Source organism: Acanthopagrus latus, chromosome 7, assembly GCF_904848185.1.
Source record: "Acanthopagrus latus isolate v.2019 chromosome 7, fAcaLat1.1, whole genome shotgun sequence".
In the NCBI taxonomy this organism is placed as follows: Eukaryota; Metazoa; Chordata; class Actinopteri; order Spariformes; family Sparidae; genus Acanthopagrus; species Acanthopagrus latus.
In genome coordinates this window covers 25,057,822-25,129,910 of record NC_051045.1, presented here as the reverse complement: position 1 = coordinate 25,129,910, position 72,089 = coordinate 25,057,822, and the positions used below count along the sequence as shown (strand labels likewise).

At 42.7% G+C, this 72,089-nt stretch overlaps 1 long non-coding RNA gene across 1 annotated transcript; it reads right to left on the bottom strand.

Annotated features, from left to right (window-relative positions):
• Positions 1–31,619: 31,619 nt before the first annotated feature.
• LOC119023277 lies at positions 31,620–48,584 on the bottom strand. The gene is made up of 4 exons (XR_005076220.1): positions 48,485–48,584; positions 46,505–46,607; positions 40,611–40,754; positions 31,620–31,863 (listed from the first exon to the last, which is right to left on the bottom strand). It is a non-coding gene; the product is annotated as an uncharacterized LOC119023277 (long non-coding RNA).
• Positions 48,585–72,089: the final 23,505 nt, after the last annotated feature.

Sequence of the window (72,089 nt, the reverse complement as noted above, 5' to 3'; positions counted from 1 at the left end):
GTGTGTGTGTGTGTGTGTGTGTGTGAGTGTGTGGAAGCCAGTGTATAATTGCATTCTCTATCGCTTCTGTAGCTGTGTGCGTCCTTAACTCTGTCTGAGCACTTGTACTTGTAGAAAAAATGAGTGTGTTTCCCACGTGTGTGCGCGCGCTGTTCAACTAGAGCGGCGGCGGCTGCAGTCGTTTTTTTTCCTCCTCATAATTGTGTACAGTTGTTGAGACAGTCATTACGGTGACAGATGAGCCGGAGCTTGTCGTAGTTTTTCTCTTCTCTCAACAGGCAGATGTCTCCTCTTGATCTCCGTCTGTTGCCTTTTGTCTCGCCGCGCGAAGCGTTTGGCGGGGATATTTTCCGAGTCAATTAGCTAACGAGCAGCTAACGAGTAGATAAGCCCAATTAAGATAATAGTGATTGTGATGATGGTAATTATGACAATGAGATTGGTGAGCCACCAGGTCAGCTTCGGGGAGAGGCAAAGAAGCCACGGATAGGATGCAGGGGGGAAAAAAAAAAAAAGGAAGAGAAAACACACACCTACCACCTCCTCCTTTAGAAATAACTTGTTTAATTGCGGTGGCATGCAATTAAGGAGAGACGCCAAACATCTTCTGAGCACTTGAGGAGCTTGCGCTGTTTCGCGTTAGCTAACTAACACATCCACTTTGATGGGATAGACGCGGTGACAGATTTCAGGGCCGCAGGAACAAAAAAAACAAAAAAAAAACAAAACAAAGCTGAGCAATTAGCCCAAAAATGTGTGCAAACACAAAAAACATGCCTTGTTAAAACTAATCAGGCGTTTGATAATCAGTCGGCTCAGTGTTACGGGAGGGAGGAGCTCGACATTCTATGATCCGACTTCGCTGTGACTGACAGTACTGGTTTCATGGCGTCAGTGTGGTTTTAAGAGCTTGTAATGGTGGTGGAGGTGCTAAAGCGCCTAAGGAGAGGCTGGGAGGGGAGTGTGTATATGTGTGTGTGTATGGGTGTGTGTGAGCATGCCTGGGGGCATTAAATGTGTTCCCCCCCAGAGGGTAACAAATGTGAAATGATCTTTTTTTTTCCCACACACACACACACACACACACACACACACACACACACACACACACACATACACACACACATACACACAACCATATCTACCAGAGAATAAACAACCCCGCTGTGAGATGGCCACATTCAAATAGTAAAAGCTTATTTAAACAACATATTCAGTACAAAAGATGTTTTATTGTCTGGCTCTGGCTCTGCTGCTTTGAGCATCTGCTGACACATATACACACACACACACACACACACACACACACACACATCTGTTATGCCATAACCTCCTGTCTAACCCCTCCCAGCTTCACAAAGACATGGTAAGTGTCTCAGGTTAGAAATTGGATATGTCAGATGCTCACTCTGGCGTGAAATACATAATAGTGAGAAATTTTCCTCTTTCCTTTTCTTCTTGTTTGTTTTCTTACCTCTTGTTTCGCCACACCTTCCTCTGGTTCGGTACAGTAAACTCAGCCCCATGCCGCGGCCCTGGTAACCTGGGTCGCCTCACCACGCTGGGACCCCTTTCAAACATCAGACAAGAAAATGCTCACGAACATCTGGCTTTTGTCTTCAGTGTGAATGGGTACAATCAGCATCCACACCTGCGTCAAAAGACAGTAGTCACCAGTGTTTATCAGCTCACGCTCTGGTAGGACATGACACATCACCGCTTGTACAGAGTGACACTTTGACTTGTGTTAAAGTTAGAGGAGACATACTCAGTTTCAATTTGGGTTACTACTAAAATAGGTTTACATGCTTTAATACTCAAAAGACACCTTCATTTTCTCAGACTGTCCAGTGCTGCAGCACTGTATCCCTCCCTCTGTCTGAGATGCTCCTGTCTCTTTAAGCCCCGCCTCCTAAATACCCAATCCCCTCTGACTGGTCAGCTCACACACGCCTGAGCCAGCGCTTCTCACTGTGTCTCCCGTCGACTCTGTCGTGTTTTCAGCTTCCAGTTGGCTTCACTTTTACCATGAATATAGGCATACATGCAAATATGTAGCGTGATGTCACAAAAGTCACAGAATTAAAGGTGGAATTCCTGACGAGGCGTTTCAGGAGCAGTGTTTTAACTCCTGTCCGTTTGGAGTTTAGGCTTTTAAATGTTCAAGATCTTTCACATGCACAGAATTAAATGAAGAACGCTGATTTGTTAATACTTAAAACCTAACTCAAAACAACATTCAGTCAGAGCTGAGTTTGAAACAAAATCTAAAAAAAAAATATAACCACAGTGGCCTTGTTAGAACACAAGCCTTGCCAGCTGACCGGGCGGTACTGCACATGTGCAGCTCTCACAGGGGATCAGGGCACGTCCCTGATGACAAACGTGGCACATGGAAAAAACAAAACAAAACAAAACACAAAACAACAGGAAGGCCAAAGTTTAAACCTGCATAAATACAGTCATTTTGCGGTGTAACAGTAGTAGCTACCTGCCAGTTTTTTTCACAACCAGCCAAGAGGTGATGATGGTCCCTCATGGGCGTCCCACTCGCCGCCAATCACGCTAATTGGAATAAACAGAACTGTGGTGAAATCGCGTTCATCTTTGGCATTTAATGTTTGTCACTTACGGGTTTCAAGTGTATTTGAATCCCGAGAGGCGTCGTTACATTTAGCTTTGGCAATCAGTCTAAATGCCAGTGGTTGCATCGCCATGCAGGTTAAATTGGAGATAAGGAACAGTAAATTGCAGATTGCCAGGTGTTAATTTACCAGGTAATTAAAGCTGTGATTAGAAGTTGTTGATAAATCATGAGAAATCTTATTTTGATTATTAAACATCTCCTCAGCTGGTAGGTTTAATATGATAAACAGGGGCGGTGTGAAGGGAATCCACTCCCAGCTCTGCAGCAGTGTGGGATGCTGTTTCATAGTTTTGTCTCCATCAGTTATTCCATTTTTATCACATGATCCGATCCATCTGTTAAAATGAACTTAATTCTGTCTCCCTTAAGCCGCTGCCTCTCTAACACCTGGGCCAGGTGTTTCCGCACTCGTCGCCGATGGAGGCAGGGATGTATCCTGCAATATATCACGAGAGAACTAAAGTGGGACTGAACAATGGGAGTATTAAGATCACGGTTATTTTATTTTTCGTGAATTTACAACAGAGCTTTTGCGGATAAAAAAGTAGGTATTGTTGAAATATGATGTGATGGGGATTTGTTTTGGAATAAAGAGAGAGAAAAAAAAAAAAAAACCCTGGAAATAAAAAGATATTAAAACACAGATCATCTTGCAGCGGGGACCAAGATGTCTCCAAATGGACGCAATGGATGCAACTTTTTAAAAAATGTTTTTTAATTAGACCTGACCTGCATAGTACACTTGTTTTAATCTCCACGGGCTCACTTCTGATAAAATAGTTTTGGTCTTGAGCCTCGGGAGCCTAGGAACACGAACCAAAACTATCAAAAACATTTTGGTATCATTTATAATCACGTTGTGGTTGCCTTCCCTCTGCCGAGCCAATTCACACACACACGCACACACACGCACACACACACACACACACACACACACGTGCACACAGCGAGTGAACTCAGCCAACAGCACAGCACAGAGAGGCAGCAGTGAGGAGAAGGATGTGAACCAGGTGAAGATGACATGAACTTCACTTGCGTTGACAACAACATGAGCTCTGTGTTCACTCTCTCAACTTTACTCTGTTTTATCTGTCAGACACGTTATTCATTTTACTGACATTCTAGACTTATTTCCAGTGCGATATTATTGTTTTTACAGTGATCTTGCTGCTTTGAGCATTACTGCTGCTGCTCCAAAAACAATATAGCTATACAGATGGTTATATTTAACAATATTAAATTCTATTGATGTTCTAATTCTAATTCCTGCAATTTTTTTTTTTCTTTTAAATAATCTAGTAATTATTTCTCTCAAGCTCAAGCGGATGACGTCATCAGGGTCACGTTTAAAAGATCTTCCAGGACCACAGGAGACATTATACTAGTGCTGTTCAAGGCGCTGGGACAAGAAAACTGATCTTCACGTGTAAAAACAGTGTGCTGCTCGTTTCAGCCAGCTGATAGCTTGTGAGGGTTTGCATGAGGACACAGACTTTATAGGATCAGCGTGATATTGCATTGTAATATGCAAAAAAAAAAAAAATAGACCCATGCATTACTGCCTGAGAAATTAGCAGAAATGTCTAAAAATGCCTTGCAGACACCTGAAAGAAAATACAAAAATAATCTGTCCCTCTCTCCAGATCCTCACCAAAATGTAAACGGGGTCTGTTCTGAACTTGGACCCATCCACCGTCCTAGTTTCATGTAAATCCATTCAGTAGTTAGTTTGTGTAATCCTCCCAGCAAACCAACCAACCAACAGTTAAACAAACGTAACATTCTTGGCAGAGGGAATCTATTCATTTTATCTACAGTCAGATATTTGGCCAGTGTGGCCATGTGCCACGTATTTTTTTTAACTTTCGGTTTTGACACCTCAGTGCACTTCTTGCCAGAAGATGTAATTTGATACTGAAGTAAGGTACAGAGTACAGATAAAGAGTGTGTTTCAGATTTCATTTCAGATGCTTTACAATACTGTTTTCACTGCGTTAAAGAAACAAATATATTATGCTGAGTGATGCCAAATGTCCCAGGGAGCCAAGGGTCAGAGTCAGGCACTCTCTGTGGTTTCGACTCTTCCAGGGACACGTCTGAATCATTGTTAACATTTTGATTAGCGCGCCTTTGAGGAGGAGACCCAGCTGGAAATAACGTACATGTCTGATGAACACAACCCTGATTTTGAATTGCATTTGCTTGATGAAGCTTCAAACAATCAAGCCACTTGTTTCAGGGTTTGCTCTCTTCTTCCCTCTCCAGCGCCTTTTGTATTTTTTTGTGAGCAAAGAAATGTGCCTGCCCTCCTTCAGACTCCCCCTCCTGTGAACTCACAGCTTACTGTACGACCAGCGAGGCACGGGAGTGTCAGAACCAAGAGCTGGGCTGTTTTATTCCGGGTTTAAATATCCGTCGGCCATGCGAGACACCTATGACACGTCTTCCTTGCCGCGGTCTGTTAGCTTTACACGTTGTGTCTATTTCTGCCTGGCTCGGTAAGGTGTGGAACTTAGCTTAATGCCTTGTGAATGCACTGAGACACTTAAGTGACATGTGAGAGAAACAGCTGAAACACAGATAACACGTGTCAAGGAGGATTTGTTTAGCTGGAATTTAGTATAAAATCAATATAGAGAGGACTTTTAAAAAAAAAAAAATATATATATATATATATACCGCAGAAAAGCAGACAAAAAAAAAAGGCAGTCGGATGGTATCGATGGCAAATCACAAGCATCAGTGGCCTTATTTCACAAACAGGCTTGAGTGTCACGACAGCACGCCATCCTTCTTTACAACGTCTAGCATAGCTGTACAGAATTAGTCATCAGCAATTATCCTGTCTTGCCCGCATGCACACTTGAGATGTTTTTCTTTGCTGCCTTTTTTTTTTTTTTTTTTTTTCTTTATTCGTCGAAACAATACGGCAGCCAAATTAAATCCAGGGATGAATGTCAGGCAACAGAGAAGTACTCCGGGATCGCTGCTCGCCTGTGATGCCACATCTAGTTAACAACTGTGCAGCAGTACAGTTGCCAGTAATAAACTGGATGAATCGTTTGGTGCTTGATGACACAGAAAGAATACAATAGCAGCCCCCCCCCCCCCCCAAAAAACAAAAACAAAAAAACAAGCAAAACGTGCTGTCAAACACACGGGACTCAAGAGGCCTCGGAAAAGGTTCCCAGAGATAAGTGAGACGAGACAGGGCGGCTTTTAATTTCCTGACGCTCAGAGAAGACTGGAGAGATTTATAGGAATCCATATTATGTAAATGTATTCGTGTAAGATGGGGGGGGGAATGTAAGGATTCGCAGGCAAAAAAAAAAAAAAAAAAAAAAAAAGAGCAGCTTTTTTGCACGGCACAAAAGCAGCAGCTGGCGAACACCCAATAAATGTGAAAAAGGTAGAGTTCGACTCCTGCAGGTGCCGTGCCTCCGCTGCGATTATCATCCTCCACCACGCTCTGATGGCAGAGGCAGATAGACAGCCTCTGCCTTGTATGTTTACTGCCAATATTGCTTTTAAGAGACGCTGTCCTTCACAGGCTCCCGAGGACGGCCCTGACATTTCAAGGGAACGTTCCATGAAAGGTGGCGTCTTTATTGTGATGTCTATTGAAAATGACAACAACGGCTCGCGTTTACCAGCCTCCGCCTTATTTCCTGACTTTGGCGCTGACGGATGTGTTTGCGTTGGACCTGTTGTACTTCACGTCCACCGGGGATCTCCACCCCGTGATGAAAATTCTGTCGTTATTTACTCACGCGACCTGACCGATTGATTGCACAACCAAATTGCAGTGCGGCATTCTCCTGAAGAACCGAAGTAGACTGAGACTTGTTTTAATATATACATTAAACATTACATTTAATTCAGCAAAATCTAAGTGTCCTGAAGCCAGGTGATCCCTAATACATAGTATTTTAACGAAGCCATTATTTCAAGCTTGCACAGCCAATATAGGCGGGATACACAGCATGCTAACGATTTTAGCTTAACAGCTAGAGTATACACTTTGATTCGAAAAAGGGTCTAAACAATGTCTTTTTTTCATATATGTGGGATCCTCAGAGACTGAGAGTATGTAGGCTGAGCTTTGTAGAGCCAATTTATGTTACTCTGTTTCAGTCACTTGGGATATACAAAATGCTAACCCGGTTTTGCTGAGAAGCTGTAGAAACTCTTGGAACCTCGTGCAATTCCATGTGCATTGGGGTGAGGAGACAGTGGCTGAATTTTCATCTTTGGGTGAACGAAGCCTTTAAGCTTCAACCACATTTCCTTGCCTAGGGAGAGTAGAAATTTGGCGGGAAATAACTTGGTGGAGAGGGAATGTTATTGTTAAATAGCAAACCAAGCGATGAGACCTTCATATGTACTATATCAATTAACTGTAACAAAAAATCATGACATGGGCTATGGCCTTTTTACCCCCGGATGTGCCATTTGGCATCCCCAAATCCATCGCAGAGAACCCTCGCTTCAGGCGATCAAAAATGTCAAATAAATCAAAAGGAATTAGCCACACAGGGGAGCTAATACTCCAAGGAAGCGCAAATGACAGCAATTTACCGTCCACCTTCCTATCATACAACAAACTCCCCGCTCTCCTCACTGTTCCTCGGCTCATTCCGGAGCAAATAGACTCTAAAGACAAGCTCTTATCTCATCCTTTAAAACCTCGGTGTAATTGTCCTCCTTTGCTCTAAGATGGGAGTTCACACCTCTTCCTCCACATCTTGGTCCTTTTATGTGTCTGATGTAGTGGTGAATCACACTCAGCCATCCTTTATGCCCCCTTTAATAGACACTCACGGTAATTGCGCCGTTAACTTTGGGGACTTCTGGCACGGATGCTCGTGATAGAACGGGCCTGTGTTTTGGGGGATTGGATGAGATTGGATGGCGCGGCTATTTTTGGGCTTCAACTGCGGTAATAATCATATGCAGGGGAGGGGAGCTTGGTGTTGCATATATTGCACGATCGTTTCCAGTTTCGGTGCTGTCACATAACTGCATTCTCCGAGAAATGGATACAGACTTTAGAGGTTTTTGCATAAATTCAGATGAGGCAGCTAGACACTAGCTTTATCACGGACCGAAATGACATAAATCTGAAAGGAAATAAAAGGATGCCGACATTCCAGAAAAGGCAATGAAAGCAGTATCCTCTGGCACCCAGAGTGTGCAGAGCTCACAGACAGCGGGCCCCAGTCCTGCTACGTGACAGCAATGGGCGCCCTGGAATACCAAACAGGCTTTGATTTAAACAGCAAGTTTCTTTAACTCAACGTGAGGCGTCCAGTCTCCAACCCCTGCGCCCCTGCTTTTCTGCCCCATGTGGAGGGTTAAATGGCTTTAAGTCGCGGGGCAAAAGAGGCAGGATGGACGTGAGGTGAGTCGGAGGGTTCCGAGGGATTATTGGCAAGGAGCCCGGGGATGTGGAAGGGCGGGGGGAGGGGGCAGCTGTGGGAGTGGTGTAGAGGGTAAAGCGCCGGCACAGGCGCCGCTGCCTGGTTGTCTGGAGTGACCCACCGCCACGGACCGTCCACCGCAGGCTAATTTCATCCTCCGCTGAGCAGGGGAGCAAAGGGGAGCCGGCTGTCCTCCGAGGCTCCCGTCAAGCCCCCTCTTATAGGCTTGGGATTGACATGGTTCCCTGAGGGCCGTTGGGTGCTGGTGGTGGTGGTGGTGGAGGGGGTGGAGGTGGTGAAGCAAGGTGGAGGGCTGGGAGCTCCAAGGAGGCGCAGAGGAGCATGATAGCGCATGGAGGGTTGAAGGGAGAGGCTGACTCACTGAGACTGTGGAGAATCTGTGGAGGTGACAGCTGATAGATACCTGGGAATAAGAGTGTGTTTGAGTGGAGGAGGAGGAGGGAGGTAGTCAGAGGAGTGAGGAAACATGGATTAAAAGGGATGATGGATGCAGGGGGAGATCTTTTTCCACTCTGACTATGCTTGTCATTCAGCTGCTCCTCCATCAGTGCTTTGGGTGAAGGAAGAAGGATATGAGCCTGGGCTGTAAAACTCTGACAACAGCTTTCATGTTAGGAAAATTCAAAATTCAAAGTGTCTTGTCTTCAAGTTATTCTCTTATATATCATAAATCCTGAAACACTGTTTGAGCTGATATTGAAATAACTACCCAAAAGTTTTCAATGCACGTTTCCGGAAACCGTGGATATGTTGAAACTTTTGTTACGCACGGTGCAGCTGTATGTTTTTCATGTTTGATGTTCAGTTTATTGGCCTCATGGTCGGGTTAGGTTTAGGCACATCAACAACTTGGTTAGAGTTTGGAGAATGTTTTGTTTGAGCTTACCATTGTGAGGAACCAAATGCCAAAAACCAAGGGCAGGCGGGATAGAGGACAAAAAACAAGCTTTATTAACTGAGTCACCGAGAAACCAAAAAGCAACCAAGAAGAGAAAATCCCCACCAAAAACAAAATAAAAAAACACATAAGCTAAAATAAAGTCACCACCAAAAGGAGCCAAGTGCAACTCAGGAACAGCAAAGAAAAACAGAAACACACCACGGGGGAGTATAGGAAGACACTGGAAGACACGGGAACGGGCTCAGGTGGAGCACCAGTAGGTGACGCAGGTGAAACACAGAAATGGCGAGGACAAGAGGGAGCACACAGACTATACACACACACCCGCACACACATACACACAAGGCTGACTGCAAACAAGACACAGGTGGACACAGAAAAAGGGTGGGAAATTAAACAGTGGGAGGAACTGAAAAGCAAAACATGACGCAGAAGGGTGAAACAGCTCGACTTCCTGCCTGTAAAAGTACCCTGATGTTCCGCTCCCACGGGTCAAGAGACTAGACCTTCCAGTTTAGGGCCAGGCTAACTTGACAGACATGAAATGATTTGATCCAGTATCTGCCCAGACACTGAATAAGTCTCACTAAAGTCTTCCTCTTTGATCCAGCTCGCTTCCTCGGCGTGGATTGAAGCGTGGGCCGGCTACATCGTCCGGAGGGGACGTCCTCCTCCTGCAGGGATGAGATATAGTGCAGCATCCTCTCTGGATCCGGAACGTGTTTGGTAAACACAAGGGAGTCTTGGCTCGTCCAGTGAAGTAACAGACTGTGGCCGAGGCAAGAAAAATCCAAATGTTTGTTCGCTTCCTTTAAAGTAACAGCGCGGTGGGCAAAAAAACGATACATCCAGCGACACGTTACGATGGGACTGCTGTGAAACAGGTGTGCAGCTATTTTTAAGGTTTTAAGGTAGCTGGTCACTGCATGGATGCGACGATGCATTCAGCTGAGCTCTCAGGCTAAAGGAGAAGGGTGTTTTTCAAACCTGGGGGGTGACTGTGGCAACAAGGCACCACCTACTGGACACTAGGGTCAGTGCACTTGCCTTTGTTTACCAGCCTATGTAAGTGCAAGGAGGCCGCATTTAGGCTTTAATATACACGCAGGCCGCTGTATTGCTAGAACCATGTGGTTAGAGGTCCAAACACCTGAAAGAAACCAATGACTGCTGCATACTGTAGCTACAAGTTGAGCTCTGCTAGCTGATTCTATCACAGCAGCAGCTTGGAACCACCAGGAGGAGGTTTCCAGGTCTGGGGCTGGGATGGGCACTGGAAGCGAAGCTCAGGGTAACAAAACTGAGCTCAGCAGCCTCTATAGACATCATGTCAGGGGTGATGGGACCAAAGAGGACGTTGATTGGAGAAGCTAAGACGACAAAAAGACACAGACAGGAGCGTCAGATTGGCTTTTAGTCACTTGAGATAGTTGTGCTAGCTGGAATTGATGCTGTTTAAATGTAAACAATATTTGCCGAGTCATATGTGTTGTTGCTATATGTTTGGCTGTGTTAGAAAGTTGTCAACTCACTGTTTTTTTTTGTTTTTTTTGACAAAAATCAAGTTAGCCCACTACCTGGTAGCATCTTACAGCCAGGTGTTACTGTCCCTGGTTCACGTGACGTTAGCTTGATGTTGTGTTACTGTTCTGAGTTGTCTGCAACGCTCGAGCCAACGTTGACGGTCATGTTTGCTTCAAGACAGACGTTTTCTAGGCGTAATTTTGTAGTTAGCTCGCAACGTTACGTTACATCTAACCAAAGTGTTCCAGAAACCTTTGCATACGAGAGTTGTGTTGCGCTCAAATAATAGAAAACTCGACATAGTGCTGCCCTTAACACGACACAACATCAGCGAGGTGAGAACACAAGTGCATTTCTAAGCCACAACATATTTTCTTAAATACTTGTTTCTCTCATTGACTCCATTCATTAAACTTTTACAGCTTCGCTAGGGAGGGCTCAGATGAAATAACACAGCATCACTGAAACCACTGAGGTGTCAAGCCTGGCTGAATGAATTCGAGGTTCTTATCTGTTTTTACCTGAGAGCCAGATTCAAGCGTGAGCCGCCATTATCGGCGTTATTAACCACGAGTCAGAAAACCTCTTAGCCACATCGACCTGTCCGCATGGATCCCACGTTGCAAATTGGAATTATATCGTGTTCATCAGCCGTTAGCCCCGATCCGTTGTGGCAGCCGCATTTACAGCCATTTCATATTTATAAATAACACAATTAGGCGGATAACCTTGAGAGGAGCTCGTGCCATTGTTTTTTATGATAGCCATCCGTGGTAATTACACATTGATTGAGTCTCTTGACAAATAGATCAGTCGAGGGAGAGACAAAGGCCTATCTCTTTGTCTCTCCCACCCATTATGAGTGATAAGTGAAAGGCCCCGCTGCTGTGTTCTGGACTAAGACGACCCCAGCATAGTGAGGGAGTAGGAGGCGTTAAAAAAAAAGGGGTTTAGCCGGACAAAAAAAAAAGAAAGAAAGAAGACATATTTCATTATCACTTCACACACGTTGGTTGCAGATACACGGTGACAGGACAGTGGTAGCAGATAAATCAGATGCCGAGGTGACGACAGGAGCTAATAGGGGTTTGATGGTTAACTAACAGCCTGGATTTATTAAACTCCGAGATAACGACCTGCCCGCTCGCATCCTCAGTTCATAAACTTCAGTGAAAAATTAGAAGCGGAGGAAGAAACCCTCACGCAGGGGAGAGACCGAGAGGCAATTCTCGCCTGTGAAGTTTAAGTCGTGTAATCTGCAATAACAAGTTCATGAATGTGACTCCTACTTCTGTTTATTTCTCCTAATCTTTGTCTCTTTTATAAAATAATATATATGTTGTTTTTTTTTTTTCTTAAGACCAATGTGCACTCAAGACTCATGGTTAGAAAGTGCTTTATAAATAAGGTTTATTACTACTGGTAAAATGAGTAGCAGCCTGTAGAGCCTGTGCTCTGAAAGCACAAGAGACTTGACGTGATTCATAGCTGCATATCGATACAAATGCATTTGTAATTGTTGTTACTATTACTGACCCTAACCCTAGAGTGCTTTCGCTGTCTGTGATGGATCAATATAGAAGCTATTCGATCAATGCAGGGGTTTTATTGAAAGGGTTTACCAAATGGACTTATAATGACTCCTGTACCAGCACTAACGCAGAAGAGAACCTTTTGTTTTTCTGTATTTGATTGAAAAATAGCCAAGTGAACGGTTTATTATTCGCCACAAATAGTCCTTGCATGCGTACCGTCGGAAACGGGCAATCACAGAGAACCCTCGCCTCAGGCGATCAAGAAATCTAGTCCATATCTGTCACTCACAGTTGATTAGTATAGACAATATAGATCGTGTATGAAAAAAGTTTGACAAAAGCAACATCTGACCCAAAACTGTGCGACGTTTCAGACCAAAGGTCGAGGAGCATTTCCGCAAACCACCGTCCTCATCTCATCCTCGGCCAGTGACTGTGATGCGAAGCGTCAGCTCGGGGTTGAAGGCCGCGACACTGTTTGCAGAGATGTCACTTCTGATTCACGCGAGCACACTGGCACACACACACACACATATAAATGTAAACGCACAAGCACGTATGCCCACCACTTAATTGGACTTTGTGAACATAAAGCACATGTACAGATGCTTACACTGTTACACACACCTTTCCAGTATTTTGGAATATGTATTTCATTAAGGTGTTTTATCTACAGACGCCCATACGCTCACACACTTCCACACAAACATGCACTTTCTATTATCTGTAGGACATTTTTTGCTTGTGGTAAAATGACCCTGTTGTCATTCATCTTTACATCTCTTCCCTTGAGACTGGCTCGAGAGAGAGGAAGAAGGGGAGAGGGAGAGGGAGAGAGAGAGAGAGAGAGAGAGAGAGAGGAGAAAAAGAAAGTGCCTAAGACTGCAAATCCGTTACAAAGGCGAGTCATTGATTCTGGGATGGGGAATTAATGAAGCCTAGGCCGGATATGACAGTACAGTGTCAGACGGCGAAGAGTTATGCAGGCCGTTGGGCTCTGGCAGCCATTAGCTTACAGATAGTGTGTGTGTGTGTGTGTGTGTGCGTGTGCAAGGATGACAAAAGAAGGAGCAGAACAAGTTAAAAAGGCATTCATAAAAAAAAAAAAAAAAAAAAAAATACAATAAAAAAAAATAAATAAAAGCTATTTCACCAATTCTCCGGTGCGAGGTAGGCGCATCTTTAGGCGTAGCTGTCGCTCCTAATGGCAGTTTTCAGTCAGAGCTGCTCCCAGCCTGCTCTTATCTCAAACAAACCCTCCGTGTTGTCGCTTTCATTTCTGATGAGTCACGGTCGTCATAAATCAAGTATAATGTGCCTGATTTTTCCAGATAGGAGTGTGTGTTTCAGGCTATGTCTAATGTTCTCTTATCTCAATGATTAAAAACAGATTAAATATGACCATTTCTGCTGTACCAGTGTAATGCCGCTCACTGTGCGTGCATCCAGTTAAATCTGTGCGTGCACGCTGCTGTGTGGGGCGCAAGGGGAAGCTTTGATAATGCCTTCAAATAAATTAAACAAAGATGTAAAGTGAAATACAATACAGATAACTATACGTATTTTTAACTGTGCATTTACTGTATCATTAAACATGCGTCTTAAGTTAGAAAATCATATTAAATCACTGTTATTGCCACATTAAAGTCAAATCCCAGCAGAGAAACAAAGGGAACGGATAGATCATTAAAACTATTTACTGTGGGCGAGCCAGCTGCGGGGACAATAAAAGTGACTGTACATTTAGTTGTGTTTTTGAATGTCTGTCTGCAATATTAAAAAAAAATATTGCTCATGAACAGCCGTGTGTGTGGCATGGGAGGACGTCAAGGGAGGACGTCAGCAGCAGCAGGGACAACGAATAAATCAGAGAGCTAACGTGCGCCATCTAGTGGCATCTTCCAGTAACACAAGTCGCATACAAGCAAGTATGCGATTAACTACATTCACGACGCTGCGAAGCAAGTGCATCTCCAGCCTGAGTGAGTTTTCACCGAGTGATATACAGGAAGAGGTTAAGCTAATGCTAATAGAAGGGCTGACACTACAGATTGAACTGGAAAATCTCCTTGGCTGTTTACCTATGTGCTTATCTGCCAACACACACCGTGCCTGAGTTCTCTACAAGGCTGGGTTGGTATACCGCTAAAGCTAAACCAGCAACTCGCTACTGACAGCTTGTTAGCTGTGAGTAATAACTTTAGCCATATTTGTTACATTACATTGTTGATTTAAGTTTTTGTTGGACGAAATAGTTAAAGAGAGTATGTGGAGTGTAGCGCACTCACCATTCAGACGTCCTATCTAGTCTCTATATTTCTGAGTGGTGTTTCAAGCTTTCAGATTGTAGGAGGCCTGCTTAAAAAGCAATTTTTATTTTGCCTTAAAGGCGCAATTCACAAGAAAGTCGATTTTTGAGTATTATTCCCAACCCAGGTGGACCTTTAAAGGTCTAATGTGTAAGATTTAGGGTGATCTAACCCACTTTTGAAGGGGAGGGTGAAGTGTGAGGTATTCAGTTGGTTGCTATCTGAAATCTTACCAGTAGAGGCCACTAAATCCTACATATTGAGGTTTTGCAAGAAAAATGATGTTCTGTACATGAGAACAAAACACTGTAGAACAAGACTGACATGACAAGACAACGAAAAACACAAATATTAATCTGAGCATCAGTTACGTAAGAATCTAAGAAATCACAAGTCACTGGTAAAGTAAATGGAAGCTTAGCATCATTAATGACAGTTACACGCTAGAGTTTTCTGGCTGTGTGGCTTTGATTTTTTTTTTTTTTTTTTTTTTTTCAGGCATCTCAGACCTTCCATATGTGTATCAGTGTGAACATTTGTGCGATCCAGCCTGTTGTGAGTTCGCACGTCTGCATATGGGTGTGCCTTTATCTCTTGCTTGTCATACTCAGTTACTGGCCAGAGATAAATAATAGCACAAAGCCTCGAAGCAGCACCGGCGCGCATTAACCGATAGATCTGAAGTGACAAGTGTTGAGGGCAGATTCATCGCAAACACACCCGTGTGACAGCCAGCGGGCGCGTCGGAGATTCACCAGCGGACTCGAAAGTTAGCAGAAGACATCTCAAAAGAGAACAAAGGCGCGGCTTTAGATTTTCGCTCCGATATCAGTGCCAATATTTCATTCATGACCTCTTTTGGAAGTTACAACAGCTGAGCTGTGAAAAGGGTGCTGCCATTTCAGTTCAGAGCCCCATACGGCTGTGGGAAGGCTTCATGCAGGAGCCAACATTTGGACTAGTTGATCTGAAACCGCTCCACTTCGGAGTTTTAAAAGAAACACAATACTGAGAGGAAAAAAAAAAAAACGCTTTTGGAATCAAGGTTTCTTATTTGGCTCTTTTATTCTCAAGGGCTGTGCTCCTGGGCAAATGATGAGGTCTCTGTTTTCTCCTTCTCTAACCGCACGAAGGCGATCCAGCCAGTCAATCATCATCTCCAGGTAATATCTCAGCCACTTTATCACTGGAGGAGATCTGCTATGATTTAAACTCCGGAGCAATTCAAAGGGGAAGTTTGCTAACAGTCTAATCTTAGTCGAGATGAAAAATGTCAATATTCATCGCTGTCAAGGAAATATATGACACCTGAGATTCCCTGGGGAGGGTGTGAGGGACCGGACATGCCAAGCTTTTTTCAGCACACACACACACACACACACACACACACACACACACACACACACAGATCGTTCTGAGCACAAAACAAAACCCTTTTTCAAGCCATGATGGAGGCTCATTGAGGGAAGGTGGCAGAGCTGATTATCTGGAGGTATTCCTGTCTGACCTGGATTCAAGGGTTATTAGGGTGAAGTGGTCCGACCGCCTGGTCCCCTTCTCCCCCCCCATCCACTCCCCCCACCCACCCCCACTCCTTCATCGCGAGCCATTAATGCCGAGGCATAGCTGCGCCCGCATCTAAATGTTTCATTATGGCAAGAGCGGAGATACCAATTTCTTTGCCCGTCTCTCCCTCACTTCTCCCGATGCACTCCTCCTCAACCCACCCCATCCACCTCGCACCGAGGGAGGAGAGCAAAGCATGACAAATTGAAATAAATGAGAGAGGAGAAAAAAAAGGTGGTGTGGGGACAATGCAGGCGCCTGGCTCCTCCTGTGTTTTTTCGAAAAAAAAAAAAAAAAAGAAAGAAAACGGGGGTGAAAAGACGGCGGGGAGAAGAGGGGAAAAGGCTTGTGAGGAGGCGGACTGAGTTACGTTGCGAAAGACAGATTATTTATCCGAGTATTATTATCAATTCACCAGCAGCTGTCCTCGCCCGGCCCACTGTTTCATCCTCAGCTCCCCTCTCTCTGCTCTGAGTAATGACTGGCAGTAATTGGTGGATCTTATTGACCTTTTCCAGCTCTTCATTTCTTACGCGTGCGGATCTGCATGCGTGCGCGGGTGTGTGTGTGTGTGCGTGCGTGCGCTGCAGGTTCCCGCTCAGGTTATGTACATTACAATATTCCCTCTCATTCGATCTGGCTCAGGAGGCGCCCTTAACACTGTTTTGCCATGTAATGTGACAAATTGGGCCGACCCTGTCAGAGGAGAGGATATAGGCAATAATGGTGTCTAGTCAGACGGGGCCGCTCGTGTCAAAACAATTCCACCGTGGTCAGCTTTGCCTCGCGCTCATTAAGGAAACTTCGGATAAAATGAGATTTGGACCTTTTTTTTTTTTTTAATGGTAATTCCCGTGTGAAGGTTGATTCCTCTGTTTTGTTTTGTTTTTCTCTCCTCCACATTGTGATTTTTATTGAATGTAATTGCGCTGCTTGTCAGTGGTAAATTGAGCGTCTTCGCAAAATCAAACGAGCAGAAACCTGAAAATGACGAAACATCACAGCAATGTAAAGTATCATGAACCAACACGATGAATTTGCCCCAATTGGACGCGTCTCTGTCTACCGATGGATAAAAATATTTGATCATCATGTTTTGAAAAAGGAGATTTAGACATCTTTTGTGTCTTTTCTGAACAAAAGCAGAAGTCCTTCCTGGCTGTGATGCAGTCCGGCCTGCTTGTCGTAAGCTCAGCACCATCTCCTTATTTGACAGAAAACCTGCTTTCTGCACCGCGGACATCTGACGCGTTTTCAAGCGAGGCTTTCATTTCGCTTTGTGAAGTGAGAGCAATGTACAGACGAGCGCTCCAGCCTTGGGAAACACGGAGCTGACTTCAAACCGACTGCGCATAGCGAGAAGTCAGACTTTGATATTGAAATCGTCTGGGCGCTTAGAGAAACAGCCTGTGTCGGATTTGTTTTCATCATTATTGTCCTAACTGCACCGTATGAAACAAATATATTCCGGGGGTTAATACTTGCCGCGCTGTTCAAAGCGCCTCAGCACAACACTTTAGCAGTGTGTATTTTGTTACCATTGTGAAACAGGTCTATAAGGTCGATAACATTCAGAAACTTATTATTAAATGTCATTTCGATATTTATGGAGTCCCATCGGACACTTTAAAGATAGAAAATACTACAGCTGCCTGTCCAGTGGCCCCGCGCTTGTAAGCATGGTGCTGTTGGGCCCATGCTGACATCACTTATAGAAGCACGTCTCTAGTGCAGTAGTATAAGGAGCGAGAAAAGTCCAAAGTCTGGGAGTGGTCAAGGTGGTTGGACGGGTCACACACCGGATCTGATGTCCAGGGATCAGGGTTCGATCACCGTTTGTGACCAAAAGTCAAGATTGATTTGTTTCGAAGTTATGTGATGTAAGTTAACATGTGTAACATTAACTTACGTTAGAGAAGTGACATGAGTGATGCATGCACGTTATCTCACTCACGTTACTGTAAATTACAAGACTGAACGTAGTTATTTTATCATATTTTTTCTAAACCTAACCAACCTAACCACGTTTCTGTTTGGCATTTGCAGTCCATATTGTGTGAACTTTTTGTTCTCAAGTTTTATATAAAAGCTTGGGAACAACTTTTTATATAAAGCTTTTGAACATTTTAAAAACCAAAGTTAGCGGGGAAGGTAGAGTGTCACAGTTTGAAGCTTAAAGCCACTGAAACAGAACATATTTTTTCTAGATAATTCTAAAGCAGACTGAAGGCCTTTTTTTTTTTTTTTGGCTGCAAAACAATAAAAACACAAACCTTTAGGAAGTCAGTATAACCGGCTGTGGTCTGCGGGTGTTGGTTTCCTTCTTGAGGTAGTATGTTTCTATTAGCTGTGACCCCCAACCCATGCGTGCAGGGTGGGTGGGCCTGTGCTGCCCATTTGAAAGCAAGGATGAATTATTAAAAAGCATGAATAAAATAAAGTGTTATTGCACCAGCAGAGGGCACACTTAGCCAGCAGGGACCAACAGGTTTGAAGTAACCAACTTGAGTTAAGTCAGCAAGTAAGGATGGAAGGAAGGAAGGAAGGAAGGAAGGAAGGAAGGAAGGAAAAAAATAGGCACTTGAAGGCTGTCCAGAGGCGCCTATCCTTAAGCGTGCTCATAGTGAATCGACTATGTCTCGCCTGCCTTCAATGCCTCCCATCCCACTGATCAAAACAGATGAGTGACCTGACAGCGTTTCAAAGAGTAGAGACACATTTCCAATTTGGCAGTATTGGCTTAAAGTTTATATCAGCAACTGGGATGTAGTGTGCAAAATAAGTACTCGTATCTTTCATTTAAAGCAGATACAAGGACATTTCTTTGATTTTTATTTTGGTGGCCCCTGCGGACAAAAGTGGTACGAGCACCACCGCCTGTGCTATCTGGGAGAGGCTGTCTGCGGGACGCATAGCGATGAGGTGATATATTCATTTGGAGCAATGTAAGATTAATCACTGTACCTTGACGAGGACGACTCAAGGCAAACTCTGTTCTTGTGCCGTACCACCAGACTACAGAGCAGCCTCTTTTTTTTTCAGCCTCTGAGACTCAATTCTTCCTCAGTAGTCCGCCATGAAAAAAGACATTTTATTTGACGATCAGATCATTTGAAAACTTTACTGAGCATTTTATAACTACAACATACCTCTCTAAAGGATATCATCATATTTTATAAGCTTATCATTAGGGGTCCTGTGTGTGTGTGTGTGTGTGTGTGTGTGTGTGCGTGCGTATATATGTTTAAGATCAGCCACTCACATGCTTCCCCTGTCACACGTCCCTGTACCCCCCCCCCCCTTTTCTTCGCTTTTGTTCTGTTGTGATCATCCTCATTTTACACCTTCCACAGCTCACTCTCACACATGCGCTCACACATCCCCGATCCACCAGTTGGTGTGTGAGTATATTTTCTTACAGTTTCTGTAAATAAAATTCACACAAGCCTCATGACAGCTAGACGATTCAGTCAGACAGCTGTTGCCGAATTCTAGATTCAACCAGTCTCATCTACAAGTAAGAGAGAGAACGTCAGCGAAACTCCAAAAGTTTTCAATTCGATTTTTTTTTTCCCTCCTCTTGCACTTTCTAACAGCTGCTATAAATGACATTTTGCTAACCAAAATGTATCAGATGACAGCGAGGTGAGCTCTGCTTCGCTGCGCAGCTTCTTTGAGGAACATAAAATTGGGGGGACCCGAACAGTTTCCCTTTCAATATCCATAACAAGCTGAAATTTTGTGTTACAGCTCTCACATTTTGACACCAAATACTTTGGCTTGGGCTTCTGCAAATAGCAATGTTTTTGGTTCTATTTTTTTTTTTTTTTTTTGCACAATTTAAAACAAAATACAATGTCTGTGAAGGAGAAATCAGTTTGTAAACCTGTGTTGACTTTTCAAAAGGTATAAACACAATAAATGTATCACTCTCACTATTGGTTGTTTATCATGAGAGATTAGAGAGTTTGGACTGTAGTGGTATAAATGACCACTCAAGGCAGTGCTGGCATTATCTGCATTAAGGACGCAGTCATCTCAGTGTGGCATCTCTCATGGAGAATGTAATTGCAGAGAACATTCTAACTGACCTTATTTTCATGGCTTTTCACATGTGGTGGAGGCACAGTCAGGAATGTTTGAAAGGGCTTAATTTATGATTTCATTTCTCAGTTTCTCAGATCCTGGGACTGTAAAGACAAAAATGCCTTCGTCTTCTCTTCCTAAGACAATATCAACATCAGATTGAGTTTATTACAAAACAGTTGAGGTTGAAATTGGTATTCTATTATAGGAACAATTGCTGTTTTGCTTTTTTAAGTGCAAGGATTTTTTTTATTTTTTTTTTGCCAGTAATTGATTACAGTGACATTCTATACACTGATGCTAACTGATGTTCTGAAATGCTGGATTCAGTGAATCGTACATCACCGCAGCCTGCATGAGAAAGTTGGTAGTGGTATTCTTTGTGTGATCATAGATTGAAGCATTGGTACTCTTTCTGTATAAGGCAACTTTGGTCAACTTGATAAAGATGAAAGGAGTTAGATTAACAATTCACACTGGTAAATTCATTGTCTTGATGTAATTTGCTGATCGTTCTAAGTCAGTTTCTGTCTTCTATGCGAAATTTCTTATGTTGTTTGTTTTAAGTCGCAGTTTGGTCTTTATGAGAGTTTAATACTTTAATACTTGGCCAGGTCTCCTGTATAAAATAGATTTTGAATCTCAACGGGAATATTCCTCATAAAATAAAGGTTAAAAAATGATTTGGCAAAAAATACCATTATTAACTTAAAAGGCTGTGGACGGACAGATGAAAGCTCTACAGCCTGTCGACATTACAGTATGTCGACAAACGATCCATGATACACAACCTTTTACATGGCTTACTTTGTCGCTGTCTACTCACACTGAACATCTGCAGCTTTGAATATATACTACATCTGTCTAATTTTAAAATTTAATAAGCTTTTACTTTTCATTTGTTCCTTTCTCTGGTCCATAATAATAAGACAGTGTAAAGTTTTATATTTAAGACACACTGATAATAAGAGTTGTGATGCCACAGCGTTATCGGCGTCTATAGTTTGGATTCTAGATATACCAGGCTGATGTATTCAGTGTTTGAACGGTGAGACGGAGAGAGAAGGGGAGTTGTGTATTTTTGGATCTACAAGAGGGTGATAGCAACCTGTCTCTTGGAAATAGCTCCAACCCGAGTCATTTATTGCACCATCTCTTTCTCTTTTCTTTCTGCGGTACATCTGAGTTCCCGGCAGTGACAGCTGGAGCACTGGGAGCACTGGTGTGAAAGTGGAATGTGTGTAAGTACCTGTCTTCTCGTGCTACTACTGCACTCCCCAGGCCCTCGCTGCCAGGCAGAAGTTGAACCGAATAGGTGTAAAGGTCTTTTTGATCTATTTGAACAAGAAACGTCTTGTGTTTTCCCCTGCATTAGGTTCAGTATAAACCCACGTTCTCGTTTTTTTCTGATGTCACCGTGTACCAAGTTAATTTATCTATGATCCCTGAGGCTTGGAGACGTCGGCCAGCTGTTGCTTTGACAGTGGGCAGCTGTAGGCTAGAAGAGAGTGGGTGGATAGTATATGTGTTTTACATGCGCGAACCTGTTTTCTGCTCCTTATGTAGGTCCTGTTGTGACAAATGATCCCAAGCATATGGCAATTCTTAACTACACTATTTCTGAATTAAGCTGTAATCAGTACAGTGTCACTCTTCATCATGCTCTTACAACTGATGTTCGCCTCAGGGCTCCACATTACTGTTCCCACACTCCGGCTGCCTGTTGGTGTGTGTGTGTGTGTGGGTATGTGGTCTATGTGTCTATATTGTGAGATCCCCAAAGCGGGAGCCCACTTACAGTGTGGGCTCCAACAGATTTGTGGAAACTAAAATGCTGGACCTCATGTAAAAGACTGAATTTTACAGTGACGACTAGGGTCAGGGTTAGGTCAATTTTAGAGGCAATTAGTTGTTAGGGTTAGGTTACTGTCAGAAGAAGAGTTAGACAAGCAGTTGTTAGGGTCAGGGTTAGGTCGATGTCAGAGTAAGCACTAGGGTTAGTCAAGTAGTTGTTATGTTGATGTCAGAGGAAGGGTTAGGCAAGTAGTTGTTAGGGTCAGGGTTAGGTTGATGTCAGAGCAAGAACAAGGGCTAGACAAGTAGTCGTCAGTGTCAAAGTTAGAGTGAGGTTATGGTTGGTAAGTAGTTTTGAGGGTTATGTTGATGTCAGAGGAAGGGTTAGGCAAGTGAGTTAGGGTCAGGTTTGGGTTGGGGGTGACAAGTGCCATCAGTTGTGGGTTATGCACTGGCCTGGTGATGCTGAGTAGGTCCCGCCGATGGCACCGATGCTGGAGACCGGGGTTCGAGTCCCAGGCCTCCGCTTGAATTGGCTTGAAGAGAGTAAGCTCTAGGGTTAGGCAAGTAGTTGTTAGGGTCAGGGTTAGGTTGGTGTCAGAGCAAGAACAAGGGCTAGACAAGTAGTCATCAGTGTTAGAGTAAGGTCATGGTTGGTAAGTAGTTTTTAGGGTCATGTCGATGTCAGAGGAAGGGTTAGACAAGTAGTTGACATGGTCAAAGTAAGGTCGATGTTACAGTGAGGATTAGGGTTAGTAGTAGTTTGGGTTAGGGACCAGGAAATGAATGTAAATCTACTTAACGTTCTCTCAAGTTATGTGTGGGTGTGCGTACTTGGAAATGTGACTTTCTATTGAGAGGAATTTGTCCATACAGTCAAATGAGACTGAAAACTCAACTTCCATTTCAGAGACACTAGGCAGGTTTACAAGGTAAAACATTACAGGGATAAAGGAACTTTAGAGTTTATCATACTTTGGGATATCTTTTCTCGGTTGCAGCGATCTGTTCTGCCTTTTATGATAAACTAGCGCTCACCAACATAAATGCTGACCTCTCAGAATATGGTGACATTGATAGAATTAGGTCCAGCCAAAACAGCCAGTGAGACAGTCAGCAGACAGTTTAGTCGAGTTTATTTGGAGGAGAAGGAAAATTATTACCAAGAGCGTCTGGTTGTGAACAGCCAACACGGTTCAAAGACTAGCTTCCTATTTCAGTGACCCTGCCGTCGATGTGTGAACTCACAGTTTCCCAGTGGATGGAGGAATTATAAGCATCATGGAGGCTGGCCTCACATATTCATATTTAGTTTATGGGTATTTGCTTTTCTTTCTTTTTCTTTCGCTCCATGTCTTTTCAAACGACCGTTTCTCCTATGACCACACACACACACACACACACACACATTTCCACACACACAAACTCAAAGTGATTTGTAAAGGTTATCCACGGCAGCAACCCACCAAAACTCACACCACACCATCCCACTGGGTTGAAGACTCACGATTTTGGCACGAGACCCCCTCTTTCAGGCTCTGTCTTTTGCTCCCACACTGGCCAAGAAAAACAAAAAATGAATAAAAAATCTCACACCAAATACAAAAGAAGATATAAAGCCACTGCTTGATGAGAAAATATAACTGTTTATGATACACAGATGGAACAAAGTCTGATCACCAGGCTGTTCTCCGTGTTTCAGCCCTTGAGTTGGTCCATAAAGATTACAGAGAAAGCAAAAGCTCACAAATAATTGGCAGAGCCACACGAGCAGAGACCTCTCATCTACTGTATGTTGAGATTTCCTAATAAAGCAGAGCCTGTAATAGTTCGGATCCATGACACTTACTAACAATGGTCACATCTCACATCATGTAATACGGAAACACCAATCCTGATTTCGTGTAAAATGCCCAAATCAGTAGGATGTATGGTTCTGTCCTCTCAGTTTTCAAACTAATCATGTGGCACATCAGTTGTAATTTAACAAGAATTACTCAAATCTCCCGATATGGCGACGTGATTTGTTGGGATTAGGGATGGGAATCAATAACTGGGTTCAAGTTGAGAACTGGTTCCAAATCGTCTGATCCTTTAGAATGTTGCGCCGCTGAGTTTGTCTTTTTTTTTATTTTTTTTTTCTCGAATGCTGCTGGCATGCTTTTCTGACAGTCGCACATTACAAAGAAATGATGTGAAGCTTGCAGGCTGGACACACCACCTGCCCGAGCTGCGCACGTGTGTGGAGGAACTTAATGCTTTTCAATGTCCATGTTTACCAGGTGAGAGCAGCTACACTGGTGGCTGCAGGGGTGAGTCATCTAGAGACACAAAGCCTATTTTTACAGCAACATGCGCACCATTCCCTGCAAAAATAGTCGTGAAAACAACTTGTAGACAGTCTATTGACATCATACCAGCGTTTATATACAGTTTAATGTCTCTATCTGTACATACATACAACATGTGAAGATGATACGCACAATAGGTGAAGGGTAGTGTTATTTTGCAGTGCACTCTCTCTCTCCCTCTCCTCCTTCGGCTTTCTTGTTCTTTCAAAGGGAAAGGTCAGAGGAAAATCACATCATCATTTTTATGGATAGTTTATGGCAAACTCAATGTTCAAAAGATAGGGTTGGCAGTAGCAGTAGCAACAGTTACATCGCTACATTAGTACGTTAAAATTAGAATCAGAAATGCCTCAATGAACTGTAAAGAACAACGAAAAAAATGTATACTAGAATACATAATATACAGTGTAATAAATAATGCTACAAATAAAATATAGTAATACGAATACTACCACAACTACTACTACTACTACTACTAATGATAATAATAATATGATAATAATAATAATAATAATAATAATAATAAGAAGAAGAAGAATGAAAATAACTCACTGTTGACTTCATCAGCAATCCTGACCCAGCATCCATACTTGATCACCTCCTTATATGGACTTTTCACACTTCATACTACTTCTCCTCACTTCCTCCTGCAGCTGTAATAACTACTACAGCCACTAGAGGACGCTCCCTAACAACAACAAACAAAAATGTGGCTCTTAATAAGCTGCCTTCATTTTCTGTTGAGGACAGGCTCATCCATGCCTCTGGAGAATTTCAACAATGAGGTGGAAAGGAAAAAAATGGTCCAACGCATGGCTTCATTTCACAAAGAATGCTGACAGCAGAGCAGATTGTAATGTCTGTTGCATGATTTCGGGATTTTAGGGATGGAAACATGAGTGATATGCTTAAAAACTTTTCTACACAGCATGGGCGTAAATTTCCAGGAAGGCCAATGCGCCTTAAATGTTACACTCAAGTGCCCATGCATTCCAACCCAGCGGCATGTCTCTAACAAAGGCTAAATATCAGATGATATAACCCAAATGAAAATGAACGCTGTGCGTATAAGCGGGATAGGAATCGTGAACACCTTCTGTGGGGCTTTTGACACGCCTTCTGCACAAAAACTGCACAGGGCTACTTTTTTTCCCCCCCACAAATAGGATCGATCAGAAATCAATTAGGGATCCTATAAAGCAGGCTTTTTTTCATTCCTGGTTCTGGTGATCCCCCCTGCCCTGCATGCTTTAGATGCTTCCCCTTCACAAGACACCTGATTCAAGATCAGCTCGTCATCAAGCTCTGCTGAAGCCTGATAACAACCCATCTGAATCAGCTGTGTCGGCTCATGGAAACAGCAATGACCTGCCCACATGTACATGGGTACTTCTTAAAAGAAAGCTTTTTTTTTCTCTGCATTTTGACTTTCGACCTGAAAAACACCCTCCAGGGTGACGATTCAGGAATGCCATTTTCACCGTTTACATCAGGGCGGGCAGAAAAGGAGACTTCTGGAAGCGATGGCGAAGAAACAACACAGAGTGGATGTTGTATTGTTGTAGCTTATATTTAGAATGACACCTAGTGACACTGATGATGCAATGATGGAGAACCGAGACAAAAACGGCTGCTCAGAAGAGTTTTCTTTTACATTTAGCAAAGCGACTTACAGCAATTCATACATACATACACTGATGGCGGTGGCTGCCATGCAAGGCGCCGACCGGCACATCAGGAGCAGTCTGGGGCTAAGTATCTTGCCCAAGGACACTTTGACACGCAAACGGGGGGAATCAAATCAGCAACCTTCCGATGACAAGACGCTGGCTCTACAAATTATTTCTGTTGCTAACTTGCAGCCCAGAGTATGCAATCTGCGCCGGCATGCCAACTGTACGTAAACGGGCGTGGGATGTGTTTTCAGGTATGTTGTATCGACAGAGACTCTCTCTGTAATATATTTATTAATACTTTTTGTCCAAAATGAACCGTGTACATGTGAAATAGGCCTAAAACATGCAGGGCAGGAGGCCCCCAGGACCAGCATTGGAGAAACACTGCTATAAAGAATCGGGCTGATAAGCAGAATCAAAACTAGTAGTATCAATATATTCATATCTATTCGCGTCCCTCCTGAGGATCTGCCCTGTGAAGATGACCTTCTGCCCTTTGCCCCAGTAAGATACAACAGAGATTTAACGTTTTCCCAGCCAGATTGCTTGCAACACAGCAGCCTTCCTCGGGATGAGTTCAGCTACGCCTGCGCCGTGGGGATTTTTATTATTAGAAGTCCTCCAGAGAGTCAAATTCTTTCTCTGTCCTGTAAAATATAATATTACAGTACATATACCAAACAACATTTCTCTGATGTTCCAACACATTTTATTGGACCTTCGGTTACTGTGGTTGTTGCCTGGAAACCTGGACCAACACAACAACTTATAGCCACTGTATTTCATATCAGGGGCGACAAAGACAAATAAAGTGCACGCGTGTTTATACATTTAGACCCACATATAGTTTCTCCGCAGACATCTTCCGTGCAGATTGTGGTTTTTCAGTTTCGCAAGCGTTTCCAGCCAGAGCTCTGGAGGCAGAAATGATCTCATTGCTTGTGTTACACCTCAGTGGGGGTGCCAGGGAATAACAGATTTTCAAAGTGCAAATTAGGCAAACTTGCACGGGATAGAGGAAACCGTGGTCATGGCGTAAAGAAGAAAACTATAGCAGGCATTAATTTTGCTCTGGCTGCATTTTCAGGAGTGCAGTGTCAAGCCAAAAAAGAAAGAAAGAAAAAAAAAAAGATTATTTATTAACTTTCCCTACCTACCACTTCTGTCCTCTTTCCTCTCCCTTCCTCTTCACGCCTCCATCTTTACCCGCTGCCCTCTCTCGCTCCCTCTCTCGTTTCCTCTTCCTTCCCATCTATCCCTCCGCGTTGCCCTCATTACTTCACTACAGTCTTCCTCCCTCTTCACAACTTTCTCTTCCAGACTCGCCACCTTTTCTCCAGCCTTCCATTTCCATCACAAAACCACACCTCATCTCCGCCACTCTTCAGACCTCAGTCCACCTCTCCCCTCACCTATGATCCACTTTTTGTGAAGTGCTCTGATTTCTTTGCCATCACTTTCCTTCACCCGCCCAAAGAATCTTTCGTTCTCCTCTTCTACTTATTCATCTCCGTCCCTTTTATTACCACGATCTGGTTCACCCGCCCCGACACTTTCCTTTTCGGTGCGGCAGAAAAGCAGAAAGTATTCGAGTTTAATTCACACTTTAAAACACTCTCCATCAATATGCAGCAAAGGATCAGGGCCGTTATACCAATGAAGCAAATCCTGATAATAATTCCCTTTTTTGCAAAGGTAAAAGCAGAGCCAACATAATTGTTAACCGTGGGATTAAAGTCCTGAAAAAAATAAGAAAGAAAGAAAGCCTGATACATTGTTAAAAGTTTTCTGTAATGCAAAGAAGCCAAATAACTTTTTGGAACACTGTGGTGACTCAAAAAAAAAAAAAAAAAAACAAGAACCAGACCGGCCCACCTCCATTCAATAGCTCGGCTTGATTTGAGTTTGTCAGCCCAGCGCGGCAGGATTTTGCACTGCCATTACAGCGGGGCTACCTGCTCGAAAAATTGGGAAATGTTGGGTTTCGCCAGCAGTCACTTGACACGCCTGCCGTGGGCGAACAAGATGAAACGGTAAAACGCGGCAGACGCCTAAGAGTACAAACAGGGTAGCCCAGCGGCGGCTGTAGTTCAACCAGACCATCACAAGGACATGTGGAAAACAAGTGAAGATGTGAGGACTCGTTGATCCGCCGCACACTTGACTGGCTACAAAACACATTTTTAAGCTGCTGAGAGCACACAGGGTCATGCGTTTGGCCTTCTGGATTTCTAACCAGGCACTTTTTTGACCGGTGCTGCTGATGGCCTCACTTGACGCTCTCTACTTGGAGTGTCAACATGATTAGATAACCTCGAGCGCCTGGTTTTCAATAGGCATTTAGAAGCAAAGCACGAAAAAGAGTATCGTGTTTCCGGTCTGTTTATCAGTTTCTTCAAAGCCTTTCTTACGAGAGTTAAAAGTTCAGCATTTCATTTCCCAAGCGCTGTCTACTCAAACTTCAAGAAGTTTTGCAAAGTTCATTAAAAAGCAGATCATAGACTCCCTAACGCAGGAGTTTGTTGATAAGACCGGCTGAGCTCATGAGATTGTCTGACAAGCAGACACCACAAGCGAAGGACGATAAAGTACTTACAGTAGCAGCAGAGCAGCTTCTCCCATGTGGGCAATCTCCGCCACCTGTCGACTTTTCTTTTTTTTCTAAAGTGTAACAGCTCTCTGTGACCTGAGTCAGCCTACTCACCAAATAGCCACCGTTTTCCCGTGGGTTACTGCACTGACGGGACTGTTCTTTCATTTCCCCTTGTGTCTTCAGAATAAACCGTTTCATGCCTCATTTACACGTAGCTGCCTAACGCGTCCTCTGTGCACTGAACAGCTGATACCAAGACGGATTTCAAACTAAAAAATGCATTCAGGCCAGTCCGTCTGTGCAAGACACGAATGTCACCTTTTCTCTTACCAATTGTAATCAAGGCATGAGGTGGTCTGGGGAATACTACTCTGAAAGGGGTTGTCCTCTGTGACAATGGCAGCTATAGTTGCACTGAGACAAAGAATATACAACTCACATAAAGTGGCAGGAAAGATGAAGTGAGATTTAAACAAAGGAGTAATTTGCTATCCCTGATCAATTTAACAACCGAATGAAAAGTGTGGGTGTCAGAGCAGCGTGCCTCACAGTCCATGTGTCATCACCCATATGGTTGCACAACTTGGATTGTTAGCCAGCCAGCTTAACTGCTACTGTTGCGACTTAAACTCCTTAAGGGCAGAAGATATTTATCTCCAGGGGTTGTGTTTTAGCTGCTACCAGTTTCAGGTGCCTTACCGCCACCATTACACTGGACAAGCGGGGCAGTTCTAGGGTCAGTGGAGGTCCAGCGCTTGGACGTGAAATCTTTGAATGAGTCTAAGGTCACAAACTGTGTTTACTTGACTGGCATGACATTTATGTAATCACTGGCAGCTCTGAGTGATGGGCTGGGTGAAAACACGACACTGACGACAGCATAGGCCTTTGTTTTCTGGTCTGACAGCATTTCCCTCCATGTAAAACACATGGGTACCTACACAGGTACGATCTGCATTTAATATGTAAATAGCCTAAGTGAGTTCCTAAAAAAAACATTCGGGGTCTTCTAACCCATTCCTTGTGGAACAGAAAGACTTGCCCAGATTAGCTCAGAAAAAACAGATCACTGACCGGTGTTTGGCACTTTACTTATAAAAAGTAACTGGTTATAGTTACTAGTTCTCACAAAAAGTAACTGAGTTAGTAACTGAATTACTCCACTATAAAAGTAACAAGTTACCAGTGAAAGTAACTTCTTCGTCACTACGTCACTTCTTTAAATTTTAAATATGTCCAAGAATTTGGATTTTCACAAGCCAGTTGCAGAACCGGCGCCTGCTCTCCCCGGTATTTTGCCAATGAGAGCTCTGAAGGAGTCTGAGTCAACTGTTGATAACGGGAACACTTCAGTTCAGTCTGTGTCAAGTTTTTGTGAAGCTGGAGCAGAAAAATCCAGCTTTAGCTGCTTGGACAGCGTGGCTCTGTGTCCTTCTTTCGCCCTGGGACATGATGTACACTTCACATGTATATTCTTGCCTTTCACCTCAAGGAGATTAAAGTAGCGCCTGTACTTCCACTTTGAAATTGCCAACTTTCCTTTCGGACTCAGCCATTGCTGCAGCTTACCTCTGCTAGTTTGTGTGTCTGAGGCTGCTGTGTGTGTGTGTGTGTGTGTAGTGTGTAGTGTGTGTAAACTGTACATTGCCTCTGATTGGCTCAAGAACCCTTACTCTACTAGCCAATCATCATCACTTATGCGGTTGTCTCGCCCTTCTCTCTTCCCTCACCAGAGAGAAAAAAAAAAAAAACAGCTTTGCAGCTGCTGTGGCTGAGAGCCAAGTCAGATGACAACAGCTTCAGTGAGTAGCTTCAGTTTATAACATGCCACATTTAATTGTCATCAACAGTAATGGCGTTGTAGCGATGGAAATAGTAATAAGTCATATTACCCGTTACTGAAAAATGTAACGCTGTTTGTTTTAACGCCGTTATTCCCATCACTGTTGCTGACACATCAGCTCGTGGTTTATCCAACTGAGACGTATATTTGGGTAAAAGTGGATTAAGTTCAACAGCGTATGAGAATGACAGATGAACGCCAGGCCTTAGTTAAAGTGAATACAGACAACTCCCCCCCCCCAAGTGGTATTATTGGTGGTGCCACGGTCCCAAAGACAACTGGTTCGCAAAACGTGAGTTTATTTATTCATATGTGAAAGCAGATGGAAATGGTGCCATGCAGCCAGTTTGACTGGATCGCTCGTCAGCCTTTATTTTTCCCCGGAGATTCTGTGCCCGCCGGCAGTCAATACTGTATAGTGAAAGTGAGGTTTAGAGGGAAACCATCTAAATGCTGATGGTGTCATTATTCTGTAGCCGTTACACTGTACAATTCACTTACTTCATAATGATACGTTAAAGCAAAGGACATGTCTATTTGACAGTTTAATTATTCTATATTAAATGATTTGTAATGATGTGCCCCCTGTGCATTATGTAAGGTTAACTACAACTGAATAGCAAAAGAGAAAAAAAAACAAAAAACCTTCATTTTATGATCATTTACTCTTTAAAACACGTTCCTTTTGTTAGTTTTCACTATTTGAATGTCACCAACACTCCAGCAATTCCTTCTTGTCTTGTAGCAGAACTTTATTAATTCTTATGCAAGCAAATGTCTTTTTTTCTGAACACCTTAACCCCGCGGAACACGTTGGAGCTCGGATCATCAATGTGACTTGCAGCACGGACGCACAGGGAGTGCTGAGGTGCAGCGAGGGGGCGGTCGGGGCGGATCAATACAAAGACAGACAGCTATCCTGATGTTGTCCATCAATTCAGACGACTCTTTGTGACGACGCACTCGTCCTTGCTCAAGGTTTTAAGACGACCTCAAAGGACAACTTTTATGAAAAAGTCAAAAGGAATACAGAAAAATGCTTTTTTCACTTTTTTTTTTTTTTTTTCCCACTCAAGGAGAGCTCTCTTCATCTGAACCCATTTCTCAGTCTCAGTCATCTTCACCCTTGTACAGGAATTGGCGTAGATGGTGAACCATGACTGTAGTGGATAATCAGACTGTCTCAGCAATGTGTTTAGGCTGTGAAACTGTGGCTTGAAGTTTTAAACCTAGGAAACAGCCCTTAATCAAGAATAATAGTGTGTACCTGCAGAAAGGGAAGCACATTTTTCACACGTCTAGATTACATGCATAGCCTTTTATTGCATACGAAGGTGTTCACGAGTTGTTCAAGCCAGGCAGAGGGAATGATGTGGCACAAAACTGCATTATTTCCATATCTGAAAATCATATCATGCAAGTTGAAAATCTCAATGTTTGAGGGGGAAAAAATGTGCATGTGTCGCAGGCTTTTTCAAGTTTTTTTGTGGGCAGAGAGGGGAAGCCGCTGCTCAGAGCCAAGCCAGCTCTCGAGGAGAGAATCATCTGCAGGGCCAAATCTTCTGGAGGAGGTCTGCTCTGATCGAGGGCTGTTTACCTACAGGAGGAAGGCTCAGAGATTACTTTTTAACTTTTCGGATTAAAAATGGGATTTATATTCAAAAATGTGCTTCGTGTTCAGTGATCACACCATAAGAGTCTAGAGTCGCGCTAGCAGCTCTGTGAGGCTCGACTTTGGCACAACAGTCCTTTGTGCTTAATGCTAATTCTAGCATAGCAACACTTTTCCAATGACATTGCTAACATGCAGATTTTTAATGCTGAATAGCTACAATGTTTTATCATCTTCACCGTTTAAACATGTTTAAAAAAAAAAATAGCTAATTAGAACTTAACACCAAGTACAGCCGAGGCTGATTAGTTCTGCAGGTATTTGTTCATTTGGTCATCGCCAAAATTGAAAATACTAAGATTTGGCTGGTTGTTGAGGCTAGACTAAAGTGTTAAGGGATCATTAATGATGTTACAGTTGATTATGTGTAGATCACAGATGTCTAATCTGATGACACAACGCTCTCATCATGTTTAAAAAGGAGAAACAGATGCAAACAAAGGATAATGACATTGTTTCTTTGGCCTTAGGGTAAAAATTAAAAAAAAACAAAAAAAACCAAAACAGATTCTTACCCTGAATCAATCAGCATACCTACATTCATAATAACCAGTGCACATGTCTGACCATTTGACCACTTTGGTAGAATTCTAACATGGTTCAAGGAGCTACAGAGCACACTTTATAAAACCTCGAAAAAACACACTTGTAACCGGAGAGTGTTCAGATTTAAATCCACAAGCAGCCATCCATCCATCCTGTCAAACTTTCTTTAATAAGAGGCACTCTCAGCCGGCTTCACTCTAAACAGCTTTGGATAAAAAGCATCAACAAAATGCCTAAACAGAGCGAAAAGGTAAAAAAAAAACCTAATATAATTTACTTTCCATTCAGCCTGTTTGCATTGGCTCAATTATATTTGCCCTGAGGGAAATATGTAGATGTTGTGCGGACCTGGAGTGTATACATTTATGAATAGTTATCGAGAATACTTTGTTAAGAAAATAATTTGAAATCGCATTGCATGTAAAGCACCTCTCAGCAGGTTCGAAGCAGGGGTTCCAACTATGTGGAGCAATCCTCGCCTCTCCTGAATCGTTTATTGCTCTGCCAACTGCTGATAATAAAAAACATCTCTGAATAATGTGCTTGTATTATGGTGCTGTATGTTCCATCATGCTGCAAGAGACTGGCAGCCACATATTGAAGGCCATATTACTTAAGGAGGGCTCTGAGTGCAAATCAGTAATGATTTTGTACTCTCAGACACAAACAAACATCAGCCGACATATTGCAGCTCTGTTGTCCTTAAAGCGCACTGAGATTGCATCTATGCCACACAACGCATTTACAATGTACTTGTTGTGTGCTACATTGCATCAGTACCGTATACACCGAATATATGAAAGCTTTTGTGTTTATTCAAGTGTTAAGCGTTGCACACCTTTTATCTGTAGTGTGCACAGGATCCTTATTAATGCACTTTGATAATAGTGTTGAATTTATCTTCACAAAGACTAAATAAAAATGTACCAATATGCATCTATATGTCTATAGATTGATGACGGAAGCAGGGACAAGAAATGAACCGTAAGTGTTTTAAGTAATCAAGACAAAAAAACCAAACAAACAAACAAACAAAAAAAAACACTAGTAATAATTAACACTTGGCCAACCCTGAAATCTGATTGGTTATCCCAAGAGCTACCCTATTATTCTAAAGTATGTCTGTTTACCCAGTGAAAGAGGACCTTAGCTCAAACCAGATGATTTTGATAATAATTGTATTTATTTTTTTTTTATTTATTATTGAAAGAAGAATGAATTGAAGCCTCTCTATATATTCCCACTCTGTTGTGTTGTGATTGATGGGACTATTTATCTTTTAAAATGCACTTACCGGAAGTCACTGTGGATAAAAGCATCAGCTAAGTGAATGTGATGTAATGTAAAAAAAACAAATGAAAATGTAAACACTGAAATTTAAGACATTGTGAGACGCCGTAGTGTTAGTTATTAAAGCCTATGAGGGACGGGCAGTTAATACTATTCGGATGTGTGAATGCGCACACACTTACTTCATGCAACCCCAACACACATCAGCGCTCAGTCTGTACTCGTCTTTTTTGAACAATAGCTAGATATAGCTACATGCAGATGGTACATACCCAGATTGAAAAAAAGTTGCACATTCATTTCTTGCCAGTATCATTAACTGGCTCTAGGCCATGACAAAAAAAACAAACAAAAAAAAAAAAAAACCAACAAAGGACGCGGAGTGCAAAATGAACACAAGTCATTCATCATAATTAACGTGAGAAACTGAACAATAAACAGTTCAATATGGTGTGTGCGTCAGTGACGTCAGTGGTGTGAATGTGGATGTGTTAGTGTGAATGTGGTGCGGAAAAGGAGACCAGCTGAGACCAGGTGCTCCGGATCAGACTGACACTGCAGTCACCCTCCCTCTGGTAACCTCAGACAGAGACAGACGGGAAGAAGGGTCACAGTGACCAACCTGCACAAACACACTCCACCAGTGTCAGGGGCCGTCACACCGGCACTAGATAGTTTCAATCAGGCAACATTTATTCATTCCGGCAGCATGACAGCTATAGTTGTTGGAGTTGTATTTAAGATTCAACCTATGATGAGTTTATGAAAATATACATCTTTAAGGTTTAAACTATAAGAGGCTAACATTTGCAATTCCCTGACCTGTCACATAATAGTATTATAATATATGGTAATATACTAGCAAAAGGCTGCAGGTACTTTTGATCCCTGTCTGTAAGGACATTTTGATAGTAGGACTTTCTGTTCAGTGTGGTGGCGTGGTACTATTTGTACAAAGCAAAAGTAAGCATCAACAGAAAGTTAACCCAATTAACAATTACACAGTTTACTCTTTAAAAATAGACAGCCCAGTAACCAGGATGTAATGTTTCTGCAAACCACAGTTTGACGTTTGTACCAAACGTGACGTATCACCTTCACATCATGTGTTATAACCGCTGACTTGCGCTCACTCACATTCCGTACATAATATGTAGATATGGGATATTTTTTATTTCTTACCTTTTTATTATATTGTTTATTTTTTAAATATTTTTAATGGTTCATTGTTATGTTGAACTGTCCTTTGGCTGCTGTGACATTCAAATTTCCCTGTTCGTGAGATTAATAAAGGAACTCTGAACAGGCAGCTGCAGTTTGAGCCCGTGGGGACGTTTTTCCGTCCGTTTTTTTCCGGCGACCGAAACAGCCTTTTGGTTTTTTTCTATGATGGCATCCAGAACAGGTATTTCCAGCCAAACCTAATCCGAACCAAATGGTTTTTGTGCCTAAACTTAAGCAGACGCAGTGGTGTGACGAGAGAGAAACAGAAAGAAAGAGCTGAAGCGGAACAAACATCAAGTTCCAACAGAAAGAAACACTGAGTTTGAACTTATCTGTGGTTTTTCAGAAGCGTGCGTAGCTGACATTTATTCCGGCCACTGGGTTGCAACTGAAAGCAATTCAACACAGACAAGGAAGACTATAAGCAGAGACAGTTGTTTTCCATCACAGCCCTGCTAGAGACAATATCTTAATCGGCAGCACAACAAGTCATTTGACTCCTTTGGTATCAGTAACTTTCATGCGTAATATTGCCTCTCATCCATACTGGCCAGGTTTCTTTATATTTCAAAGCTCAATGTCACAGTAATGTAGTCGTCAATCCAGCAGCCTATCAGACCTTGCAGCCAGCAGTCCAAGTCAGTTTTGTTTTTCTGAAGTTCAGTGTATCGCTCTCTCCCTTTGTGTGGCTCCCTATCATGTATTCAGTATCTTGTGTTATCTCACCACATGCAGCGGCGCGCAGAGGCTGCTCCCTGCAACGAGCAGACATTCACAGAGGGGTACCTCGGGGTGAGTGCCAGAGAATTAGCCTTTGCGAATATGCATAAAATCTCTTCAATAGGCAGAGAGGGAAGGAGAGGAGGGGGACAAAGACGTTATCTGCGCGGCTGGCGTAGATTTCCGCGGATAAGTCCGTCTGTAGACTTTTGTTTGAAGGTTTAGTCTGTGGGTGTTTGGGGAAGCAATCATACCAATTACTCTGAGTGTGTGTGTGTGTGTGTGTGTGTGTCTTTGTGTGTGCGCTATAATGAACCCGTTTGTCTTAAATCTTTTGCTCGTTCATAAAATATAGACGCTACAGATTCCCATTAGAATTGCAGTGGTTATTTATTATTTCAGGGGGGGGGATGAATAATTCAGTGTTCGTTTTTTTTTTTTTTTTGCAAATGCAGCACTCAAAAAGATGAGAAGATAATACTCGTCATTAACAGACGCTCTCTCTCTCTCTCTCTCTCCCTCACTCGCTCGCTCTAGCGCTCGCTCCTGTTGCTGATTTGAAACAAAACACTTCGCATCGCCGTCATTTCCACTGGACAAATGATACAAATGATAGAAAAAATAAAAATAAAAACTGGGCCGTTTTGGTACACAACCTAATTACATACACTTTAAACAATTTGCAAAGATTGCACTTGTTGGGCTCCGTTCAAGAACTGGTCCATGGGGAGTTTATAGTATATAAGAAAGTGACTATCTAATCAATAAAACATAACCCAAGAGTTTTATATGTATCTTTACTCTTACACTGATGTCATTTTCCTTTCACCTTATACTTTAGGAGGGAAGGAGCTCAGGACTTGAACTCAGCTACTCAAGATCTCAGTCAAAATTTAAAAAAAAAAAGAAATGCTCTGCTTAAGGGAACAATTTTACAGTTCAGGAATGAGAGCGAGATCAGAGGACTGATATTAACGCAGCGTCTGCCCATTATGTACAGGGCGGGTTGGTTTAATATATGGTCAGCCTGGTTAGACTGGAAGCGGGGGAAAACAGTCAAATCGGCTCCGTCCAAAGTTCAGAAATATCCCCCTACAAGAACCTCCACAGCTGTCCCGATGGCTCGCTGCATCGTGTCTTTTTAGTGAATCAATGAGCAGCAAGGGAAAGAAATTGTGACTCAGGATTCTGTGTGTTGGAATAATTTGTCAGGAACAATGTTTGTGTATCAGCCCGGCTCTTCTGTGCCTGTAGTTTTGTCTCCTGTAACACAGATTTAGGGGTCGACACCCCTCATATAATCAGGGATTCAAATAATCAAATTTAAACTTAAGGAAATTGTTCCCTGGTAAACGAGGAGGTAATCAGAATTTGTGTCGTTATTTTTTTTTTTTTTGTTTGTTTGTTTTTCCCCAAAACATGCTCTGTGCTGTCTGGTTGCGGCGCATCACATTGCCAAGTTTAGCAATCACTGATTTTGAGCCGCCCATTGGAAGAATGAACATTTAAGTGTCCAATCTGGATTAACAGATCTGTTTTTTGCTGGGTGTTTTCTCCAACTGTTGTCTATAGTCCGGTCTGTGTGTGTGTGTGTGTGTGTGTGTCTGTGTGTGTGTGTCTATTTGACTCGAATCACCAAGCTCAATGCAATACGCAGATTTGATCGTTGTTTGACTTTGTGTAAGTTCTGCCAGTTTGTCTTAGAATATGGACAGCGGTCCCCAGGAAGATGGGAAAATGACAGAGGCTCTCCGTGCCCAGCCGTCACGACAGTGGCTCTTTGTAATTCCATCTTTGTAGCATGTAGCTTCATATAAATCCACATTGTTATTTATATTTTTTAAGCTGTTTTAAGCAGATGTCAGCTCTGTATTCACTGTGCATTTACTACACAGGCATGAGAATGATATCAATCTTCTCATCTCACTCCCAGACAAAGGCATAATAACTGTATTTCCCTAAATGTTAAAACAATTTGTTTGATAAGCTGCCGTGTATTTATCGAAGTCTAAACAAGTCTTGATTCCAAAAGGCTTTTTGCTTGCAGCCTGGTAAGTTGTGACCTTTCAAAGCGCGTGTGGGCTTTTGATACCCACGGTGTGTCACGATCCTTTTCTCTCTCCTGCACCTTTCCCTCCCCTCAGCGCGCTGTTAATGAAAAAAAAAAAAAAAAAAAAAAAAAAAAAACAGAAATCCAAAATGCCACAAAAATTCACCTTTAAAAAGCCGAGATGAAAGGCTACTGCCAGTTTGAACTCTGGTGCTGTGACAGTCGCAGTGACAGCGGCTTCGCTCGCACTCTAACAAGGACTGCCAACAAAGACAGATCAGAGACGGCAACACGGCATCAGTAACTTCTGACTGATTTTTCCCTTTTGTTATTCTTCCTCCGTCTACCCAAATCTTACTCACATGGGAGTTTTTTTATTTTTTATTTTTTTATTCTCTGCTGTTCTCTCCTCCCTCGCTTTGCGTCTGTGTACGAAAAGGTGAGCGGAGGACTGGAAATGGGGATGTCTCAAAGAGGACAGCTCTGAGGCTGGAGGTTGAATACTAACAACGCAGCCTGTCTCCACATCTCTGCCACTCTGAACTCTTTAAGTTTTCGCGTCGCATTTCTTCTTCTCCCGCGGTCACTAAAGCTGCCACTAAAAGGGTCTGCTGCTGAGTCTCTGCAGTAACAAGAGTTAATCGTTTGCACACTCAGTGCTTAAAGAAATGCCTCAGTATTTGATGAATTAGGAATAATGCCACAAGTAAGTAAGAATGTTCCCATCTATGGCTGGACAATATAAAGTATATTTCATATTCTGACAGTTGTCATTTCCTAAGAATAGTAACACAATGAGATATTTGATAAATAACCATCACTTATGTGCATAAAATGACTCAAAGTGACAAGTATCAGAACAAGTACAGCAGTCTGCTAATGTTCAGTTTCAATGTGTGCGTCTTATTGTTGCAGCTTGTTTCTATCTGCTAGCTTCATATGCTCATTCCTGATCTCCAGATGTTGCAGGATTGTGTCGCTGAGACGGAAACAGGTCTCAGAAGAAATTCATCTTTTTTTTCCTGAAAAAGGCCATTTCACTGTCATACTGTTCAGAATTGTTGTGACTTGTAAAACTTGGGTCTAATATTTACTTTGGTAACTACGGCACAAAGCGACCGGCCATAACCAGTCCAGCCGGAGCGAACAGACCTCTCGGCCTGCTGCTAGTCTAATTGCCAGGGGGAAATGGCCAAACCTACGTGACACAGATAGAGGACATGACTCTGCAGTACGCTGTTAATGTCTCTGAATTGTCTTTAAGCTATCTAAAAGGCTGCATGTTATTCCATTACCAAAGTTAACAAAAAAAAAGTCCATTAAGTCCATTAAGTTTTTTTCTTGCCAATGTCTCCTGCTAATGTTGGCGACCACTCTCCTTGAGGAGCAATCTAGCATTACCTCCGAGGGAAAGAGTTAGCATATTATTAGCTAATATTGCTTCTCATTTTCACACAGCTCAGTCAGAAACGTTCAAAAGCTGAACCGGAGACAGAGTCTTCGGCCACCTAATGAGTTAATGTTTATTAGCTAGATAGCTACAGCGAATGATCTCTGCCAGTAAAGTTTTGCATTATGAAATCGATTGCTCCGTCATTCTGAACAATTCCTGCATAAACCAGGGACCATAATCAACAGTTTTGTCTCGTCCCTTGTCCCTTGTACATGAAGTCCCAAAAAACTAATCTTTTCAAATCCTCCTTTTCTTCACCAACTGTTGTTTTCGTTTTATCTTTATTTGTGTTATTTGGCCTTTGATAATGTGTCCACTGTGGTTGCTATGAAACCAGAGAAGTATCTGTAAAGCCTCTGTGAGTTCTGCTCTCCGTTCGGCTGCCAGATTTTGTGAGGGCTATTGAGTTTTGTGTTGTACAAAACTGGCTGTACTGTATTGCATGCAAGAGGGAATTGTAAGCAACAGTAATGTAGGATAACAGTACAGGCAGTCACTGGCAAAGGATGCCTGTGTGGGTTATGTCTTTATTTATCCCCCCCGATGTCACTCTTTAAGAGTTCGGATGGAAAATGAAGTGAACTTTAGAAATGACTGCATCACATCACGAGAAGTCACACAATAAGGTTCAAATAGGCTTTTGACTAAACTCCTCCCACAACAAGAAGCTGTCCAGTCATACAGTTTGTTGTCGTACAGTTCGTTGTCGTTGTTTTCACACATAAAAAAAAAGAAGAAGAAAATATGTTATTTTACATCCTTTGACAAGCTGAAAGCTGAAATCTTAACTGCAACCGCTAAGCTAAAAGCGTCAGCGTGGCTCCATCTGAAGTGGGGCCACCAGCTCCACCAGGCATCAAGAGTGAACATTTTATCTTATCACATTTTTGTTGATATTTTTTCATTAACAGGTGTTGTGGCCTGTCTGACTGAAGAGCATGAGACTATATCCTTCCCTCTAGGACAGCGACAACAAAGGACACGATGCTTCCAGTGACGTGAGTGAATGATGCATGCTGTAGTATGTTAAAGGTTAATAGACCGAGCCAATGGATCTAGCACATCATAAAAAAAAAAAAAAAAAAACAATAAGAACATTACTGTGGTTGCGGTTTGTCAAGGGCAGGCTGATCGCACAAACACACAGGACATCACAGAGGGGGAACTTTATCATTTAGACAGAAAATAACCTGAATATTATGGTCATTTTCAACTCATATGTTTGATGATTACCTGCCTTCGTCTTTAATAAAGTTCAGTTTTCATTTTTAAAGTTATGGCTTGTTTATGTAAAAGCATCTACAGTGAGAGTTCACTGTGTGTGTGTGTGTGTGTGTGTGTGTGTGTGAGAGAGAGAGAGAGAGAGAGAGAGAGAGAGCATGAAAATACCCTGTAAGTTTCACTCCAGCGCCTCTCATCCTGTCAGCCCTCTGCAAGGCCGGGTCAACTCAGGGTCAGCCCATTTCTGATTATCCCAGATGATTGGCGGCTCTGTCTGCGGCCATGGGTGAGCGCCTCGCTCTGACATGAAGCCTTATTGGAGGAGACCCGAGTTCAGGGGCGGGGTCAGAGGTGACAAAAGAGTAGAGGAGGGAGATGTTACCTTATGATTGGTTTATGAGTGACAGCGGGACACGAGCAGGCAGACAGAAGAAGAGAGGAACAAGAGGTCAAGGCATCACTCGTGCGTTGTATTGGATTAGTTGCCTTGGCAATGATAATAAGGTTAGCTTAGATTAGAATTAGCATCAGACTTCAATGTGTGTACGTGGAAGGACAACACATTATGAAGATGCTGCTGGAAAATACAATATGATGTACAGCTGGAAAAAAAAATATATATTTTTTTAGCTGTACTGCACAAACATGACAATTCAGTTAATACCAGACAAAGCAGAGTTTGTTTATCACAGCAGACAGACTTCTTTCAGTCCTGTGCTTCACACGACCATCTTTTCAGTCAAAAAAGAGGCTGGAAGTAAAACAAACAAACAAACAAAAAAAAACCTCATGTGTGCACACACTCATACCAAATAATTGTTGCTTTTATGGGGAAAAATAACAGGAAATGGAATAATGTCTGACAAAGTACAGATTCCAGGATCATGAAAATCCTGGGATCCAGTAGTAAAATAAATGTTTTCTTTTTTTTTTTTTTTCTTAATCAAATTAAGATTTTATTTAAGTGTATGTACAAAATTAAAGGTACGCTATGTAAGAAACGTCCACCTGTCGGATTCAAACCGCCACTGGATCTTGCAAACAGTTGCTGCCTTACACTGAAACTGGAACTGTTCAAATTAAATTGTAAACTAGACTGGCCTAGTTCTGAATTGTTACTGTCAAATTATCTGTCTTTGTTTAGCTTTTGAAATAGGTCTTGCAGTAGATTTGGTTTACAGCAGTGCAATGCTCTTCTAACCCTGACGGTGGTACGGGCTGCTTCTCTACACAGGGGGAGAGCTGATCTGAATTCAAAATGAACCATACCTAAATTTAAACCTTGAACCTACAGTTGAAATTGAAAGGTAAAAGGTATTATTGATGACATCCAGCCCGTAAATGTGGAAATTTCCTCTCCCCCTTCCACTGCATTCATGTCAAAGCAATGCTGTTTTTGGAACCATGTGCCCCCTCAAGTGGTTGCCAGTTTGCTGCACTGCCTGAAATTACTAATGCTAGCTTATGTGTAGCATTGCTTTTATATGTTTGCTTTGTTTATGTTTATGTTTTTTTTTACCAACAAAATTAGTAGGCACAGATGTAAAGAAAACAATTATTTTGGACACAATCAGGTTTTTTTTTAAATTATGATTTCACTATTATCATAACGTTTATAATTTAAAAAAAAAGAACCTGATTTGTCTACGTAAAGACTTTATCAATAAGATCTTTAAAGTATCAAATGGGCTTTTCTGCTCATTCTACAGTCATTTCACTTTTTATTTCAGTGTCATGTGAAATCCTTGTAATCCTTGTAATATTGGTAGCCATGGACCTCCATGCAGGATAAGTGAAAACTAGTGCTACAGTGCCCTTGAGCATGACACCCAAACTCATATAAGGCTGCACAATCAACCAGTCACACTGACTATCAGTAACAGGGAACTTTCACACAGGTGTTTTTGCAATTCTAAGCAACTGACACGAGAATTGATTACCTAAAAGACAAAAAAAAAATATTCTGGTGGCTGACATTAAAAGACTACACGTGTGGACACTATCACCTGTATTTGAATGTGCAGAATGGTGTTCAGTAGTCGACTACCTTTGGATAAATAAAGGTTATCTATACCGTAATGTTTCACGGCGTGTAAGCGGGCTTCAATAGTACTTCCAGAGCAGCAAACAAGTGGTGCAGCTGCCTCTCCTCACTCAACTCGCTCTCTTGTGCTCTTAACTGCTGTTCTCACTTCATCCTCCCTTTCTTAATCACTCCTGCACTTCACCCCTCCTTTGATACGCTGCCTCAGATCTGCACCTCCGCCCACGCTCCTCTCCTTTAAAGCCTCCGTCCTCGGGTTTTCCGTCTCTCCGTCTCTGCTCAGACTTATCCCCTTCTCCACCTTTCTCTCCGTCTCCTCCTCCTCCTCTCGTCCTCTCCCGCTCTCTGTCCATCTTCCCCTCAATGCACTCTCTCTCTTTCCCTCTCTCTCTCTCTCTCTATCTATCCACCCTCTCTCAACCTCTCACTAATCAGTGTCTCATCCTTAAAAGCTACTTGTTACAGCTGGGGAAAAAAAAAAAAAGAAAAAAAAAAAAAAAAAAAGAGGCAGCGCTTCAGTGGAGAGTGAACATGAGGCCAATCATCTCCACTCTCCGTCTCCATGGTCCATCTCAGGTAAGAGTTCAAGTGCTGCTAAGGGCTCTTCAGATCGCATCAAATCCACATCTAACTTCGCCCGGGGACTATTTGAAATAGTAAGATTCTTATTAAAACTGCCCGAGCAGACCGGCAAATGTCAGAGCCCTGAGTCTGCAAAACTTCAGCGCCGCATTCTCTGTCCGTATTATAGGCCGACACCAGAATGTCAGGTGAAAGATTAGACGGATTATTGACCTCCATTTACAGCACTCATTTCAGCCGGATGATGTAAATGTCATCTAAGAGTGTTTTTAAGGCTCACCCAGAGGTATACAGTTATGCAGCAAGTATGGCCTCCAATTTAAAAACTATTCTTCTGAGACGAAAGGATGATTGAGCACTGTGACCATATCGACTGGCAATAATGTTAACAAACAAGGACAAAATGTAAATAACATGTATTGTAAAAGCTCACGTTATGCTCATTTTCAGGATAATCATTTCATTTTGGGTTCCCACTATATAGGTTCACATGCTTCATGCTGAAAACACATCCTGTCCAGTGCTGCATCTCTGTGTTCCCCCTCTGTCTGAAACTTTAGCTCCTGTCTCTTTAAGGCCTCTCCCCCGATTGGTCAAGTCACATACGCCTGAGCCAGTACCACAGACAACAAAGGAGCCGCTGTGCTAAATCAATTATTACGCGCCAAACTAGCTGCGTGGCATAAAATTTCCCACATGTGTGACATGGTGATGTAGTGTGATGTCACAATGTCAGGGAGAGTAAAGAGAGTTTAGCGACAATATGACGGTCAGGGATTTGTCGTGGAAGCGAAAATAGGTATATTCCGGGATTGAAAGTCAAGGAAATCATAGTTATTTCGTAACGGGATTCATTGCGGTTGAGTTTTGAAAAAAAGTGAGTTTTGAAAGACTAACATTGTCAGCACCCGGCGGTGTGATGGTGCTGCTCTCAACCTCTACAAACACCTCTGCAGGTACACTGTCCGATGGTCCTTTTGTGCTCTGAGACAGCAGCCCTTAGAAATCGTTCTTTCTCCTCCTCCACCCCGTAACATCTCCAATGGAAGTGGACTCCACTTTTATTAACTTCACCTGTGTGTCTGCCTGCAAAGACGAGAGGCAGGTTTGTTGGAAACAAGCAGCACTCAGCAGAACTTCTTGGAGTAAATAAAAATGAAAATTGATTTTCTGTCTCCAAAAGTGCAGTAATGGACAAATTCCACCAAATCTGACCATGTTGACGAATTAAACTTATTTGCTTTAATAAAAAAAATTTGGAGGAATGGATGTCCATCCTTCTGTTGCTATTTTTTGTATCAATGTTTACATGAATATGAGTCTATAGCCTGCAGATCCAGAACACTCAAACTATATAAATGTTCATACATCGGGATAATACTTTTTCTAATGCATCAACAGAAATTTTTTGGAGGGTTGCAATCATATAGGCTGTATTTCTAACAGCGGGTGGGGCCTTCTGTAGTTGTTTTAAATGAGCTTGAAGCACTTTGAGTTCTGCTTAATCGCTGCGAGTGCTTCGCATTTATCCACTTGCGTCGCCGACACGTGGACACCAAGTCGGAAACAATCGTGCCTCGGTAATCTCTAAGCAGAAAATGACCTTGCTTGACTACTTTTTTTTCCTTTCATTACGTTAATGTTCTTGTTCAGTCAGACGAATCTAGATGCAGGCCTTTTTTGCTAGGCGGAGAAGAGTTTGCCTGTTTCAGAAATAGAGACACGATACAATGAAGAGCATTAGGCTAAGACTGAAAAGACGCTACATTTCTTCTCAAGTTATCTAATTACTTTACTTGTTTTCTTTACTTACTAAGTGATTGACAGCAGCTGACTTTGCCTTGTTGCTTGGCAACAGCAAGAGGACACTTGAAGCACCTCTGTTTGCGCAGGCTTTTCAGAATCAAGGCCTTCAAAACACGCTCTGCCTATTGTGCCGAGTCCTGAGCGGAATAAAGCAACCCACTGGCTGAACCGTTGCGTAAGAGAAAGAAAAGGGTGGAATGAATGCGAGACTTGAATATGAGCGACGACCTTCACTCCACACGGTCTCTCTCTCATTTAAAAAAAGGGGGAAAAAAAAAAAACGGAGAGTTTCTGATAAATATGTTGCTCGTCTCTCACACTGCGGGGCTTTAGCCGGGAAATGTCAGCTCTCAGCTCACAGGATGGTCAATATCTGATAACCTTTTTATTTTATGCTCCGTCAGAATGTTTAACAGCGACTTCCAGGTTAGGTAGCGCTTAAAGCAACACCTCAAAATCTTAAAAAAAAAACCAAAAAAAAAAAACAAAACAAACTGTGTGTGTGTGTGTGTATATAAATATATATATATATATATATATATATATATATATATATATATATATATATAAACACCCTCACCTCGTAAGGTTGGTGGTAGCCGCTGTTGCCAGTGACCCAGTTTTATGCTGACAGAGAAAGTGTCATTTTAGAGTTCTCATACAGTCCTTAAGCATAATCCACTCCGCTCCTCATATATGCTCAGTGTGATTCAAACACCTTATACCAAAATGGCTACAAGCATTAGGTGGTCGCTTATGTGATATGTGATGAACGCTACGTTCTCTAGCTAGTCAGTAGTAAATAAATGTTGTTGTGTACTTGTATATGAATATGATTGGACAAGGGTGGGAGGGAATACTTCTTCAGAACCCTACAGTCGCGGTATGAATTTTTTGTTGTTTATTTCCTGTTTTATGTGTCACTCTCCACTTCCTCCTGTCTGTTCTCATGCCCTGTCTCTGTGTACACCTGTGTCTCATCAGTTCATGAGTATGTGTCTGTTTATTTAAGTCAGTGTTTCCCCCTCACTCTTCGCTGATTCATCTGTTTTCGCTCCTGCGTCTCCTGTATTGCCTGGCCCTGACAGTCTCATCGTGTTTTCCTGCACTTGAGTTCTTTGAGTTATGACTTTGTTTTACTTTTTGCTCCTGTCTGTTTTGTTGTCTGTCTTTTGTTATATTTTTTTTTTTTGGATAATGGATTTTTGGACCATCAGCATTGTTAGTTAAAGGGATAGTTCGTGTTTTTTTGAAATGGGGTCATATAAAGTATATATCTACGCAGTTGCGCTAATGCGTAGGGATACGGAGGTTCGACGGTCTGTTGAGTTTCGTTTCTATCAAAAGTAAACCTGTCATCCAGCAGCTGGGCCTCGCGCTGTATGGCGCCGCTCGCAGATCGCCTGTTGCGCTAATGTGTAGGGATACGGAGGTTCTACGGTTGAGAAAATGTCGTGCCAAAAGAAAGTGAAAACACGAACAATCCCAGTTTTCAAACCTGCCTGATTTTCAAGCGTCTGCATTTGGGTCCTCACCTTTTTGCCAAAACCTGACATGTGCTTTGCTTCTGTTTACTCTTGAGCCAGTGATCTACTTTTTTTTTTTACTTTACTACATTAAACATGCACACCTTTGTTACAAGCAGTCTGTTCCAGTTGCGTGAAGATGCCAAGGCGCCAGCTCCCTGGACAGAAAACAGACCCCGCCACAACGTCATGATGATGGAGCCAAACCTAGAATGAGGAGAAACATTACGTGAACAATTCTCCCAATTCTGATTAAGTTGCCGGGTGGAATTAAGCCTCCATTCAGCTCACCCTGCGGTCTCTGCACCGCGTCACACTAAACAGCAAGGGAGAGGTGCTTGCATACTCTAGAGTGAGTGTGTCACGTTGCCCCCCTCGCTCTGTGTCACTGATCCCAAACGGCTGGTGCTGGTAGATGCTGCCTCAGTGTTCAAGACACTGAACAGAAGGACTGCCTGTGCATCCACACACACACACACACACACACACACACACACACACACTCCGGGAGCTTTATCAGGAACAATGTTGCTCCTACTCCTCCCTTGTGTTGTAGTTATCTGCTCCCCACAGAGCATGAGTGTGAAAACGACCCTGACACGGGCTGTGATGGAACAAAGGGCGTGCGCATGTGTTTCCGTGTGTGGGTTAAATGGAGGCACGGGGGCACTAAGGGCAGCAGAATACCTCCAAAGATAACACAGTTTGAGCGCAAAGCTGGATGGAGGCGAGGTGAGACCCGATGAGCCAACCCGGTGATGGATTTGAGGCCCGAGAAAAATTAGATGATGACACGGGCTTTTTCAAGTTTTGAATGTATCTGCGCAGAACCATCTGTCAGATTTGAGAGAGGAATGTCTGTGAAGTGAAGCTAAGAGGCGTGAAAATTGATGGTAGTTAACTACGAATCCAAGCCTGGTTCGAGACTGACAGGCTGACCAAACCAGCGTTTCATCAGAGGTCCTTTCCCCACAGGCTGGCTACAGCCTGGTTTTAACTGCACTGTGCTGCCCGAGCCCTGAACACATGCCTTTTCAACGTGACCCGGGTGCAGAGGAGACCGGCGCTCACCTGTGCGTCCTGAAACTAAAGCCAAGTCTCGCCCGAAACTGATCGACCTGTGGCTGTGCTGGTGGGAAGGCGCTGTTTATTTTTAAACCTCAGGGCTTTGTTAGCTTGCAATTGAATCTCTGTGGTTTGGAGTTTATTTTCACTCCTAGAGTATACACTTCAGGTCATACATTCAGTAATCATTATGTCTTGTGGTCCTTTTCTTTATAACAAGCATTAAAACAATCACTACTAGTTTGCAGATGTCTCAGGAGCTAGCCATCTCGCTATCTCATGTTAAATTCTTAGTGCTTATTGGTGCATTTTAACAGATTTCAACGTTGCACTCCCCCCTTCGATGGCATGTGACGCTCGGAATTTAAATTAAGTCTAGAAGCAAAGTTGCTGCTTTTGGTGTGCTCCTTTAATATCAGTGCAGAGCACAGTTGCTAATGTTAGCCTTTAGCCGCTAATTTTAGCAGCCTGTAACAAAGCAGTGCTCTTTTTATTTGATGACTCAATGAAGCTGTGGATTGATTGTGAACGTCTGTGCTTTTCTAATTCGTATAAATGGTAATTGGCATTGCGATAATACCAGTAATACACCATATTGGAAAGTTTGGTTGGAACGTAAGCACCGTTGACGTTAACTGACGACATAGGACGGTTGAACGGTCGGCCCATTTCATTAGGTCAGATTTCAACCACTGCTCTTGTAACTGATCTGAGGGTCAAGGGTTCACTTGAAAATGAGAGCCAGTAAGGAAATAGTACACGGTTAAGCATTTGAAATGGGCTTGGGCATAAATCTGTCCTTATATTAGGAAGTGTGTTTGTCACACTCTGTTAGCGGTGCTATTCTAGAATGCAAATTGGACTAGAGAGCCAGAAACAGACATATCTCTGCACTGTTTCGTCAGGAGGTCGGTTAATTACTCGGAGGAATGTTACCAGAAGAAACTCTGCCAGTGAAGACATTAGACGAGGAGCTACATGCAACACGCACATATCACAACATCATTAGTGCCTTTTACCTTGCTGTGGTGTCCTGTGGAGAAACACTCATGCCGTGTCAGCATGACTTGAATGGTAATGGTTGCTTGCGGCTTAGCTTGGTGCGATTGCCTGCCTAAAAAATAAGAAGAAGAAAGAAGAGTAAAAAGTTCAGTTATATTTTTGCAATCGCATTAAATTATATCGCTGGAGTCACATTTAAAACAACATTACGTTAACTTGTTACAGAAGGAATACTGTATCAGCCTCAGCCACTCCAGCCTCCTATGGCTTGTTTCTGCACTATGCAGCGCAGTTGACTGGTTGGATTACATGGCCCAACACTTTATGGAAGTTCATCACACGCATATACAGCTACAACTTATTTGCAACTGGGTCATATTTGGCGGAGAATACATTTTCTGGTTTTCTGTCAGATGTCGTGCGACCGCTCCGCCTCGACTCTCTGTGATGTGCGGAGTTTCTTGTCAGCGACCTGTAACCTGCTGCTGTGTGCTGGAGCTACAAGTTAGCTCTGCTGACTGAGGCTGCTTTGAAAAGAGCTTTGGACCGCTGGAATGTGCACCAAGAATTGGGGCCAGGCTAGTGGGCAGTGACACCGGGCTCAGCGGCCTTGAGGGACATCACGACAGAGCTGAATAGACTGCAAATGGAGGAAAATGGAAGGAGAAAAAGAGACAGTAACCATGACAGCCGCGCTAAGGAAAAAGGCTGCACGACAGACGCCGAGCTCGACTTGTTGCTGTTGAATAAGTACAAAGATGGGCTGATCGATCCAAAGATATCAATACTACCAATACTACCCACTCCTTTTGTAGATCGACTCAAGCATCAGAAAGGATCAGTTTCAGTTGTCTACGTGGTGCTCATGTATTCATATTTCAACACCAAGAAGTCTCTGTGCTCCACCGCTGTGCTGTTGTCCTGCTGTGCACTGCACGCCGGCTGCACCCTGACCACTAGTTTCCTCCGACACGCGGTGATGCCTGAACGCAAGAGGAGCGTCGTGGGGCTACTTCACAGCTGTAAATGAAAACGTTGCAGACTGTGATGTGTGCAGGAAGGCTGTTCACTACTGTGACAGCACCACAAGCGTATTTGAACACATTAAAAAATAAAAAAAAATAAATAAAAAAAACATGAGAAAGAGATCACGAAACTGCTGCAGAGAAGAGAGGAGGAGGAGGAGGGAAATGCCTCATCGGTACCCAGACAACCCCCAACACTGAGACAGACTTCACCGGCAGACTTCTTCGAAATGTCACGATTTGGATTTTCTGGTGGCTATAACCCTTTTTCTGTGTTGTTTCTGTCCCTTTGTAGAGGTGCTGTGAAGAGGATGGGCGTGGTCCTCTTGATCGGCATAGAGCTGCTGACGCCAAGTTTTGTTTCTAGTTTACACGCAACTTTACATCTGATGAATTGGTACCAAAACCTTGGATTTTGACTTGTGAATGTGACTCGTATTCATGACAATTGCACTGTTGTGGACAAAATGCAAAACACTACACATTTCTACACATGATGTTGCTTTAAATCTGAGACCAGACAACTGAATCTAAATTTCTCTCTATCTATTTTTACAGGTATATTGCTTTGCCCTTTCATTTTCTGGACATGAACAGTTTACCCCATGTATGACCATCGACGCTGTGCTTTCCTCATAGTTTAATATGGCTGACAAGGTCACGCAGGAGTCGGGTACAGCGTCCTACAGAGCTTTAAAAATAAATCCCGGTCCGGCCTGTACAGTCCTAACTAATACATAGGCACACATAAATATGGACATGCAGTATAAGCACATTACAACTTCCTCCTTCCCTCTCTCACTCACACAAACACACTGCACTTCCCTGTCCACTAACTAATGCATGCTGTGAGGGCCTCTCCTCTCCCTCTCCATCATTAATGCTCGTCTGGCGTCTGATGCTCAGTGACTGATCAATCCCAGCGTGTCAGAAGCTCCACAGATATGTCTGATTAGCACATACGCACATGCACAGTTTCAGACCCCCTGATTGACATTTCAGCGGGGCTAATGAAGGAGACATCTCAGTGGTGGGGGCTGATAAACTCATCGACAGGGGCTAGCATGACGAGTTACTTAGCACCTCTGATCTCGCTGAGTGGGCCAACAGCGGTTCAGGATCAGGACGGCGATACATGTCGGGTTCAAATGGAAGTCTGAGGACAACGCCGCATATTTTCCTAAAAAGTCAGCAACTCTTGCATCCAAAAAAACTTTTCACTTCCTTTCAAATTTTGAGTTTTGTCACTACAAGTTGTTGCGAGACACACTGATATGTTCAGGGTATGGTGGGGTGCTCAGAAATGCCATGACTCTGTATCTAAGAGGAACAAGTCATAGGACAGCTTTAATGTAAAAAGTTGTGTAAAAAATGTTGAACCCAATTGTTTAAAGGCCCTGAAAACTTTTCTCAATCAGCGTCTGATTGAGTGATGGGGTCACGATAAGTTTTGGTTTCATTACCAAGTTGACAGCAGAGAGGTGACAGGAAATGAGGGAGGAGAAAAATGGGGCATGACTTGGAGATCCAAGGAAAGGACTCGAAACAGGAAGCCCAGTTTCATGGTCAGCCTCGGGGATTCGAAATTGATTGATCGAAATTAGCTTACTGTTTCAATCGTCAAATTCAAAGGCAGTGCCGGCGATTCCGCAATCGCTAGCAGCTAGCCTACTGGTTTCCTGCAGTTGCTTATCCTGTGTGCACAAAAGATGATCTACTGACTGGCACAAGAGGTAACTCTGAGTTTCAGCTTTTCAGAGATCTTTTATTTATCTGTTTAAGAAGGGAGTTTATTTGTGGGTGAAGAGCTGAACTGAAGAGAACTGATATCCTTGCCAGAGATCCTGCATTGATTTGTTTGGGAAGAGGTTACTGTGGACAGATTTGAGAGACCAAACGTTGCAACAAACTCAATTTCTGTCTTTTGTTGAGGATTGCTGATTCCCCAGAGGGTGGTATTTTTTGTTGAACTCTGAATTTATTGTTGGTGGATATTGTGTTTGATATTGTCTAACCCTAACCTGCAAAAATCAACCAGGAAAAAGTAAAAAAAAAAACAAAAAAAACCCACTAAAAATATTCTAGTAAGATACTCGTGTATTTTTGAAGAGGAATTTGAAATGTAGTAAAAGTAACAGTCAGGGCATATTAACAATGATCTTAACAATTCCGGGTGTGATGGTCTAACAATGCTAATGCAATAAATGAATAAATAAGTAATTCAAGTGAAAATTGAACAAAACAGTGACCTTAAATTCAAAAGTTATGTTCAACTGTGGATTTAGAGAAATGAGACACAAAGATTAAACTCTCCGCTAAGATTTGAAAAGTCAGACAACAGAACAACCGTAGGGTAATTGCCTACAGCTCCATTCGAGTTAGGCTCGATTTGGGGAAGTCTTTAGTACTCTACTGCTTTGCGGGCCCCCATCACAGAAGATCTGGGTATTTATACACTCAGGAAGTCAAGCCTTTCTAGCGTCATGCCCCACTGAGCCGCTTTCATAGGACTGAACAGGGGGCCATCTCCAATGCCGTATCCCGATTTTAATTGTTTGAGTCGTGCCACTGTCATTTGAAGAAAACCTTCACGGCTGTGTTCCCATGGAAACTGCACTCAGACAGGTCCTGGAAAAAAGAAAAAAAAAAATGACAGTAGCTTGGAAAATATCGACATGGGGCGCTGAGTTTGATGAATTTACTCTTGATCAGACTACAAGTAAGACAATGATTGCCAAGCTAACATGCTATTTTCAAACTATATCAGTGGGTATCAGGTACTGAGCAAGTTGGGTTATTTCAATAGAATCAGTTAACAGTTTGAATCAAGCATGGAGGCTGTATTATTTAATAGAATACAGCCCCAACTGTGTTATTGTACAGACAAGAAGCTAGCAAACTTAGCCCGCTAAAGTGACATTAGCCAAAGAGGACATCATCAAAGTTTACATCCTGTCATGGTTTTGTTTTTTTGGTTAGTTATTTCCTAATTTTCTTTGTAGTTATAAAACATTAGTGTCTTGTTGTCACTTTCTACTTCCTGCTCACTTGTGTTCCTAGTGTCTCTCCACCTGCACCTCATCCCCTCCTTATTTTAGTTTGTATTCAAGCCTGTGTTGATCCCTCACGCTTTGTTGCCACGTCTGTTCTTGCCCTAGCGTCCGTGCTGTTTTCGACCTTGTGTTCCCGATCAGTTTCCTTGTGGTTTTCTTGTTTGTCCTTAGTTTTTATATTACATTGGTGTTTTCCTTTGCATGCGTTTTTGTAGCTATACTTGTTGCCTGCCCTTTCTTTACATGGATTTTGGACTTATCAGCATTTAGGCTCACTTTCGCCTCTGTGTGTGTCTTGCGTCACAACCTGGCAACTCACACCAGATGGGTTAATAGCACTACGAGTGAGATAAAATATGTGTATATTTGATTTTGGGGTGTACTGTACCTTTAATGATACCACAAATGAGTCATTGAGAGTTTGTTTTGCTGTTCTTGTTCTATCCATGACTCCATTTCCATCCAGTCCACCGCACTGCTCTCACTTGACGGGCCCTTAACACCCCATGTTTAATTCCCCTCCCTCCTAAATATGCATTTAAGAAAGTAACGGCTTTGAAAATTCCAATATAGGATTAAACGTGGGGATGTACTTCCTTACAGTTGTTCAAAGTCTGGAGCATGTTTCACTTTGGAGAGCTGCTATATAGGGCACAGCTGTTATCATCTTACATCGGGTTAATACTTAAGAGTCTATTTTTTTTCATGACATGACATGAAATTGGATGCATTTCTCTGATATTTACCTTGAAGGTACTGTAAAAAAAAAAACAAACAAACAAAAAAATCCCTCCTGGAGGGCTTGTGATCTGCTTGTTTTGCATCATGTTACACGTCAAGTAAAGTGTGTCTGAATTGTGTGTGTGCTTGCGCGGTGAATGTACGCGTCGGGAGCGACTCGCGTCATTAGAACAATGACGGCTCGCGCGGTGACATCATGTTGGGAGAAGTTTCATAAAAGGCAGCCCGACGAGCGGCTGGTGGAACGAGAGAGAAAAGGTTTCACGATAAAGGGGGCATAAACGAGGGCGGAAGGACTGGGGGAGAGTCGTGGAAATGGAGGGGAGAGAGGAGAGAAAGAGAGGGCAGATCAAAGCTGTTTTTCTCGCTTTTTTTTTTTTTTCCTCGCGCCTCTTGATTTGGAGCAGCAGGGAGGCTGTGCGATGCGAGCGGCTTCATCCCCAGTCGTAGCTCTCTGGCTTTGGTGTCGTTCAGGGAGATCCACTGTCCCCCCTGGGCTGTATACATGCCAGGCAGGCAGGCAGGCAGGCAAGCAGGCAGGCATGCAGGCGGGCGAGCCCTGCACAACCAGGCCACGCAGAACAAAAACAGAGACACACAGAGGGAGAGAGAAAAGTTTCTCATCCTACAGAGTCTCGCTTGCTCTCTCTGACTCCTCTCTCTGCTGTCTCTAATAGTTTATCCCACTTCTCAGCACTCCCCCTTTTCTTGCTCCCCTCTCCTCCCTCTCTGAACTTTCATATCTCGAAATCAATTTTTTTTTTTCCTTTCCTTTCTTGCTCTCTCTCCCCCCCCCCATCAGGAGAAGTTTTTGTCCTCCTAGGACAAGAGCAGCACAGCACACTCGCAAAACTTTACACGCAGCCGGGCGGTTTTGCAGCACAGCGGAGGTGGCAGCGTTCGTTATAAAACTTTTAGGTGTGTGGGGGGTGATTAAAGCCAGGTTGGCTTCTACGCTTTGCTGAGCTCCTCTCCTTTTTTCTTTCTTTTTTTTTTTTTTCTTTCCCCACCCCTTCTCCCGCCTATTTATTCCCCCCTTCGCTTTTCTTCTCTTGGTGCTGCAACATACAACCGGGCCATGAAGCTGGAGGGAATTTCTCTCTTGTGTTCTACAAAAAGAGCAATCGGGGGCAGCCAACAAAAGGGGGCCTCTAATAAGCTGCCCACATATCACAGCGGAGGGTGAGTCCCATGTTGCGCTGGCAGAGTGATTAAAAGTTACCTGTGCCAAATGATTACTGCTGCGGTGCCCCGGGTTCAGCCGCGCCGAACGCGAGGCAGCCTTTTTGCGTAGCTAGCGCTGTTTAATTAAAACACAGTCAAATGAGATTTTGCCACAATAAGGGACGATAATGGGTCAGCTAACTGATAGGGGGAGCTTTATCCGTTCTCATTAACCACTCCCTTGATAGCGTTCGTGTAATGGAGGAGTCCATCACCCCATCTCATTTGGGAGGCAAGAAAGGAGGGAGTGGGGGGGGGGGGAGGGGGGGGCAGCATGTTGGAAATAATACAATTAAGAAAATGCTAACACTTTGAGAGTTATTATCCCTGTAGGCAAACGTCATGGGGTGCAGCACAGTACTTCCAAGCACCACCAAAGCTGTAATTGCTATCATACATCCAGCCAGACTCCTGATCTGCTGACACTGATGGGCCCCAGAGTCATTGTCTGTCCGGTTGTCACTTACCATAACACAATCTGACCCAATTACTGCACACAGTAATTGTACGTCAGGAGAAGCACAACGTGTCGTAGGGAGCGGAAAGGCACCGGTTTGACTTTTTCTCACCCAGCACAGATCCTGCAGCCCGCCACCTCTGGGGATTGTGTCCAAATCAGACCACCCTGCGACTCACAATTCAAGTCCAATTTAAATCAGTGCCGATGTAGCAGGTAGCATATGTATCAAGGCGGAAATGAAGGGTGCACAACCCGTTCGTTTGCATTAGGTGTTGAAGCCGGTAAACCCGGTTTAAGGCATATGTCCTCGTGCTTGCCAAGCTGATATTTTGGATATTTTAAATCCTGCATTGTTTACATTCACAGTTGCTAGCTTGCAGCGTTCTGCACTGCCAGTCAACAATAAACAACTGCTCCATAGTGCTACTAGAGATAAAAAAAGCCCCATCGAGGTAGCTTTAACTTTCATCATTTTATAAAACACAACCACCAGCCTTCCCCCGACCACAACAAAGTGTTTTTGCTACCCAAATATAACCGCACCTTGACTGTAATTTGTTTGTTCATAACCTCTCCATAGACTAAACCATGCTGTTACTGTCACATGCAGATGGTATGCTGCAGAAAATAAGAACTATAAATAAAAACAATGGCAATGTATGTGAAAAAATAGAATCAGATATATTGACACTTTATGTTTCTTGCTTTAGCTATTTTATGTTGTGATGCTGCGCTTATACTCTGGTTAGGTTTGGGCACAATAACCACTAGGTTGGGGTTAGGAAAACATTACACAAAATACATTGTTTTTGTCGCTGCAAACACCATAGGCAATTGGCCAAATGCCTCCCTGAATATGTCCAGTGGTTTCATGCTTAAAATGTTGAAATGCAGTCTTGAACTTTGGTCACTGGCTTGGAAGCCTTCTCGTCTGCATTCCCAGCACGTAGCCCAGGAGACGTACAAATGTGAATGTATCTCTGTCCTGGTGATCGGGTTTGTGATCTTGATACCCCAATCAAGGCATCAGATATTAAGTACCTCAATGACGACAGTGCACCTTTTCTCGAAAATCGATGATTTGATTTTAAATTTGGGAATTGGCCCCCAAAACTTGTAAGTTCAAATACCTAGTCTGTGGCATTTAATGTCAGTCCTTGTTGTCTTAGTCGCTGTCCTTCATCGAGCTTTGTAATGAACATGCCTAAAATGTACTTCCGCTGTGAAATGTTTTCAAAGCACATCCTGACAAAAAGGACCGCAGCAAATGAAAGAGGCAGAACAGAACATTGGAGTCACTGTGGATCAGCGGTCTGGCTGAATGAGATAGGTTTCTGTGCTGGGAGTGATCCAGCACGTTGGAACAGTGCATCTCCAACTGTGTCGGATGTCGCTGAAAGAAATATGCATTTGATGACCAGCAGCTGCCACCGATGACACCGAGTTCACATCCTCTGAGTATTTTTTAAGAATTTGTATTTTAGCAACAAATGGGAATTATATAATACAGTGAGAATGAGAAGAAAAAGGAAAAACAAACTAACTAAAAGTATACTGCTGTATACTATTGCCTGATTTGAGTACTATTCATTCTTTTTTTTTCCTTTTGACATCATCGAGGCTGACGTAAACAGCAGAAAGCTTTAAACTGACTTGTCTGTGTTGGATCAAAGAGTAGCGTATATATGAACGTAAAGCAGGAAGTGAACAATCGGCTTTATCATCGTTATAAAATACGGGATTGCACAATGCACAGCAGTTAATGATTTCGTGGAATAAACAAAATACTTGAAAATCATTTGACTTAATTGTGTCGTTTCCTCTCGGAGTGACGAGCTGTGTGTTGGGGTGGACCGCTCATGCCCTCGGCATATCTCGGCAAATCCTGCCTAAAGCAGCTTTAATGGCCTTGAAGGTTAAACGCTGGATTCATTCCCTGAAAGCAGCACACGCAGGTCAATAGGTAAGACAGCATTTTGTTGAAAGGCTTTGTTTAGTTTGCAAGAACTTTATAATGAGAGTTGGGGAAAAAAAAAAAAAAAGTCTTGTGTCTCACTTCTGTGGTCTTAAATCTGTTTCTCAGTGGGAGTGAAGTTAGCACTTCAAATAGAAGAACTCACACTTTAAACCAACCCGAAAACATCGTGAGTCCTTGGCACTTACACTGCCAACACAGAACAAAACACTTTGTCTTTTCAGAACATCGGCTGACCCTAGAGAGTGCACTTGGCGTCGGCCTTCACACGCCTCTAATTCATGAGACGGCCCATTGTGTACACATGGAGGGTCACTTATGACTCTGACCTTGAGAGAATGCTGTGAAAAGCGACAAATGAATTGCGAAGGAGCTGTGGTTTTGTAATTGACAAAAGAAAAAAAAACCTAAGGATTTTGATGATAGGGAGGATGTAAAGAGAGTGGAGTAAGTGGAGGAGGCAGCCTTGGACTTGAGACTTAATAGAAAGGGAGAACATAGTAGAAAATCCAACTTTTTAGTCAGTGTTAACACTTTATGCGAGGTTTTCACTTGTTTCAGGTTCTTTGTGTCACTAAGATCTAGAAATATAGTTTATCAAAAGAACATCACACTAAAATAAGTTGTAATAAAATAGTAAATTTGATTAATTGGAACCAAACCACTGATGAGGCCCAGTGCAGACAAAAGATTCACAACCAAATTGGTCCAGAACGCTGCAGGGGAAAGTTGCAGCAGTGCAAACAGACCCGTCGGTGTTGCCTGGGACTCAGCCTGTCGAGTCGCCGGTGGCTGGTTTTAGAACATAATGCATGTAATCAATGTAATCAGCACCTACTGCTTAATTGACAACTCCACTGCTTCTCCTCTGCACCGCTCGCCCTCTCTCAATCAGCCAAACCTCTGTCCACCGCACTCTCTCCATCTCTTACACACCCACATTACGATGCGCACGCCTTTCCACAGCAGCGCTCTCGCCATCACAATGTGCACGTTCATATTTTAAGCATTGCGAAACACATCCAGCTACATAAAAGCCTGAAGAGCTGGCGGTTAACACAGAAGTGCGGAGAGATCTTGCAGTTGAGATGATGCATCTTATCCGGTCGCATTAGTGTGAGCTGGCAGGTTTTCAGCAGTTTGAGGCCGACACATAGCACGAAGATGCAAATTTCTTCTCCACCAAGTTCATGTTATGTGTTTACGACCTGACATTCCAATCTGAAAGTGGAGGGGAGCCAAGCCAGTAACCACTGTTCATGTCTATGTTATAACATTTGTAAGGGCCAAACTCCCAGATAGCTTTTGATGTGGGACCATGTTGTTTTATAATTTTGTAAGTCCAGCACCATTGGCTATATTTAAGGACACCTTATTACACCTTCTAACAGATTTTGTGTTTCCGATGATATGTCGGGACGTCTCCAACTGTTTGTGGCAAACAAAGCAGGTAATTTAAGCCAAAACATGACATTTTCCTAACAGTAACAAAGTCGATGTTGTTGCTTAATCTAACCAGAGCATAGGTAACATGTTGTTACCACACAGAATTGAAAACTAAGCCCCAACGTTCAACATATCTGTGGTTTACAGACACCGCCAACTGCCAATTATTAACGCGGGCAATTGAGGTGCAACTCCTGTAAGCTACAAAAGGGTCTGTTATGTCTTCAGATACAATAGTGACTGTGGTCAGATGGAATTCGGGACTAAGGGATCCAATGGTGACAAGTTTTATTAAAGGTTTTTAAAAGTTAACAGTTGTACACGCACACAGACACCTTTCCAGGATCACACAGACTGTATCACTGTTATAAACTCATCCCACTCACTAACTAGTTCCAGCTTTTCTGTATTTTGAGTACAAGGAGCGTTCAGTACAATCTGCAAAATAACATTTGGAGGAAAAAAAAGCCACACAAAGCCTCTCCCCTCCTCTGCTGAAGCTTGTAAAATGAGACGTGACTAACGCGGTCCTCGAGTCAAGGCTCCACCGTTTCGTTCACTCAAGGCCACACCAAGAGAACAAGTGTTCTATGAGTGCACACTAAATTACCCTTCTTTGTGAGCTGCGGTATTTTAGAGCTAATTGTTTGTACTAATTCTCTCTCTAATTCGCCACCTCCCCCTGCCTGTTATTATCAGAATCATTAGGCGGAATCATTAAGCGTTCAGGAGCAGCATGCCTGTTCTACCTTTGTGCGAAGCGACTGCGCTGAACTGCACTAAACATCTACTCGGCTGCGTCAGAGTCAACTGATTTTCAAATTAAAGGACAAAAGGTTGATGAGACGAAGGTGTTTATGTTGTGATGATCTGATGCTCACTTGTCTCCTTGGAAAAATTCACGTTTATTTGGCAGTGTTTTGTCAATGTCACAAATTAATTTCACTTGTTCCCACTGCAGTTAAATCCCGTCATTATTAAGCAGCGTCGATGAGATGCCGCTTGATTAACAATAAATTGTTTCTCAGGCCTCTTCGCATAAATGAATTCTAAACTTAAAAAAAACAAACTGGTTTTCTTGCTATCTTGATGAAGCAGCTTCGAACAGATTGACTCCGATACTTTGTATTTTATCTGCTGCCTCGTCTTTATCTTTCAGTGTGTGACAGTTTCCCTCTACTAGCCTACATAATGATCTCTTTGGGGAGATTTCTTGATAGAGCGAAGACAAGAGGATATAAATAAAGCCACGAAGGAAAAACTAGTTCAGCCTTATTTAGGATTACACACGTATATGGGGTGTTTGACAACTTAACATGTGCTGTGCCTCATCTATGAAAAATACACAGGACTGCAAGACAGAGCTCCGTACGATATGCTGTCGGTAGCACTCAGAGCTTTGTGAAATGAAAACTTAGGACTTTCAGAGGCATGAACAAAATAAAGGTATTTTTGGCACAAGTTGTCATCAAAGTTATACACAAAACCCGATCCTTATGTTATCCTTAAGAGGTGACTTGTTAATTCTGGAAACGCTGTTCACTGTTCCACCAAATTCAGACGAGCCTCTGATGCAACCCATCAATGGGGAGATAAACTTGTCCGCCCGGCTCATAGAACCCTTTGGTTCAGCTATCAGTCAGAAAGCTAACGTTATGCTAGCAAGATTCAAAGTGAATAGCAAAACCAGCCATGTCATTGTCATTGACAGTGTATAGCGGTTTCATACTGTAGGTGTCTATATCTTCAACTTTATCCAAGTTAACTGACACTAACCCTGATCAGAATCAAGTACTTATAGATCATAGACCCCATGGTATGATTCAGTTGTACAAAATCATCCTGCACAGATGTGGCATTTCTTTCAATCTTTTTGTAGCTGGATCTAAAAAAAAAAAAAAAAAAAAGCATACTCCTACACGGCTGCTATTCTCAGTCATTTAGCCATTACGAATTGCTGTAACTCTTCTGCACAGAGAGGAGCAGGTAACGCACACGAAGCCTCAATGTGAGTCCATCGTGTGTGACTTAAATGTGAATATGTGTGCCTTGTGTGTGGCTAGTAAAGCTACATAATCTACGGTGTGTTATTTTCAAGTCTGAGGTGTTATTTAAACATGAGGGGGAACAAATGCAGTGGGGGGGGGGTACGTGTCACCCTTATCCAACGCAACATGGCAGCTGTGCTGAAAACACTGTCAAACGTCTCCCACCATCCATCAGAATGGCTTTAATGAATCTGAGGCGAGAAAAGCAGAGTTTTCCAGTGGATTTTTCAGACCTTCATTTTGCAGCAAGAACCGAGGAAACAAGCTATATTCTGGCTGGTCCGCCCCCCCCTTTGGCTGCTCAATAACTCTGTGGCTTCACATGAGTTGCCGTTCTGACTTTAAAATACTGGAAATGTGACGACTGCCAGTCAAATCCGATCCGTGAATACAGGAACACTCCGATTTGATACAATAGAGTTATTACGATCAGAGTCACAGTGATTCTTTACAGTGAGTTGATGGGTTAAGTACTAAGTGGGTAAATGGGGCAGACTCATTAGTGATCCTCCTCCCACTGTGGCTGTCTCGACTAGTCAATTAACACTGACGGCTCGGGCCTGGACTCCGCAGTCAGGTGTCTGCAGACGATATCCACAGAGAGATGCTCTAACAAGCAGAACAAATTCAGCATTTTTCATGGTTGGTTCATGCAGAAACAAACAATGCCAACGTTTTAGTCTTGGGACTGGACTACAATTCACAAAAATTTGAGTACAATATTAATTTTACCAATGGTAATACATCCCCATACCTACAGTACATGACTGAGTACACTGATTGCCAGTGACTGTTGCAGCAAGAGTACTAGCAACAGGCGTACTAGACCTTTGTCATACTGTCACAGTTTGGTTTGGGTTTAGGCAAGAAAACTAGGTTTCGGAAAACGTCACGGCTTTGATTGAAACATCTATATTGCTTACAACAAATGTGACTGTTACGTATGTAACTTCAATTACATTATGTGCATGACGTCACTTTACCACATCAGTAAGTAGAAAAAAAAAAAAAAAATCACAGTTAACTTTTGGTTTTGCTCTTGACACAAATAGCCGTTGCACAGGTGGAAGTCCTGTGCTTCCAACTCCTTCGATGACCTTCCCCCTGCACAGATGTTCTTGCTCTATGCACCTCACCTGATTACTTCCTTTGCTGCCATAGTTACTGATGCCACTAGAGGTTGCAGCCTAACAAGAAACGTCAATAGGGGCCAAATACAGTTTGTTTGTTTTTTTTTAATGAGGACCAGCGGACGAATGCCGAAGGCTTAAAAAAAAGAAGGCTTTGTGGGATCTGATGACACAAAACATTTTTTAAAACCACGTGACAAAACATATTGTTTCCATTCCGAATGACTTGTAAAATTACCAAATGTGCTCTGAGACACCGGCCTTGAGCGTGGTCCTAGCAATAATAACCTCACCGATACACTTGACACTATCCAGACCAGGTTGTACCATCAAAACTTGCCTTAACTACCAAAAAAGGGAGCGTTACATCGGATTCCGTGCGGCTAGATGTCGCAGCGCCAACAGATTTGTCAAACACCGAGTTCAGGAGGAGACATATGTAGTACGACTGTAAATAAGCCTTTAACAAGCTGACGGGGCTGGCTACTGCTGCTGCTGCTTATTAGATTCACATTAATTAGATTTTTAATTAACTGTACCTCTGACTGTAATTCACTGCCAACACTTACACATTGAAGTAGTCAGCCGAAAAACCACGTATCTCCAAAAAGCCGGCATCCAGGGAGCCGTGTAAAGGCTGACGACGATACACTTTTGGAACTTCCAAACAGCTTTTATGAGCCTGCGACGTCGTATATCATTTAACTCATAGATGAGAAGGCCAGGTTTGTCATCGGGCTTATCTGAAGCAGCACCAGACATGGACATACGAGGTTTTCACTGACGAGGCTCTGAGATTCACGCATATGTGCACTTGTTTGCTCTGCTCACACAGCCACAGTTACACGCCCGCGACACACACTCGCACACTGCGGTCTGCCAGCTGGATGAGTTACATCTCAAGTTTTACAGAGGCCTCGCAAAAGTTGCCCTACAACTTCTGTGTTTCACTGTCAGCACATTTCTTTACGGCGGGAGACGACAGGACAGCCAGAGGGCCGTCAGCTGCTTCATTAAGGATCTCAGCATATCCAATTACAGAGTTACGACTGTTTGGTTAAGGGACAGAAAGCTAGAGAGAAAAAAGAGCGGCGTAAAAAAAATGAGAGCGAGAGGAAGTCAGGGTCAGGGAACGTGTGAGTGCGGAGAGAGCAAAGGAAAGTGACGATGAAAAAAACTGAACGTGACAGAAGGCAGAGAGCCGCGGGGAGAGAGAGAAGGTAACTGAAAAGATGGGAATCCAACATTCAAAAGCTTTCGGTCTCATAGTTCTGAAATTAATTAAAGCCGCTTTGGTAAAGCAGCAAATTGCGTTGCAGTAGCCTTGGTAGAATACCCAGAACTCAAAGTATCTCCAAAAAAAAAAAAAACTATTCATCAGTGTTTGTTGAATTATAACAGCAGCTTTTAGTTGGCTGTCAGCTAGCCCACATGAATTCAAAGAGTCAAGTCAGTAAAGGCTGTTCAGTCATCTCTGCTGGCCAACTCCTACAAAATCTGCTCCCACTATTGATACTGTTAGGCGATAAAGTGATCTCAAGACAATACACTTCTTATCTGAACCGTGGTAGCAGGTTTAATAGCTGTGCAGTCAGGTTCGAGTCCAACAGCTTGATCCGAGATGTTGCGCTGGTGAAGGGTCCCTGTGGGCACAACAGTCTCTGATTTCATACTGTTTAAACAGCCAGAGTCCTGTTTGTCCATTTCCTTTTCCTTGCACTGGCCAATCAACCGGTAGCAGCGTTAAAACAAGCTGTGTTAGCACGGCTCTTGCGCCGACTCTCTCCAGCTGGTCAGGATTACTGTAAGACGCCATGGCCGCCGTATACGGTCTCAAGGTCCACTTCTTCTTATCCGCTGCTCATGACGGTATATCGTACAGCCGTAGGCAGTCATTTGTACGAATATTGGTGCAACTCAGGTCTGTCCATTTAATATGAGGCTGCAATCAGATTGTCTTAGCAAGAAGACAAGAAACCAGGAATAATTACTCCTGCTCTGTCTGAAAGTGAAGCAAATCCACATCCCTGCACCAAATGCTGATGTAGCTAATCGCAGGGAGGTAAAGTTTTTCACAATGGATCGAATTTCTGTAACATGACACACCCTGTTGATGTGAATAACTTAAAAACAACTTTTGTGATAGTATTAATCTCTGCTTAGCCGTTATATCTGATATTTCTGTGAAAGACATAATCCAAATATCCGTATATTACGAATATATTTTGCTTACAACGTTTTGCACGTACGAGCCTTCATCTATTACTTCAACACTGGAACACAAAGACAGCAGGACAGAGTTGGCTGATGCATACACTTGTATTAGAGATGCATTAGAAGGCTAAAACTTATGAAAACAGGTATTGATTTTAAAGCCGCTCTAATCAAAATTTTATATTAACAACAGATGAAATAAGTACGTGAAAGTGGTTGTTAGCGGTAGTGAACCCACAGAGAATTATCACTTAACTCTGCAGGGGTTCACAAAGTCTACGGGAAAAAAAAAAACAGAGACGAAAAAATAAATAAATAAATAAAAATCCCCGATAAGAAATAACATGAAAGGTTTGTTCTCAAGCTCATCACATAAAGAATGACTTCAAACACACCAACCCAAACTTCCAGAGAAGCTTCATCAGTGGGAGTTTTGACTGACTGAACAAAACCAAAAAAAAAAAAAAAACAAAACACACAAGTATGCAATCATGGCCCGGGGCTGTCGGCTCTTACATCATGTAAAGATGATGTACCGGACTATAACTTACACCATTCATATGCAGCCGACAGACAACATTGATATGCGGCTGATTTGCTTCCCACTACTTCTTGCAGTGTCAATGCAGAAAGTAGTGGGATGTTTATAAAATGCATGTATCAGTAAGGTTGTGGAGGTCAGGAAGCTGGACGGCTGCACATGAAAAAAAAAAATCTTCCACACCAGCGGCGAAGTCGCTGACATTTTTATTATTTATTATTTTTGTATCATTCCATCATTGATCGTGGTCTTTTCTCAACCTTAACCAAGTCTGTTCAGCTTCCCTGTCTGAAAGAGATTTTTAGATTGGCATCACAACAGAACTGGGGAACTTTTTTCATCTCTACCTTTAAGCAACTTTTAACATTATTAGCAACATTTTAACTGCTTCAAAATCTTGTAACAGAGTGCATGTTGTCCCTGTCCCAGCCACTCCGCCCCTCATCACTTGTTTGTGCACTGTATTACTTCAGTGAGAGGGTCGGATCACAGCGTTACACACATTTACTTCGACATAGAAGTTTCAAGCACATAACATTGTTGTGATGTAATTAGTTTTGTTCAAATTTAGCACCTACATTTCATCTGATGAGCTGTAACAGACCTGGGATTTGTAGGGGTTGTCAAACTACAAATAATACCAATTTCTACAGAATGTGCTTCAAAATATAAAGAAATAGTGGCCAAGCTAAATCAATTTTAACAATAATTAGAGACCATCTTGTAATCGGATGACACAAGTCGCGACACCCATCAACATGTTGATGTTACGACCAATAACTACCTAGTAGATTACACGAGTGCTCAGTACTCAGGGCTTTGACCACGCCCAGGTTCGAGCCTTCAATTTGATCTTAACTACACACCTCTTATGACTGCATCAAAGCGAATGTGGGCCGGGGGGTGGGCGTAAAGTGTGAGGGGGCCACCACCCTGTTTCCCACCTCCTTGCTCACACCACGACCCTCATTTTGATCTCAACTACGTACCTGAAAAGTTTTGTTAGTGCATCTTGCACTATAGTGATGCTGTCATGCAGACAGACTTAGAAACACCTGACAGTGTACTCAAAACCTCTTATGTGGCAGTTTGGACTACATTTTTCCATGATGACCAGACAAACACACACTGGTAATATAAATGTTAGCTCAATCAACTCATAAGGTGAGCAACCAGTTATGGAAGGTAATAAATATGGACTAGCTTTGAGAGATGGAGGCAGATTGAATGCGTAATGTACAAGTCTGTTTAAATGAAGATAATGCTAGAGTGCTAACACCCTGCACTTAAATGGTAAAAATGGTTAACATCAGAACTGCAAAACCTCATCATGTTGCAGCACTGTTGTTGTGACCATGATAACATGCTGGAATATGTTAACACACTAACTGCCTCAGATAGCTGCTTTTGGCTCTAAATATTGATAGTATTGATTATATTATTGTGAATCAGTGTCACAAGCAAATCCTGTTCAAATAGAACTAAAGAATGAAGACATTTAATAAATGCCTAGACAAGAGTCCATGAAATGGAGATGACATTAAAAAAAAACAAACACTGTTTCAAACACTGTTTGTTTCCACTGTCAGGGATCATTACTGTTGTGGAATGTCGGCTCACTTGACCATTCAGGAGTGATGAAGAAGTCTCAGAGACACAGATGACTTGAGCTGAAGTCGGTTATACAAACTTGATCAACGAGGAACAACATAACAGTGTTGACATGATGATCCTAACAAGGCTTCCCAAAAGTTCAAATTATATCCTACAGCTTCAGGAGGCAGTGCTTCCATACATGGTTATCTGTCTAACAACACAGCAAGGGGGGTGATGCAGAGTCTCTCCCCTATAGCCAGAGGACAAGACGGTAAAATAGGTCAGAGACACTTAGCCTCCTAACACAGATAGATTGAAGGCCTCCTTACAAGCTTCACGCAGTCAGTTTTGCTTTGGCTTGGTTTGTCAGACATCTGTTCTGTATCTACTGTAGCTTTGAGTATCTAGGTTGCAGGGACCATGAGATATAAACTCACAGGGTAATCGTCACTATCCTCATCCAGACAGTAACGTCTGTGCGGGATACGTATGACCTCCTACTTTATGCGGACAGAATGACCTGGGAGAATCACATTTTGTCTCCCACAATTCCATTATTATATTGTTTCACTCCCAGTGCCATTATATAATCACTGAGGAGCACGTACATAGTGGTATCAGTCCCTTCATGTGGTAACGTCCTCAGGTGTCTGGAGTCAAACGCCTACTCATTAGACCCCAGAGCCTGCTGAGAAGATCCTGGAAATGTGCTTTAATTGTCTCTTATTTTCTATATTTACTAAACTCCAACTAACAAGTGCATATACTTGTTTATAGGCTCGAGATTTGAGGTTTGAATTTGTTGTTATTTTGGCACCTACCTGCATATAGTGTGTTTTTTCACAGTAGCATCCACAGGTTAATGTGGTGACTGAAGCTGGCGGCCAGTGCCAGCGCGCTGGCAGCGCATTTTCCAATCGGGCCTGGCAGAGAGCCCGGTGCTGGCAGCGTGCCTCACCTGGCCGGCACAGCAGAGCAATGTGGTCCAAATACCCACGGAGCCCCGAGCAGCTCAACCTCACATTAGCAGCCAGCTGATTAGCATAGACGCTTTGATATAAATAAGCACACCGTGTTGTGCCACCGTCCCATTCACTCTGCTACTTGATTTTAGTTGGTCCAAATTCTCCATTTGGTTCAGTAGAAAAGGGCTGTGAAGGTAACATGGTAGAAACTGAGTGAGGCATTGTTGGGTTATTTAGTCATTTCTGACCAGTGATTAGTTGGTCTGCCTCTGATAACTTTTTTTTGTTACACTGGTTCTGTTTTAATAGAACAGATTACTGGGAGATCAATCATGGAGAATTGAGCGTTAAGTAACACGACACTAGACTTACGTGACTGCACAGCATTCATTGGATTACATTTCTTTTTGGTTACAGTCTTGACGCCAATCAACTTTCTTGAAGTAAATGCACGCAGGTGTAGTATTACGTCATAATTGCGAACATGATCATGACATTTTTGCATCAGTGTACGTCAGTTGAGGTTGTCCTTAGACATGTCTATAAAGATCAGGTTCCAATTAACACTTGTCATTTCAAGTGTTAATTGGAACCTGTGATATAAAACACTTACTCATTTACAGGTTGTCGCATGTATCATTCACTTTGGTTAGCCAGATGACACATCTGAGTGCAAGCAGTTACAATCAAGTACTAATAACAGTGATGATAATCATTTTTTTTGCTTTCTAAGCTCATGACTGATGTGTCGGTTGAGCCGTGGCCTGCAGGTCGGGTTGGATCGGGCCAGCTTACATGAAAATATAATGAGTTCAAGCAGGAGAGTCAAAAAGTGACAACATTTGGAGTATGTCATTAAGAACTAACACAATAACTTAAAGAAACATATTGCGTCCTGTAGTCTACTTCCTTTTTATTCACACACGCAAAGTGTTATTATCATTAGTGTTAGGCTTTAGTGTGAGTTTCATGAACAAGGAAAAGTTGACTGAATGAATCTGAAATGAGGAGCTATCTTTACAACATGACAACGTTTTTACTACAAAAACCTAAATAAGGCACCAGCTGGCTGGAGGGGGCCTTCTGCTTGTTGTTGGCTATATTGTATGTGACTTCCTGTAGAGAAACATATTACATATTACAGCGTGAAACAAGTGTTTTGCTGTACAAACATAGGCAGATTGTCAGTGTTATCAAAAGACAACCCGAATGCAGAACTGTGAGGCAGGCGGGGTTGAAAACTAAAAGCGAGTTTTAAAAATAGCCGAGTCCAAAATGCGAAATCCAACGATCCCAACCAAAAGGCAGGCAAAAAGGCTGCCAACAAAACAAGGAAGTGATCTGCGAGCAACAAAAAAAAAATAAAAAATAAAAATGCAAAACTAAGTACAAACCAAAAAAACAAAGTAGAAATCAGAATAACACAAGGATGCAAATCAGACAAAACAACATACTGAAATAATGACTGCGCGATGATACAAAGTAATCTAATGAGGGGATAGAGTGCAGGTGGAGAGAGGCGGAGAAACACAGGTGAGGGCAATGGATGGAAGAAACAAAAGAGCAGGGAAGGAGCTGATAGGCTGGAAAAAAAACACAAGGAACAGGTCTGATGCAGAGCAGGTGTGGAGGGAGAGGAGGATCACAGGTGAGCTGGATGACAAGCGGGGACACAGACAAAGACAGGAAGTGGAAAGTAACGCATGACACAAGGAGACATAAGCTACAAAATAAAACAGGAAATGACCAACTAAACATCAAAACCGTGACAAAGAAGATTTTAGCAAATTCACCCATCTTTTATGCAGTGATGAAATGTAATTAAGAGCATTTACTTAAGTACTGTGTTTGTTGTGCCACATTTTGAGGTACTTACACTTAATGATTATGATATTTTTTCAATATATATATATTTTTTTTAAATAACTTTAGTTACATACTTACTTTGCAGCTTGGTGCTGTATCAAATCAGGGTTAGGATGGACATTGGGCATCACATCTCTTCAGATCGGATGCTTTCTTGTTTTTTTTTGTTTTGTTTTTTGTTTGTTTTTTGACACCGACAGTGCAAAACCTGTTCGTATTAATTAGTCTTTTTATTTAACCTAGATGTTCCCATTCCTGCGAGCGGACTCCACTCCTCCCAGCAGCACGATCAGCACCATGGAGAGCGCCATGTTGCTGCATGTCATGTCCTTTGTCTCCTCAGTCCTGACGATTGTGCTAATATGATGCATAAAGACGATCAGGTGGGTGCCCTCACAACTGAAACACATGGCTTTGAGTTAATGGTAATAACTGAAGGTGACTCAGACTATTTTGCAGCTGCTCTCTTATCTAGTCGATAGTGGCTGGACAGTAAGAAAACAATATGTAGAAATACTTCAGTGAGAAGAATAAACCTAAAGCAGTAGAATCAATGAAATAAGAGACTCTCTTAGTTATTTTTCCTGGACTGGCATTTACTGTACCCACTCCACAGCACAAACAGACGGTGAGTGCGTATCAGGCTTTTAAATCTCACCCACTTAATTCAGATCACATGTGAGGTACAAAAACCTCCCCTGTAATGAACGAACCTCCTGTCCTTGTCTGTGCCTCTGATTGTCTGCGAGAGATAAAACCCGCATGAGTGACAGAATCAGCGGCACAGCCGTCAGCGTCATTACGACTCTCTCAACCCGCCTGTGCTCCCGCTCTTTAAATCTGAGCTCCGGCATAGACTGATGTCTCCTTAATTATTTGGCAAACAAACAAGTTGCTTGTCATCTTGTCTCGGTCTATCTCTTCATCTCCTTTCTTCTTTTTTCTTCCCTGCTCCGCTGGCAGATTGCTGAATAATGGAGTGGCTCGGTGCAGTAGCCGGTGTGTGGGTTTAGTGATCATGCTAACATTTATATTACGTGTGTGTGTAGAGTGCGTGATAGATAGGTGTGTGTGTGTGTGTGTGTGTGAGAGCTGATGCCCGAGGGGTGTCCTGGAGCTGATCTCTGGCGACCCGCTCACATGCCCAAACGAACGCACACACACTCTTCTCCTGCCATGGACTTGGTCAGTGACAGAGGAAAGTGAGAAAGAAAGATGAAGGAAAAAAAAAAAAAAAGAGGATGTCAATCCCTGAATATTCTGCAGCAGCGTGTTATTTAGCTCCAGCAGTATAGTGATCATCTGTTAACTTAAGACCCTGCTGTTGTAAAGCACACATTTCCTGGCTGATATTAAAGTTCATATTGACATTTTTACGTAGACAAATGTTTTGTTTTTCTTTTCTTTTTTTTTTTATAAAACATCTACAGAGTTTGTAGAATGGTACACAACAAAAAGAACCCTTGAATACATTGTTAGGACTGTGAATTAATATGTTTACAGGGTCCACATTGGTTGATTGTAATTCTGACGGTTGGTTCCAGCTTCTAACAAGATCTGTGAGCCAGTATGACATCATGTGGTATCTGTGTTTTGATATTGGTCAACAGTTTTGGTGGTTGGCAACAAACTGCCTGCTCAATATGACCGATGTTGTTCTCCTGGGTGCCCGATGTTTGATCAAACCCTAACCCTAACCCTATCACTAGCCAATCAGATCACTGGGCAGCTTTTATATAACACCATAATATGTCAGTGTTGTGTTCATTTTGCTGCCCCCTTGGACAAGAAACAATAAAATAATGCCGAAAGAACTTCACCTATTAGAATATCGTCCGAAGTGTATAGTATACAAGCTCAGTAACTGGACCAAGTGATACCAACTTGATCCGTGACATCCTTCAATACTCACTGAAAGGAGCGTATTTTCCAGAGGTTCAGTGTCGAACACCTGTCAGCCCGAGCCGTTCGTTGTGTCTTGTGTTGCGAGCCTCTTGGTTTAAAGGTCCAATTTGTAGGAAAAGTTGATTTTTGAGTCTCATTCACGTTTGCTGGCTGACAGATCAGCTCGGCCACCGTCCCAAAGCGTCCGCTTCTGACGAGCTGGGAGTGAGACTCAAAAATCTACTTTTCTTAGAGTAAGGACTTCTAATTTCCTTATAATTGAAGCGCCGCTTGCGTCTTAGTCCGTATAGACTCCTGTGGTTTTCCAGCTTAGTTGATGTTGCGATGAAAATGATTAGCGCCGCATCAGCAACCTGAAATTCTCCATGGAGCTATTGCCTCATATTCTGTGGGCGTAAAGAAAGAATATTCCTCACTTCGTTTGAATTTTGATGATGCTAAATTCAGTGCCTTTGAGGATTTTTTTCCATCGTGATCGTCAACAAATATCTACCTAGGTTTGCGCCGGCTCTTCAGGAAGACACTCGCGTCACCGAAGGGCTGGACGGATCGGGTCAGCGTCTGTCTCGGGCCTTCTCGGTCATTTCAATGAAAACGAGCATAGTTTTGTAAACGTCATATGTAAAAGATCAGTCGACTCAGGCGTTTCTCTTTCCACAGCTGCCACTGAGTCATCGCTGGTAGTCAGGGGGTGAAATTTCACCTCAGTGGTGGGAGAAAGTGAATCACACGTGTGAAACGTCTGAGGAGCGTTTTCCACATTATTTCAGCGTAACGAGGGCTACTTATTGGATGCTACCGAAGTGGAACGTTAAGGGCAAAGGAGTTGAAAAAGCCGGTGCACGTGGAAACTTTTCCTTTACGCGTTGACCGCATAAAGGGAGAGAGGGATGTGCGGACGATGCTTCGAGGGCGAGATATCGTCACTCGTCTTTTATGCGATGTGAGTCATGTGGCGGCTGTGAAATAACTTTTTTTTTTTTTTTTTAATTTTATTTTTATTCCTAACCACCCACAACGTAAGCCTTGAAAAAAGTTGAAGCATGTCAGGTGCTCTATCACCCGCAGCCCACGCACTGAGAGCCGTGCCGTTTCAGTGGCAACCTCATTCAGCTACAGCTCATTTAAAAATCTGGCAAACTAGAAAAATGTCATTAAATGTCATTAAAAGCAGGTGTTTTACTTTTTATTTGCGGAAAACGCGCTCCCCTCTCCCCCATCCTTTTCTTGTTGCTTTTACCTCCGTGTCTTTGGTTCGGATTTCTAAAGAGCTGCCCTCAAGACATCAGACATCATTTTACTGTTTACAACTTCAGAGGCAGAGCGAGGCTTCAGCCGTCTCCTCGCACGCTGTTGATTATTCATATCAACTCCGTGGAAACGGAGAAAGAAAGAGTCGAGTGAGATGGCGCGGTGATGAAAGAGGACGAAAT